Here is a 60,948-nt window from a genome sequence, read left to right on the forward strand (position 1 = left end):
GAGAGAGACCACCACCACAGGCAATAGTGTGGTTGTTTACGAGTGGCCATATGGTGGATGTCCTCTGCCTGGTAGCTGCAGGGAGACTTTCCCCTGGAGATGAGATGATTCTGAAAATATATCTATTTCCCACCAACCCATCCTCACCTGTTCCTTGTTCCAGGACCCTTATCTCCCTCACAGGGGTGTAAACACCCCCCTAAACTGCAGAGGAAACTCAGGAACGTCCCAGGTAGGCCTAACCAAACGCTGTCAGATGGAGTCAGCGTCTCCCCCAACTCAAAAATAAATCCGCCCGCCCTGGCTTGTACAGCCCCGTTCCTTGCCTGCCTCCAGATGTGGCTTAATTTACTGCGACTCGGCTAATTACTGTAATTAAGGATTAATTACTGTTAATTACCTTCGCATAAACTCATCACCAGTCAAAGAGTGGAGCCTTATGAAATGTGCCATGCACACGAACACATACCACGGGCCCCAGAAGGAGCATGTTGTTGGCTTCTCGTTGGATGCCTGATTGGTGTGTTGCTGAGAGGCCTTGTGTAGAGCCACAGTAAAGGGCAGGACTCCAGCTACTCATGGACAGTCACCTCTGAGCTCCATACGGTCCTAACTACTAACTATCCATCGCTTCCCCAACTCCTGGATCACTGTGTCTGTCTCTGGCATCTGCTGTCATTTGCTGCATGACTTGCAGGCTAACAAGTCCTTGCCGAAACCATTCAGGGCATATTGATAAGGCCTTGAGTTTTTTGTGACCTCACCAAGAAAAAAAATCATGGCCCTACTTATGACTAATTCTGACTACCCACCCATATTTTGGGGGTAATCTAATGGGGGAACTTTAAAATAATCAGGTGTGCTCCCGAGTCTAAGGCACTGCTTCTCAGTGCTAGAGGCTTCCCAACAGACCCTGGTTCGATTCCCGGCTGTATCACAACCGGCCATGATTGGGAGTCCAATAGGGCGGCACAATTGGCCCAGCGTCGTCTGGGGTAGGCCGTCATTGTAAATAAGAGTTTGTTCTTAACTGACTTGCCTAGGTAAATAAAGGTTCAATAAAAAATGTAAATTCCCATTTCCATGCAGACAGTAAGTCAGTCAGTGTGTCGTGTCGGTTATAATTAGTTAGAGCTAGGATAGGTAGATGGTAGACGCCAGAGGCAGCTATTTTAATGAGCGTACCCCCCACTGATTCCCCCCTTAGGAATGGAGATTAAGTCACAAGCACCCGGTCCCTATGGTACACCAGTGACACACACACAAGCGCACACACACACACACACACAGAATTAACAACATTTTTAAAAGGGACTCCTCCTGTCAATGTTATTTGATTGATCATCTAGAATTGGGAGGAATGTTGATAATTAAATGTGATTTAAATCTCTATGGTCTTCCTCAGATGAATAAGTCCTAGGCCCTATAGTATATGTGTCACATACACCATGTAACAGAACACATCAAATATATGACATTTCAACACAGGTCAACACAAACAGATAGTAAGATAACAGGTCACTGTAGTAATTCACCAGCTCGGTGACTCACTACACTCAAGAGCACAACTGGTTTCATCTCTCTTAGATGAGAGATTAGTAAACTAAGCATTATTCACTTGTTTTTAATAGACCAGCAAAGCTACCAGTCACTGTGTTGCTGTGTTGTACTCTATGTTGTCAGCTTACATAGGGTACATAATACTTCATATAGAGGCCTTTGTTTCTCTCATAGTCGACTGACTATACAGCTCCCTGCTCAGGAACACTCGTGACTGATCAAGAATGAGATATTCAGCCACCATGATTTCCACTGCCGCCCCGGGCAGATTAAAACTGCATGGGCCGAGCATGGGTTTAATTAGATCAAGACGATATATATTTGAAGACACCTTAAGAATGGGCCGATGATTGCTGGGGGGCTAATGTATTGCCTATTTTAAATAATGAATAATTTTAATGAAGGGGCCTTTAGAATGCTTGGTGGGTGGGGGGGGGGGGGGGTGTTCTGAATGGTCTTTTCTCCTCTGGCGGGAGGGAAGCGTTGGCTGCTGCTGCCTCGTTATCGGGACCGGCCCCTCAGGCCTCAGCCTGGCCTGCGTAAGCCTCAGATGACCACCATAATTACTGTTATTATGAGTAGCTGGAGGGGGAACTTGTCCTGAAAAACACCCACTAAGCTGAGTGCCCTGTGTGGACTGTGTCTTGCCCTGCCACGCTCCCTTTACCCTGCCTTGCCTTTCCTTTCTTCGCCTGGCCTCTCTCATGAGGAACCACTGGTCGCAGAGGGGGGTGAGAGGGTAAAAGGAAGGAATGAGGGGGGAAGAGAGGGAGAAGGAACGGCCACCAATCCGCCTAATGTGATGCCTGTCAGCTCGTCTCTTACCAGCTGTCACCTCCCAAATGCACTGGGGTTCATTATTTTAATTGACACCTCACTTTCCTATTCTATTCTATTTCAATTTTTCGCCTTTCCTCTATCTCTCAATCCATCCATCCCTCTACCTCTTTTCCCAATCTTCATTCTTCCTCCTCTCTTTCTTGTTCCCTTCTTTTTCATTGTCCTTGTCGTCGTCTGCCCGGGCCTCTGTCAGCTGCTATAACACTCTTGGTTCTGCCCACTTTTGAACATGACACTGGAGATGGCAGATAAAGCATAAAGCAAGTGTTTTAGAGGGTCTTTATGGCTTTACCCTTGTGTACCGGAGTTGTTCTAGTCCCCATTATCTGATGATAGAGTGGACATTTTGGGCCATGGAGACTTTCCTGTGAACACAGTGAGGAGTAAACCTTTCTAAGGACAAAACTGCTTTGTGATTTTTTTAAAGGAACAGAACATGATTGTTGACTGACTTTAATAGGTACTGTGCTACCGATGTCGGTAGACACCCATGCATTTAGTAACTATTGCTGAGCATCAGTAGCTTACGCGTCTATCAGATGAACCACATTGAAATGAATAGAATTAATTGTTTCTATGCTAACAGATTATTCATACCATGCTGCCATCACATGCAGAGCAATGGATTATGTTGATGGCTTGAACAATGAATCCTTAAGGACCAGGGAAGTCAGTTGACAATTTGTTTTAGTTGTGATACTCGTCATGTCCATTGTAAATCATCACACTGCTTCCTCAGGATTCCAGATTGTTGTTTTTTCTGTCCCAGAATGCTGTGTGGCAGGGATGAATGGTGGTGATGTTCGATTATCATGTGTCTGTCGCTACCATTCCCGCTGACTGGCCTGTGGCAGGCCCACACACACACTCACACTCACACACACACTCACACACACTCACACACACACACACACACACACACACACACACACACACACACACACACACACACACACACACACACACACACACACACACACACACACACACACACACACACACACACACACACACACACACACATATACACACAGGGTTTGTGATAGGCCCACACAGACAGGCACTGCACGCCTGCGTCAGGAACACGGCTGATTTATGAACTGCTGAAACCCTGGATGACGTGTGCCCACAGAATCAATACAGACTGTGCTTATAGGCCTGGCCTGACACTGTGACGTGGTCCAGAGATATGCACACACACACACACACACACACAAACAGATACACACACGCAGACATACACACACACAAACAGATACACACACGCAGACATACACACACACTCACAGAAACACACACGTACACACAGCACTGCGGAGGAGTGTATTGCTTTACTGTATCGACATGACATGGATCCGATCCAGCATTGGTTGCTAGCTGCCAGTCAAAGGCGAGGATGGTAAACTTTCATCATGGCTGTCAGGGACATCAGTGCTGCCTTGTTTGGCCGTTCATCTTCCTAATTGTGACAGAATACTTCAACATCATTAATTAAACATGCTTTCATTTGAAAGCGCTCACTGGGAGCCAGGGCCGGAGGCTGAGAGAGAGGGGAAAAGTCTGCCAATGTGCAGAGAAGGCTGTTTTATGTATGGGCATTTTCTCTGTGTGTGTGTTTGTGTGGTTGGCTGTGTGGTAGGTTTGTGTTTGTGTACATACTAGTGCTTTGCAAACATTTTGCAGCCCAGTTAGACAGAAAGGTATGACTATGAGCCATCATTTAAACAAACAATCATCTTAATTCAGAACATGAAATTATTTCAGTTATTTCATCAGATGGACGGTTACTTCACCATTTTTATTTTTCATATTGCTGCTCTGTGGGGGAAAGAGAGAGGTTGAATTAAACATGAGTACAGAGGGAGGGAGAGGGGGATTGGGAGTCCTCTCACTGTTCAATTAAAGTCTGTCTGTAACGGTCAAGATGAAATGATCGCAGTCTTTTTATAGAGACACACTGCTAGTCTAAGAATACTGGCCTGAGGGACCTATCAATGAAAACAGTAGGACCAATGGGAAACAGAAGGAGACATTCTAACAATAGTACGGTATTTTAAAGGGGCAATCTGGGATTGGTACATCAATTTTTGGACATCAATTTTTGGACATTTAAATGATTATATAAAGCCATTGTTTCTTGAAGAATCCGCCTCCTATTGCCAGATGATTATGATGTAGTGTTTTAGGGTGGCAGAGTTCACTCTATGATGCTGGACTGGCGTTGAGGACTTTCATCTAATTCATGGCCATTACTGAACAGGAATAAGTCAATCTGATGGCTATGGTTAGAGTAATTATGCCACAGCACAGTGAATTGTATCATTATCTTTATTCATTGTATTTATTTAATCAATTTCATGCTTTTAGTGTTGCACTGGAGGATACTGTGAAGGAATAAATCACCGTTTGCCTCATTAGGTTTCCTCTCCAGTTGGAGGTGGTCTACATGTTGTTGTCAGAAAAACCTCACAGTGTTCTAGTTTTCCTACTCTGCAAGAAATAGCAAGGCAATATTTGATTTGTTGCTCTCTATCTCATCTCAGTCTTTTAGATTCAGAGTGGACAATTAGGTTAGAGACAGTGACATTTTTTAAATGTATTTGACCTTTATTTAACTAGGCAAGTCAGTTAAGAACAAATTCTTATTTTCAATGACAGCCTAGGAACAGTGGGTTGACTGCCTGTTCAGGGGCAGAACGACAGATTTGTACCTTGTCAGCTCGGGGGTTTGGACTTGCAACCTTCTGGTTACTAGTCCAACCACTAGGTTACCCTGCCACCCCATTGACTGAGAGATTGTTGTTTGGTCGGTTGGGAGGGTTCTATAGCTGATGAACGAGAGATTAGTTAGGAGATGACTGACTAAGGTGAAATATCTTTAGGGCTTTTTAAGTTTGAAGAAACGCAAGCAGGAGAAATTTGCAAGTGGACAGTAGTCAACACCCACAACGCATGCAAGCAAACACACCCACACACACCCACACGCATACACACGCATGCACGCGCGCACACACACACACACACACACACACACACACACACACACACACACACACACACACACACACACACACACACACACACACACACACACACACACACACACACACACACACACTCTCTCTCCTTTCTGAAACCCTGACCTTTCCAGTATTCTGATAACCATTGACATTTTCCATTTTCCCTCCTGAGTCTGCTTGCTCAGATGGTGAAGCTGATCGGGTGTGGATGGGGGGGGGGGGGGGGGGGGGGGGGAGGCTTCATGGGAGAGACAGGTTCTCCGTGAGGGCTTGGGAATCCATCTTGACCCCACTCTCACTTGAGAGGTCAGCAGGCAGACAGCATATCTCTGTGGACATAGCCACAGACAAAAGCATAGAGCAACATACAGTAACATGGGCCAGATAGACAGTGTACTCCAGCACATCTCTCTCAGCAAGCCACCTCTTTCATTTACTGCCATTCTGTCCAATTGTCACTCTTAGCAATTGTAAATACGGTATGTTTACGGGTAGTGATTTAGCCCTTATAGTAGGTATGCATATATATGAATTGATGCAGACATGTACTATGTCCAGGCAGTGTAGTGTATGCTGCCAGTCTGTGTAAAGATGGTGGATGAAATGAACAGGCTACACCTGGTTGTTTTTACCACCTCTGAGAGGAGACAGATAGCTCTGCTCCTTTACTTAGGGAGCCTTCTAGTGGCAGACAGAGGAAGAGCAGTGTGGTCCACGTCCACACACCACTCACAGTCCTGCTGGTACCATAGTGACTCACAGCCCTGCTGGTACCATAGTGAAACACAGCCCTGCTTGTACCATAGTGAAACACAATCCCAAACATATAGTGTTGTCCTCACTAGATCACACTATTGGCTGAAAGGGGCTGTAGTGGACATGTTTCTCTCTCAAAGATGCTCCACTTCACCGTTTGTCAGACATGATAGACATGATTTCACTGTGGAGTACACACCACAGGAGGTTGGTAGCACCTTCATTGGGGAGGAAGGGCTCGTGTTAATGGTCAGAGTGGAATCAGTGGAACGGTATCAAATGCCATTCCATTTACTCTATCCAAGCCATTATTATGAGCCGTCCTCCCCTCAGCAGCCTCCACTGATACGCACACCATTTAACTGTATAAGACCACAGGAGGAACAGTTGAAGGAATGTTATCTTCAAACAACCTTTGGTGTTTGCGTTTGTAGATGGGTGTGTGGATTTGTATGTGTGTCTGGGTAAGCGTGTATCTGTGAATGTACGGGGGTGACAGGTGTTGCTTGCATGTTCCTCTGAGTGCATATACCATGGAACATCATTTTGCACTCTGTGGTACTGGCTGATGTTGGTGTGTGGCATGTCACAGCCACCTCTCCAGTGGAGCAGCGGGCGAGGGGGGAGGGAGCAGAGAGCTAAGTGCCTATGGGGGTGTGAGGGGTGAGGAGCAAGGCCAAACTGGCCACCACTACCTTGTTAGCACCCTTTCAGCAGCCGTTAGGGGAGTCTTTCAATTTTGCTGCTTGTTTGCTAACTGTTATTCAAAATCTACCGTTTCATTGATTTAGTAAGTTAGAAATGATGGTTGTGGTGTGACAGTGACCCATAAATAAGACTATACCGGCATAGCTTGTCTGGTGTTAATAAATCGTTTTTGTTCCTTATCACTGAGATGATCCACATTGATATTAGACGTCATTTTATTGCTCTTCAGCTGGAGTAGATCATTAGTGTACCATTTTTCCCCCGGTAAGGTTGTGATGATAGTATTAGTTTGCCTGACCAGGAAGATTATTATCTTTTTATGAAAATGTGTTATTGTTTTAGCCACTAAGTAAACATCATAATCTGCTCTTCAGGAGTGCAAAGAAAAATGAACTCTCTTGGAAGTCTGTGTTAATTATTTCCCTGAAATGATATTCAAAATCAATGAGATGATAGTTTTATTATCGTGGGTGCTGCCAGGCTCAGTAAGATCCAGGTTTTTATGGCACAGACGTGGGCTATTAAAGAGACGGTCATATTTCAGATGGAACAGGTTGAAGACTGTAGAAAGAAGAAAGTACAGTGGTAGACTGCAGTCACTTCACTTCTCATCCAAATAGTATTTGTTTTATTCCAGCGCTGTCCATTAATGTTAACTTTGCCTCTTTCCTTTGCAGTGCCACTGCTAACAATCAGATGTTGTGCTAGCGTCAGTATTGTGTAAGATTTTACATCAGTAGTTTGTTACTAACTGTTATTTTTCTTCTCTATTGTCTCTACAGTGCTCAGTATCCGTGGTTCCCAGGAGGAGGAGCCTCCAGATGCCCAACTCATGCGATTGGACAACATGCTTCTGGCGGAAGGCGTGTCCGGACCGGAGAAAGGGGGCGGGTCTGCGGTGGCGGCGGCTGCAGCAGCAGCTGCAGCGGGAGGAGGAGTGGGCTCAGACACCAACTCGGCAGAACACTCAGACTACCGGGCCAAGCTGACTCAGATCCGCGGGATCTACCACACAGAGCTGGAGAAGTATGAACAGGTGAGGACAGACCACGCCCCCCATAACCGCTCTCTCCCTTCCCATAAACCCCTTCGGCTCTAAGAAGACCCTCACAACTCCTCTCACTTTGTATAGGCAACCCCTCTCTCCCTTAAGTCCTGTCTGCTCTGAGTTCTGCCATCTCACTACATACTGACGACCAAGCCACTTGTAACTGACCTCTCTCCGCTCCAATAGACAACCCCACCGCCGTCTCACTACACTCACACTGCACACACGTTTTGTTATGCGCAGATAATTCTTCTCAAATCAAACCCCCCAAAGTACCTCCTGAGTAACCACGCTTTCAGAAATCACTTTTCAGCTGGCAAACATTTTATCAGTCACACACTCATCCTTCGCCAAAGAGAGCATCCTGTCATATATATTACCGCCTGTCATCATCTCAGGCAGACTCGTCATCACTACCTGTCACAGTGTTACTTATGCACCTGAGTATACCCATGTCACCACTATGTGTACTACTGATACAGTGTGTAAGGGCGGAACGGCTGTTGCACTGAACTGTGTCTCGTTTCAACTGACGCGACCCCGGTGCTGACAGTCAACAGACTCCCCTGTCCCCAAACACAGCAGACACTTCCCAGTGACTGATTCTGACAGAGAGAGAGAGAGAGAGAGAGAGAACGAGAGAGACACAGTGAAAAGACAGAGAGAGAAGTGAAGAGAGAGAAACAGAAAGATAGTTCAAACCTGGTGAACAGGACAGAAAGCCTCCTGTCATTTTAGACATCTTCATTTTTTTCTTAACTGTTGAAGAAAAGTCTCCTCAATATACAAAGAAAGTCTCAGTTTAGTTGTATAACTAATCCACTGCTTTTGTGTCTGCCACAAACAACACTGCAATACTTGTATTACTACTACTACTCTTTAGTACTTGTAGCACAACTACTAGATTTCGTCATTGTCGAATGAGAACCTATTTTCTCCAAAACAGAAACTTTTCAGGAAATGGAAAAAACAGATTTCTAACGAACATACAATCGATTTGAATCGATTTTCTATAGTCTCAAAATCTTCAATATTATAATAATTAAAATTGACAAAAGTGTTGTTTTCCAACAGCGACATACTACTACTTATGAAACTAACATTACTTACAATGCTTGCAGTGTCTTACTTCTCTGCTGCATTTAAGTCAGTGTGATTGCTATCTGCCTCATATGAGTGCGTCTGTCTGTCTCTTTAGGCATGTAATGAGTTTACCACCCATGTGATGAACCTGCTGAGGGAGCAGAGCCGCACACGGCCCATCTCGCCCAAAGAGATAGAACGCATGGTGGGGATCATCCACCGCAAGTTCAGCTCCATCCAGATGCAGCTCAAACAGAGCACCTGCGAGGCCGTCATGATCCTACGCTCCCGCTTCCTCGATGCCAGGTCTGTGTGTGTGTGTGTGTGTGTGTGCGCGCACGTGTGCGTGCGTGTGTGTGTGTGCGTGTGTGTGTGTCTTTCTCTAACTTATTGTTATGAAAACAGGCAAAACCTTTGTTATGATGCAGTTACATTATTTGGACAGCAATTGCCTTGTGATAGTAAATATGTTCTCTTCTCTCCCCCTTTCTCTTCTCCCCCCCCCCCTCTCTCTCTCCGTCTCCCCCTCCCTCTCTCCGTCTCCCTCTCTCTCCGTCTCTCTCTCTCTCTCTCTCTCTCTGCAGACGAAAGAGGAGGAACTTCAACAAGCAGGCAACAGAGATCCTAAATGAGTATTTCTACTCCCACTTGTCCAACCCCTATCCCAGTGAAGAGGCCAAGGAAGAGCTGGCCAAGAAGTGCTCCATCACAATGTCACAGGTATGTGCCGCCAGTCGCAAGCCTCGTATCCATCCTGTGTGTGATGAAGCGAACTCTAATCTTCTGTTGTGCGTGTACATGCATGGAAAACACAGTATGGCTCCTATCATGCCACAGGAAGTCAGCTAGCATAGAGTCATACAGCTCCAATGTTTAATTCTGGCATTCCGTAATGGAATCACATAGGCTGTCTTATGATAGCATGTGATAGCTTTCTCAAACAATTGTTTCAACAAAACAAAAGGCGATTTACTATAGACATTTCTTCTCACATAATTTGTACTTTAAATGTTTCACAGGTATCGAACTGGTTTGGAAACAAGAGAATCCGATACAAGAAAAACATTGGCAAGTTCCAAGAGGAAGCAAACATGTACGCCGCGAAGACCGCCGTCAGTGCAACCAGTGTATCAGCCCATGGCAGCCAGGCCAACTCCCCCTCCACCCCCAACTCTGCAGGTCAGTATCAATACCAGCCAACCATAGTGGATGTGACCAGTAGGATACCAAGTCAGTACTGTTAATGTTAGTTTGGCTGCGTATCCCCAATTCAACATGAGCACAGATCATCATTTACCAAGAGCTGAAGCATTATATATGTTACATTGGGAGGGATCCACATTGCAGTAGTATGGACAAATCAATTCAGAAATACAACATGTTGGGGCAGAAAGGTGTAGAGCACTGTCATCTCAACCCTGGGCCCCAATTCAAGAATACAGTCGCTGTCTCTGTTCCTTTTGACTAACAAAATGCTGTCTGTACCCCCCCCCTTTTTTCTGAACTAACCCAATAACTTCTGGCCCAGTGGTACGGTCCGTCTCTCTCTCGCTCTCTCTCTCTGGGGTTTGTCTGGTTAACACACCATTTCGGACTCAGTCTTGGTTAGAGAAATAGTTCATCCATCCTGTGACTTGTCTGGTTGACCTCTTGTGTGTCATTAAGCTATTGACGGGGCGCTCCAGCCTAGTCCTTTGTCATCATGGTGACCCTTCAGCTGTATTGGATTATGGCCTTGTCTTGTGTTTTTTTCTGCCTTCAAATCAAGTTAGGCTGCGTTCTCTTTTAACATCTGTGGAGTTTGGCTCCATTAAAAGGACAAAGAGGATTCTTTCAGTCTTCCTGTCGATCAATTAGCACTTCCTTAATGATCCAACCAGTCCGGTAGCAAGGAACTTAAACAACAAGACAATCCATCTATTCTGTTTCAGTTTCATCCCGGTTTTAACCCCTAACCTTATTCTAAGTAATATGATTGGCATCACAATTACCACAGGAGTAACAGTTGGTGTAATGTTGATCATTAGTACAGTATAGTTTTCTTAGAATACCCCTTAGCCATATTTTTCAATTACATTTCCATAGGTACATACAGTATAGTAGACGGTGGCTGGTCACTGATGTGGTTCCCTGTTCACTACACCATATTTTGCTTTCAACCCTCTCCTACTAACCCAACTGACTGCACTTTTTCTGCTGCATGATCGTGTTAACCCCTCTTTCCTTTTCTTCTCTTCTCTCTCTTCCTCCCTTCCCCCTCTCTCTCTTCCTCCCTTACCCCTCTCTCTTTCTCCCTTACCCCTCTCTCTCTTTCTCTCTTTCACTCTCTGGCCTCCCAGGTTCTGCTGGCTCTTTTAACATGTCAAACTCCGGAGACTTGTTTATGAGTGTGCAGGCTCTGAATGGGGACTCATACCAGGGGGCCGGGGTTGGGGCCAATGTTCAGTCCCAGGTAGGACCCTCGCAGAGACTAGTACGTTATCTACGTAATCCATACATTAGTACACTAGTTGTCATGTAGATAGATACCTAGCTAGCAGTCATACACTAGTAGCCTATTAGTGGCCTGTTGAAGACAGTCATTGAACCTCGGCGAGCAGCCTTATGAGGTCTAGTATTAAAAGACTGAATATCCCTGCTCAGTTGTTCAAGCACTGCCCCGCCTACAAGGTTTCATTGAAATCTGAATCCCAATCTCTTGACCTAGTCCGTGAGACAGAGGTCATATGTGATTTTAGCCGTACACTGATGTGGCGGCCATTATCAGGCTCATGAATGAATAGACGACTGCAGACAGATTTGGAAACAATACAAGACTCGTCAACACTGCTGACAACAGTTGTCATAGCCACTGGTGTACAACAGTCCTCTGAACTTGCCCTGTTGGACAACGATGACTAGCACAGAGTTTTTTTTATAGTTTTGTGATTGGGAGAAAGTCTCATTCACCATAGGTTGAAAGAGGACTGAAGAGTCACCACCTGCTTCGTCTCTCCATCCATCCCGCCTTTATTTTTAAATCAACTCTCCAAATGCTTGAGGTGTTTCATGAATATGCATAGTATTAACCCCTGGGGTGGACAAGAGATCTCCTGGGTTGACCTTGTCAGGAGGTCATTTGGCTGCACACTCATTCCGAGCCACTGAGGAGAGGAGTTTTGAGTCGTAGAAGCAATTTGATTTGTTTAATTTTCATTCCTTTTTGAATTGTAATAGGATATTCATATGAGTTCCCTTGTGATGATATTTGTGGTTGTTTGTCGTTGTTCTGTTGTGATATCTATTGTGTTGAACCTGTTTTACAGGCCAAATCATTCTAAACGGTTGCTGTGGTAACCTTTCCCAGTGCATGATACCCTTTTGCTATCAGACTGACCTTTCTTATGCATGAAGGTCTTTTTCATCTAGAGCTTTTGTCTGTCTGACCCGCCCTTTTCTCTACGTGTGTCTGTGTGTGCGTTCGTTCCAGGTGGATACTCTTCGCCATGTTATCAGCCAGACAGGAGGATACAGTGACAGCATCGCCGCCAGCCAGATGTACAGTCCACAGGGCATCAACGTAAGAACACCACCAAACAACAACTTTCTTTAATTTCATCACAATATTGCCTAGTCTTACCTTGGTCTCTTTGAAAGAAAAATAACTATTTCTATACTATACTTCTATAGCTATTCTTCTTTTGTTCCAATGCAATGTGTTCATACATTTAACCAACAATACCATAGAAAGCTGCCTTTATTAGGGTTTCAGTTTGTCCCCTTGCCCAATTATTTGGAAACCAATGTGTGTGGGATGCCACTTAGTTAGCAGTGGCCTGTTGGTGGCTGGGCTGTTGTCCAGGCGACAGCCCTTGTGTACTGGTAATGCCCCGGGCGCCAGGTGAAGAGGCAGGAGTCAGACGGAACGAGAGGCGGCCGGCCAGGCGTACGGACACGCTCAGAGCCTGCCTGTCTGGGGACATTAGTGTTAGCGAGGCACCTGCAGCCGACAGGAACAAGGCCACAGGTGACACCCTGCCTGTCCAACACTCAGCTCACGTGGCACCAAATGAAAAGAAACACAGACCTCATTTCTTCCCCATTCCAAGAGCCCCCCGAAAAATAATCGCCCCAGAGTACAAGCTTCAGTCAAATCTATCTACCACCCTAAAAAAGAATGCCATGTTCTGATGGGGTTTTGGCAGGGCAAGGCTGGGAACACTGGAGGGTGTGTGTGTAGTGTTAAGATCTACAGTGACAGGCTGTGTTGTAGAGAGGGGAATCAATAAGGCAGTCACAGCAGGGTGAGAGGGGGTCTGGGCCAGCAGTCTGAGTGCATCGGTCGCGTCATTCGTCCAACAACCTAACTGTGTGTAGATATTATGACCCTCTGCCCCCATACCTCAAAATCTGAGCCGAATCCAAATGAACTTTTTATGCAATTATGTTTTCAAACAATGTATTCAAATATCGAAATATGATGTCCTTGTAAGACACTTCATTTATATTGTAGAATCATATTATTATTTTGATGTTTAGACTTTTCTATAGAAGCTTTTAATCTTGGATGGATATTTTATCGTGCAGCTAAACAATTTCAACTCATTCTGAGGTTTCTAATGACTGAGCTGAGGCAGTGAGCAGCCTTCACATGCCGGAGCTCTCTTTTATCCTTGAACAGTAATTACGGCTGTGAAATAGACGAAAGGTGTCACCAAAGCTGAAGATTTTAAAAGTCTTTTTTGCCCTCCTCGGTTCTAAATGTGATGAAAGACTTGCTCTATGTGAAATAACAGGGTTTGAAAATAAGAGGGTGCCAAAGCCCATCTCCAACAGCTTTCACTGATGGCATGGAAATTGCTATTAATGTCCCAAATGCTCTTTAAATCGACCTATCTTCCCGGGATTGGAAATTGCCTCCTATTTTACGCACCCATTATATTTTCATCCCAATAGCCGATGTGATAATCTGCTATAATTGATTCTCCCATCAACCATCTTGTAGGTTTTGTGTGTGAGAGGTCTGTGCGTTCTCAATAACATGTCTCTATTGTCTCTACATGAGGCCATTTTGAGACAGATGGGAGATGAAGTCTTGATAGAGGAAAATTGTACTATAGTGTATTTTGAAGATGCACAATCCGGCAGAGTGCAAAAGGGTACATTTCAGTGAAAGAGTTTCATGTTAGCTACCGATGCAGCTAAGAAAATATACATATGTGTTGTTATTTCCGTATCTTTTAGGACATTTGACCTGAGGCATACAACAAATTGTCTCACAATTGAATCTCTAGATTGAAAAATATATATTTTTGAAGGACTTTTGTCTTTGACTCCACAGACAAACGGTGGCTGGCAGGATGCTCCGACCCCCTCGTCAGTGAACTCGCTCACAGAAGGACCCGGAAGTGTTCACTCGGATACCTCCAACTGATTATTTTACCCTCCACACCTTCCATTCCCACAACCCATCAATGAACTGGCAGAGCCAATCACAGTGTTAAACATAGAGGCATACTACACAGTGTCCTGTAGATTTCAGGGGTGCATAACTAAAACAACCTTTCCTAAGCTACAGTACTATGGGACATTTGAGATACATACAGTAATAGGAATGTCAGAACAAAAATCTAAACAATGCAAAAAGGATGAATACAAATGTTTGTTCAGATTTCACAGGATATTTAGAGGGCTCCGGTTGCTCACTCACCTGTGATGGTTTCACTCATATTGATGATATTCAGTGATAAGATCAATTCGGACAACCCAATCTGTATACTTCAATTTAAATGCTTCATTCTACCTCTCGGCAACTAAAAAGTAAAACAAATCATATGAAAGAACATTAATTTGTTTTCTGACTAAAACATGAACTTTGTCATTGTATGAAAGAAGCACTTCGTCATGCTTTGTTTTGTGGTCCCTCACCCATTCTATGGTACGACATTTCGGCTTTTAATGTTGCTCCCTTGTTTACAGTGTGTGCGTTATAAACTGTGTTCGCTTTACCCTCTCCCACAGAGAAATAACCAGGAAGACTTAGAACTTGATTTACTACATCTTTTTCTATTCGTTTCTCCATAGAAGACTTGTTGGGAAAGCAGGTCAGCCTAGTGAACTCTGAGGACCCTTCACCCTGACTAGCAGGTCTTCAATCTGGGTGAAAGGCGTTAGAAAAGGAAAGCACGCTGGTATGAGAATGCACATTGGCTGATCTAAGGGCTTTAATGGAAATTGAGTAGACAATTTAATATACATTGTAGATGTGTGTCTTCCTGGTTTATAAACTTATGCCCCGCAACCCCTTTGATATCTTATCAGAATGTGGGAGCGCTGTGGGCCCACAAGCAGTCACAGGGCTCTCTTCCAATATCCATACTAGTGTACCACTTAGAATGCATGCCCAATACATGCTTCATTCTAAGTATGCTAGTGTCGATATTGGAACAGGGGAACAGAGTGTGTGCTATTGATTGTCTGAGGGCCTGTGAACAAGAGGAGCGCCCTCCTTTTAAACAACCACCTCATTGAGTATCCATGTGTCTCATCAGAGGTAATCGTGTGAAGTTACAGTTATGTCGTGTAAAATAAAAAAAATCATAAATACAATAAACACCTGTCATCAAAAACTCATACAAGCTTGATTCACATTAGTCACCTAATGTTACTGTTAACCAAAACCTTTATACTTATTGATCTATTGTTGACATTTTATGTGTACTTTCAAGAGGTCCTAACCCATCTAGCTATATTCACTCATGTACTTACATGTTGGATTTTTTACTGTACCTTTTGCTAATTTTCCCAATTCTGGTGGGGGATGATAACCAACTGAACAATGCTGCCTAATTGAAAAACAATGTTGTTGATACAGTCCAATTCAGAAGAAACCATTTCTGTTGAAAAATCTTTCAAGGATCTGTGTAGTAACTGAGTTTGTTTTTAAGTACATTGCATCAGAATCCAGTTAAACAGGGAAGTCGTTACGTTAATAGGATTTAACACATAAATCTGCGGATGCAGGTAACACCAGGACTGAACTTACAGTAGCCATGATGCACAGGTCATGCATGAGATGCTTTGTACTCCATGATTATGTTGAACAGACACAATGTTTTCAAGTCAGTGTTCAATACTGTTCAATGCTGTTCAATACTGTTCAATGCCCTCTCATACAATGGAACTTTACTGTTCTTTAAACCCAGAGTTGATTTCTGTTTCTCTTTCCAGGCATTTTTGGGACAGTTTAATATGTATTACAGTATATGACAGCATTCTTTCTTCCACTGTATTAAGAACCAAAAACCTACATTATAATGTCACCTGTATCCTTGCTTTTCACTTCTTCAACTGACTTGTATGAATCCTCAGAATTCATAAGCATATTGAATGTTGATGTGCTGAATGGTCTGATGTCCACAGCAAAACTAGAGGTGGGAAAATTATTTCAGACAAACAAAGATGATATTTGGACATTTGATATACTGTATAGTACTTGTCCTTTTGTTGTGTGGACTATATAGTTATTCTTTAGTATTTGGTTATTTACTTTTTATGGTATGCTATTGTATGTCATGGTTCCCATATTCTTGTCAATTAGCTCTCTCATGATGTGATTATGTGAAGATTGCCACATTGTACTTGACTTGCTTTGTTGAACAATAATTTATGCAGTTTCAACATTAAACTTATTATACTATGTAATACACCAAGACAAATCAGTGGTATTTTATTATTGAACATTTGAGTGAGAAAACAAGAATAATACACTGATGGTTGCCAGTTGGCAAAATTGCAAATATTTTTACATGTGATATAGATTGAATGCACATATTGTAAATTCAGCTTCACAAACAATGTAAGTTCAAGTTTAAAAAAAAATCTCACTTTTCATTTCCCCTCTAATTCATTTTTTTGTTGTGCCGAAGTAGAAGTATTCATAATTTATTCATTTTGAATAACTCTCAATAAAACTGTCTGTAACTCCCCTATGAAATACAAGTGAATCTCAACTACTTGATAGTCTGTACAGGGGCCCATTTGCTCCACATCCAGATTTTAAAATATGCTTGTTTGCCAATAAATGCAATATGATAATGACACATATAAAATAGCTTTTTAGTTTTGATAGCTGAAAAAAGAGGTTCAGGATTCAGTCATTTGTAAAAAAAAAAATAATAATAAAAAATAAAAATGTTTCCTTTGTTGCATGTAATGTGTTCTTTAATAAAATACTGCAGTGTTTTTTAACCATTTGTCACACATTTACATATTTTTTCCGATAGTAGTCTGGTTCACTTGGTCTTGTAAAAGTCATGACAGGAGACAGGTATACTGATAACAAAACCTGGCTGTGCTGCTGCTCCAGTTTCAACTGTTCTGCCTGCTGTTATGGAACCCTGACCTGTTCACCGGATGTGCTACCTGTCCCAGACCTGCTGTTTTCGACTCTCTAGCGACAGCAGGAGCGGTAGAGATACTCTGAATGATCGGCTATGAAAAGCCAACTGACATTTCCTCCTGAGGTGCTGACCTGTTGCACCCTCGACAACCACTGTGATTATTATTATTTGACCATGCTGGTCATCTGTGAACATTTGAACATCTTGGCTATGTTCTGTTATAATCCCGGCACAGCCAGAAGAGGACTGGCCGCCCCTCATAGCCTGGTTCCTCTCTAGGTTTCTTCCTAGGTTCTGGCCTTTCTAGGGAGTTTTTCCTAGCCACCGGTGCTTCTACACCTGCATTGCTTGCTGTTTGGGGTTGTAGGCTGGGTTTCTGTACAGCACGTTGTGACATCAGCTGATGTAAGAAGGGCTTTATAAATACATTTGATTGATTAATTGAAACACGTACAGGTAACTAACTGCCTGCTTAAAGGAGTCACCGACATAAAGTGTCTTAATAGGGTGTTGGTCCACCGCGTGCTGCCAGAACAGCTTCAATGCTCCTTGGCATAGGTTTTACAACTGTCTGGAACTCTATTGGAGGGATGCGACACCATTCTGCAACGAGAAATTCCATTATGTGATGTTTTGTTGAGGGTGGTGGAAAATGCTATCTCAGGCACTGCTCCAGAATCTGCCATAAGTGTTCACACACACCAAACCCTTAATTTTAAAAAACCCTAAGGTCGATGTCCGCAGAAATCCAGTTAGCATAATAAATTAATCTCCATAAAAATCTGTCGATTTAAGCTAGAGATATCAGTTTTTTTGCATTGGGTGCATCTAAATCCACCGCATCCACCTATGTGGCACTTCTGCATCTGCAGTGAAAGAGCTAGAGAGGTGTTTGTCAGATCCTGAGACATCCCGAAAATCGGTCTCCTCGCAAAATCGTCGGTAGCGTCTATGGAATGATGAGACTATCATGATGGTGTTCTCCGTTTTGCTCAAAGACCTCCACAAGTGTCAGGAGACTTGTCTGAATTCGGTACAGCCGATCTGCCAACTTCTGTCTGTACCGTTCTAACAGTTTGGGCTACACACTAATATGAGCCTCTCACGAACATGTATAGTATAAAGTACAAAGTTTGGACACACTTGTTTTTTGTTGTTGTTTTTTTCACCTTTATTTAACCAGGTAGGCTAGTTGAGAACAAGTTCTCATTTACAACTGTGACCTGGCCAAGATAATGCAAAGCAGTGCGACACAAACAACAACACAGAGTTACACATGGAATAAACAAACATACGATCAGTAATACAATAGAAAAAGTCTATATACAGTGTGTGCAAATGAGGTAGGGAGGTAAGGCAATAAATAGGCCATAGTGGCGAAATAATTACAATATAGCAATTAAACACTGGAATGGTAGGATGTGCAGAAGATGAATGTGCAAGTAGAGATACTGGGGTGCAAAGGAGCAACATAAATAAATAAATAAATAAATACAGTATGGTGATGAGGTAGATTGGATGGGCTATTTACAGATGAGCTATGTACAGGTGCAGTGATCTGTGAGCTGCTCTGACAGCTGATGCTTAAAGCTAGTGAGGGAGATATGAGTCTCTAGCTTCAGTGATTTTTGTAGTTTGTTCCAGTCATTGGCAGCAGAGAACTGAAAGGAAAGGCGGCCAAAGGAGGAATTGGCTTTAGGCGTAACCAGTGAAATATACCTGCTGGAGCGCGTGCTACAGGTGGGTTCTGCTATGGTGACCAGTAAGCTGAGATAAGGCGGGGCATTATCTAGCAGAGACCTATAGATGACCTGGAGCCAGTGGGTTTGGCGATGAATATGCAGCGAGGGCTAGCCAACGAGAGCATACAGGTCACAGTGGTGGGTAGTATATGGGGCTTTGGTGACGAAACGGATGGCACTGTGATAGACTGCATCCAATTTGCTGAGTAGAGTGTTGGAGGCTATTTTGTAAATGACATCGCCGAAGTCAAGGATCGGTAGGATAGTCAGTTTTACGAGGATGTGTTTGGCGGCATGAGTGAAGGATGCTTTGATGCAAAATAGGAAGCCGATTCTAGATTTAATTTTGGATTGGAGATGCTTAATGTGAGTCTGGGAGGAGAGTTTACAGTCTAACCAGACACCTAGGTATTTGTAATTGTCCACATATTCTAAGTCAGAACCGTCCAAAGTAGTGATGCTGGATGGGCGGGCAGGTGTGGGCAGCGATCGGTTGAAGAGCATGCATTTAGTTTTACTTGCATTTAAGAGCAGTTAGAGGCCACGGAAGGAGAGTTGGAGGTTAGTTACTACAGTGTCCAAAGAAGGGCCAGAAGTATACAGAATGGCGTCGTCTGCGTAGAGGTGGATCAGAGAATCACCAGCAGCAAGAGCGACATCATTGATGTTTACAGAGAAGAGAGTCGGCCCGAGAATTGAACCCTGTGGCACCCCCATAGAGACCGCCAGAGGTCCGGACAACATGCCCTCCAATTTGACACACTGAACTCTGTCTGAGAAATAGTTGGTGAACCAGGCGAGGCAGTCATTTGAGAAACCAAGGCTGTTAAGTCTGCCGATAAGAATGTGGTGATTGACAGAGTTGAAAGCCTTGGCCAGGTCGATGAATAAAATAAAATAAAATAAAATTTTATTTGTCACATACACATGGTTAGCAGATGTTAATGCGAGTGTAGCGAAATGCTTGTGCTTCTAGTTCCGACAATGCAGTAATAACGAACAAGTAATCTAACTAACAATTCAAAAAAAAAAAAAAAAAAACTACTGTCTTGTACACAGTGTAAGGGGATAAAGAATATGTACATAAGGATATATGAATGAGTGATGGTACAGAGCAGCATAGGCAAGATACAGTAGATGATATCGAGTACAGTATATACATATGAGATGAGTATGTAAACCAAGTGGCATAGTTAAAGTGGCTAGTGATACATGTATTACATAAGGATGCAGTCGATGATATAGAGTACAGTATCTACGTATGCATATGAGATGAATAATATAGGGTAAGTAACATTATATAAGGTAGCATTGTTTAAAGTGGCTAGTGATATATTTACATCATTTCCCATCAATTCCCATGATTAAAGTGGCTGGAGTAGAGTCAGTGTCATTGACAGTGTGTTGGCAGTAGCCACTCAATGTTAGTGGTGGCTGTTTAACAGTCTGATGGCCTTGAGATAGAAGCTGTTTTTCAGTCTCTCGGTCCCAGCTTTGATGCACCTGTACTGACCTCGCCTTCTGGATGACAGCGGGGTGAACAGGCAGTGGCTCGGGTGGTTGATGTCCTTGATGATCTTTATGGCCTTCCTGTAGCATCGGGTGGGGTAGGTGTCCTGGAGGGCAGGTAGTTTGCCCCCGGTGATGCGTTGTGCAGACCTCACTACCCTCTGGAGAGCCTTACGGTTGAGGGCGGTGCAGTTGCCATACCAGGCGGTGATACAGCCCGCCAGGATGCTCTCGATTGTGCATCTGTAGAAGTTTGTCAGTGCTTTTGGTGACAAGCCGAATTTCTTCAGCCTCCTGAGGTTGAAGAGGCGCTGCTGCGCCTTCCTCACGATGCTGTCTGTGTGAGTGGACCAATTCAGTTTGTCTGTGATGTGTATGCCGAGGAACTTAAAACTTGCTACCCTCTCCACTACTGTTCCATCGATGTGGATGGGGGGGTGTTCCCTCTGCTGTTTCCTGAAGTCCACAATCATCTCCTTAGTTTTGTTGACGTTGAGTGTGAGGTTATTTTCCTGACACCACACTCCGAGGGCCCTCACCTCCTCCCTGTAGGCCGTCTCGTCGTTGTTGATAATCAAGCCTACCACTGTTGTGTCGTCCACAAACTTGATGATTGAGTTGGAGGCGTGCGTGGCCACGCAGTCGTGGGTGAACAGGGAGTACAGGAGAGGGCTCAGAACGCACCCTTGTGGGGCCCCAGTGTTGAGGATCAGCGGGGAGGAGATGTTGTTGCCTACCCTCACCACCTGGGGGCGGCCCGTCAGGAAGTCCAGTACCCAGTTGCACAGGGCGTGGTCGAGACCCAGGGTCTCGAGCTTGATGACGAGCTTGGAGGGTACTATGGTGTTGAATGCCGAGCTGTAGTCGATGAACAGCATTCTCACATAGGTATTCCTCTTGTCCAGATGGGTTAGGGCAGTGTGCAGTGTGGTTGAGATTGCATCGTCTGTGGACCTATTTGGGCGGTAAGCAAATTGGAGTGGGTCAAGGGTGTCAGGTAGGGTGGAGGTGATATGGTCCTTGACTAGTCTCTCAAAGCACTTCATGATGACGGATGTGAGTGCTACGGGGCGGTAGTCGTTTAGCTCAGTTACCTTAGCTTTCTTGGGAACAGGAACAATGGTGGCCCTCCCCTCCCAGTTGCACAGTATTGTCTCTTATCGATGGCGGTTATGATATCTTTTAGGACCTTGAGCGTGGAGCAATGACCAGCTTGGAAACCAGATTGCATAGCGGAGAAGGTACGGTGGGATTCGAAATGGTCGGTAACCTGTTTGTTAACTTGGCTTTCGAAGACCTTAGAAAGGCAGGGTAGGATAGATATAGGTCTGTAGCAGTTTGGGTCTAGAGTGTCTCCCCCCTTTGAAGAGGGGGATGACCGCGGCAGCTTTCCAATCTTTGGGGATCGCAGACGATACGAAAGAGAGGTTGAACAGGCTAGTAATAGGGGTTGCAAAAATTTTGCCGAATAATTTTAGAATGAGTGGATCCAGATTGTCTAGCCCGGCAAATTTGTAGGGATCCAGATTTTACAGCTCTTTCAGAACATCAGCTATCTGGATTTGGGTGAAGGAGAAATTGGGGAGGCTTGGGAAAGTTGCTGTGGGGGGTGCAGGGCTGTTGACTGGGGTAGGGGTAGCCAGGTGGAAAGCATGGCCAGCCGTAAAAAAAAAATGCTTATTGAAATCCTCAATTATCGTGGATTTATCGGCGGTGACATTGTTTCCTAGCCTCACTGCAGTGGGCAGCTGGGAGGAGGTGCTCTTATTCTCAATGGACTTTACAGTGTCCCAGAACATTTTGTAATTTGTGCTACAGGATGCAAATTTCTGTTTCAAAAAGCTAACCTTTGCTTTCTTATCTTCCTGTGTATATTGGTTCCTAACTTCCCTGAAAAGTTGCGTATCGCGGGGGCTATTTGATGCTAATGCAGTATGCCACAGGATGTTTTTGTGCTGGTCAAGGGCAGTCAGGTCTGGAGTGAACCACGGGCTATATCTGTTCCTGGTTCTAGATTTTTTAAATTTAAGATGGTGAGGAAAGCACTTTTAAAGAATAATCAGGCTTCCTCTACTGACACACCTACACTACACCTACTCATTCAAGGGGTTTTCTACATTGTAGAATAATATTGAAGACATCAAAACTATGAAATAACACATATGGAATCATGTAGTAACCAAAAAAGCGTTAAACAAATCAAAATATATTTTATATTTGAGATTCTTCAAAGTAGCCATCCTTTGCTTTGATGACAGCTTTGCACACTCTTGGCATTCTCTCAACTAGCTTCACCTAGAATGCTTTTCCAACAGTCTTGAAGGAATTCCACATACGCTGAGCACTTGTTGCCTGACTTTCCTTCCCCCTGCGGTCCAAATCGTCCCAAACTATCTCAATTGAGTTGAGCTCGGGTGATTGTGAAGCCCAGGTCATCTGATGCAGCACTCCACCACTCTCCTTCTTGGTCAAATAGCCTTTACACAGCCTGGAGGTGTGTTGGGTCATTGTCATGTTGAAAAACAAATGATTCTCCCACTAAGCGCAAACCAGATGGGATGGCGTATCGCAGCAAAATGCTGTGGTAGCCATGCTGGTTCAGTGTGCCTTGAATTCTAAATAAATGACTGACAGTGTCACAAGCAAAGCACCCCCACACCATCACACCTCCTCCTCCATGCTTCACGCTGGGAACCACACATGCAGGGATCATCCGTTCACCTGCTCCGTGTCTCACAAAGACACGGGGTTGGAACCAAGTCTCAAATTTGGACTCATTAGCCCAAAGGACAGATTTCCACCGGTCTAATGTCCATTGCTCGTGTTTCTCGGCCCAAGCAAGTCTCTTCTTCTTATTGGTGTCCTTTAGTAGTGGTTTATTTGCAACAATTCAACAATGAAGGCCTGATTCACACCTGATTCATTCTTCTCTGAACAGTTGATGTTGAGATGTGTCTGTTACTTGAACTCTGTGAAGCATATATTTGGGCTGCAATCTGAGGTGCACTTAACTGTAATGAAATGATCCTCTGGTAATGATGGACTGTCATTTCTCTTTGCTTATTTGAGCTATTCTTGCCATAATATGGACTTGTTCTTTTACCAAATAGGGCTATATCTTGTATACCACCTCTACCTTGTCACAACACAACTGATTGGGTCAAACACATTAAGAAGGAAAGAAATTGCACAAATTATCTTAACAAGGCACACCTGTTAATTGAAATGCATTCCAGGTGACTACCTCATGAAGCTGGTTGAGGCAATGCCAAGAGTGTACAATGCTGTCATCAAGGCAAAGGGTGGCTACTTTGAAGAATCTTTGGTTACTACACGTGTGTTATTTCATAGTTTTGATTTCTTCACTATTATTCTACAATGTAGATAGAAGAAAAACCCTTGAATGAATAGGTGTGTCCAAACTTTGACTGGTACTGTGCATGCCCACAGGCCTCACAAGACTCATCTGAAGGACCCCCGGTATCAGTTGACATTTTGGGGGGGAAGTACAGTGCATTCGGGAAAGTATTCAGACCCCTTGACTTTTTCCCTATTTTGTTACGTTACGGCCTTATTCTAAAATGTATTAAATACTCCAGAGTAGCGCAGCGGTCTAAGGCACTGCGTTTCAGTGCTAGCTGTGTCACTAGCGATCCTGGTTCGAGTCCAGGCTCTGTCGCAACCGGCACAATTGGCCCAGTGTCGTCCGGGTTAGGGGAGGGTTTGGCCGGCAGGGATGTCCTTGTCCTATTGTGCTCTAGCGACTTCTGTTTCGGGCCGGGCGCATGCATGCTGACACGGTCGCCAGGTGTACGGTGTTTCCTCTGACACATTGATGTGGCTGGCTTCTGGGTTAAGCGAGCATTGTGTCAAGAAGCAGTGCGGCTTGGATGTGTTGTGTTTCGTAGGATGCACGGCTCTCGACCTTCGCCTGTCCCGAGTCTGTACCGGAGTTGCAGCGATGAGAAAAGACTGTCACTACCAATTGGATACCACGAAATTGGGGAGAAATATGGGTAAAAGTAAGAAAAATAATAATGGAAAAAAATGATTACATTTTTAAAAAATCCTCATCAATCTACACACAATACCACATACTGACAAAGTGAAAACAGGTTTTAGAAATGTTTGCAAATGTATTACAAATAAACTGAAATACCTTATTTACTGTACATAAGTATTCAAACACTTGCTATTAGACTCGAAATTGAGCTCAAGTGCATCCTGTTTCCATTGATCATCCTTGAGATTATTCTACAACTTGGTTGTAGTCCACCTGTGGTAAATTCAATTAATTGGACATGATTTGGAAAGGCACACGCCTGTCAATATAATGTCCCACAGTTAACAGTGCATGTCAAAGCAAAAACTAAGCCATGAGGTCAAAGGAATTTCCCGTAGGGCTCCGAGACAGGATTGTGTCATTGCACAGATCTGGGGAAGGGTACCAAAACATTTCTGCAACATTGTGGCTGTAATCGCTGCCAACGGTGCTTCAGCAAAGTACTGAGTAAAGGGTCTGAATGCCTATGTAAATGTGATATTTCCTTTTATTATAAATTACAAAAGAATTCTACAAACCTGTTTTTGCTTTGTTATTAAGGGGTATTGTGTGTCGATTGATGAGGTCGAATAAAAAACATGAGCTGGCGCAGAGAAAATTATTCAATGTGGAGGTGCTGACTAATGGCGAATAAACTATAAACATAAAGAGAGTTGCACACTCCATATATAAACTCCCAGTAATGTATTGGGTAAATCACCAATGTTTCGGCATCACAGTGCCTTCTTCAGGGTGAAAAACAACAATTAAATCAATTTTAGAATAAGGCTGTAACGTAACAAAATGTGGAATAAGTCAAGGGGTCTGAATAGCTTCCGAATACACTGTATATGATCATAGGAGTCACATCTGAGAAGGAGAGCATTGTGAAGGGTTTTGGCTCTCACAGTTTATATGCTAAAATACCCTTTAGTTATGGAAATGTTGAATCCTGGAGTGTTTGGTTACACTTCACATGAAGCACATTCAATTTCAGTGTCTTCCAAGAGCTTTTGTGTCAATAAAATCCCCACAACGTTTAGACAAACCAATGGTCCCCCTTTACCACATGTTATCTGACATTTCCACAGCTCTTTCAGTAGAAATAAACAGGGCCACGGTACAAAGTGTCTGGCCAGATGTGCTCTTCAGAGAGCATCCCTAGTAAGGTCTGGTATGGCCTTCTTCACACAGAGGGAAGAAGGCCATTGCCATCCAAAGCAGTGATATTTCACATAGTTTATCTGAATTGGACGATATTGGACATATTGAAAAATACAATAAAAAACCATGGCTATGGATATGTCTGTGCTATGCATACCAGTACTATGGTGTGGTGGTTTAAAGATTGTGAGGAGTTTCTTCTCTACACAGGGTTGATTGGATAAGGACTGGCAGATGGAGGACTGCAACATCTCACAAGTTATGTCTTGTGAGACCCGTTCACATAAAAAAGGGTGGACAAACAAGACTTGACCAGTGTGTGTGTGTGTGTGTGTGTGTGTGTGTGTGTGTGTGTGTGTGTGTGTGTGTGTGTGTGTGTGTGTGTGTGTATGTGTGTGTGTGTGTGTGCTTACTAACATGTGCAGGGTATTATTTCTAATACTGTATGTAGGTCCTCCAAGAACCCAATCACCTCCTCTTATTGTCTAGTACCTTGAAATGAGATCTGAATGAAACAGGCAGCGGAGCCGGATTGGCCATGTCGTTGCTGGGTTTCACCCTATACTACCAACAACGACATTGACATTATTTGGCTGGACAGTGGCATGTCTGGCAGAATTACTTTCACAACTGCTACATATTCATAATTACCTAAATATAGTGTGTGATGGTGGGGGAGAAAGGGATATTGGGCAGAGAGGGCTGTAGAATAGATGGACACTAGGCTTGACTGCTGAGCGATGGTGAAATGCCAGCACTGGACTGCCCACCGGCCCCAGGGCTGTGAGGAAACAAAACCCTTTCTCTCAGAGCAGAGACAACATCAAAACAATTTTACCACACATACTTGATCAGTGTCCAACCCTTGATCCCTCTCAGCTCAGGCTAAATTAGAATGCTGAAAACTAAAGGAGAGCATTGCCCGTCACTTGATGTTCATACTATGGTATACGGTTTGTGACATGATCAAAGTCTGATGTCCATTCCACAGAACCATACTTGACAGCTTGCTGACACTTCCAAATGTTTAATGTACCACAAGAACCTTATCATTTAATTCAGGACATTCAATGACAATGGCCTGCAATTAATGTCAAAACTCATTATTTCCATATTTAAGAACTGAACTCACATGGACAAATCAAATCAAATGTTATTTGTCACATGCATCAGAAACAACAGGTGTAGACTAGCAGTGAAATGCTTACGGGTCATTTTCCAACAATGCAGAGTTAAAGACAAAGACAATAATAATACAAATAAAAATAGTGACACGAGGAATAAATACACAGTGAATAACGAATAACAATAAAGAGTAAAAATAACATGTATATACTGTATACAGGGAGTATCAGTACCGAGTTGATGTACAGGGGTATGAGGTAATTGAGGTAGCTATGTAAATATACTGTAGGTAGGGGTAAAGTGACTAGGCAACAGGATAGATAATAGACTGAGCTGTAGCAGCGGTGTATGTGGAGCAGTAGCAGCAGCGTACATGTGTGAGTGTGTGTGTGACATCAGTATGCGTGTGTGCTCATGTTGTGTGTGGGTGAATGCCGGTAGTCTGTTTAGCCATTTGATTAACTATTTAACAGACATGTTTAACAGTCTTATGGCTTGGGGTAGAAGCTGTTCAGGGTCCTGTTGGTTCCAGACTTGGTGCACTGGTACCGCTTAAAATGAAGTAGCAGAGAGAACAGCCTATGGCTTGGGTGGCTGGAGACTTTGACGATTTTTTGGGCCTTCCTCTGACATCGCCTGGTATAGTGATCCTGGAAGGCAAGCCTGGTCTCATAGCCTAGACGTAACATATTAGATGTAAATCCGGGACATTCAAAAGAGTATGATATGTTACACTTGGTATGGTTACATAAAACAGATGGTTACTTAAGGAAAAACATTTAAGTAGAGTGTGTGGTCGGGCATATAACAAGAATGTCTAGCAACCCAAAGGTTGCGAATTCGAATCTTATCAAGGACAACTTTAGCATTTTAATAATTAGCAAATACTTAGCATGTTAGCTAACCCTAACATGTTAGCTAACTACTTATTACTACTTTTTAGCTACTTTGCAACTACTTAGCATGTTCAGCTAACCCTTTCCCTAACCTTAACCCTTTTAACTAACCCTAACCCTAGCCTGAACCCTTTAACCTAACTCATAAACTTAACCCTAAACTCTAGCCTAGCTAACATTAGCCACCTAGCTAGAATTCCTAACACATCATACGTTTTTGTACACATTTGTAACATATTGTACGTTTGGCAAATTTGTTACATATTGTACATTTTTCAAATTCGTAACATGTAATCCAAATTGTAATTCGTAAAATATCATACGAAATGGGTGATGGATATTCACAAATTAATACATACCATAAAAACATAACATAGGCTAAATAGAGTCTCTCAGATTATCCTACAGAATAATGCCAAATGCTCTGAGACCAGGTTGGGATGGCAGGGAGCTCGGCCCTAGTGAAGTACTAGGCCCTACTCACCACCCTCTGTAGTGCCTTGCGGTTGGGTGCCTTGCAGTTGCCGTACCAAACAGTGATGCAACCAATCAAGATGCTCTCAAATCTTTTCAGCCTTCTGAGGTGGAAGAGGTGCTGTCGTGCCCTCTTCACAGCTGTGTGGATGTGCATGGACCATGTTAATTCCTTAGTAATGTGGACCCTGAGGAACTTGAAGCTCTCGACTACAGATCTTTGAATTCTTTTTAGAAACCCTGGGTTAGTGTTAAACTACCATTCCTTAGAGGTGACACATCAAACTGGCTGATCAAAATCAAATGTTTCTCTCTGTTGACATCTGGCTCTCCAGCTGTTATTACACCCTTGTTTAATAATTACAGCTACTGTGGATGTGGATGGGCCCGCACTGTGAAGCATGGCGAAGGAGGGTGGCCCAGACACCTTCTCCAACCATCTTAAACAACCCCCAGCAGCCACCACTAATGTGGAGCGACAGAGCAATTCCACAACAGACCTCCTGGTGTAAAACAAAATAAACAAAAAGGATCCTGTCTGGTTTTATAAAATGGGAGAGGAGAGGGGTCTCGGATTCTTGGCCATGACCTCTCAGAGGAAGTTGGGATATACAAAAAACAAATTTCCAATTCACACATGAATATAATATGCACTTGTATGTGTGTGAAATAGGACAAATATAAGCATCCACCTTATTACATTAACTTATATGGTTAAATGTTTCAGTGGAACATTAGTGTTTGGTACATGTGTGGGGCCAGTGGACCTCTGATCAGAGGCCAACTTCTCAGTGTGGTGTGTGTCTGTGTGTGGGGAGTGGCCCTTAATCCTTTAACAGAAGTCCCTCTTGTGGTGAATGGATATACTACATGGATGTACTCACCACCACATCAGTAGCTCTATGCAAAAACAAATTCATACCGCAAAATGGCAATGTTAATCCACTACCCTCAGTATAATGAGAAGGAGTTTAGACTGATTTTGAAGGTTGAAATACGAGCAATTAGATGGACTATGTATACATGATTTGAAGAAATGTTTTACTTTTGTGATCTTTTAAAAGTAGATCCATGCACGTATTTACCTATGACTTTCTCTAACGCTTGGATAGGGGTTTCATCCATTATAAGGTATTTCATGCATTGCCTGGAAACCAGGCATTGAATTGCATAGAATTTCACATTGGGCAGCTTGAATCAGGAAAGTTTCCTCTCATGACCTCTACAAGCCAGAATGTTCAATACGATTTTATTTTAATGTACTTTACCATGCAGCTGTTCATTTTGGCGGTAGGAATGTAAGACAATATATCTAAAGGAGAGTATAATTACATCAGCTTTTCAAAGCACTGGTAGTGCATTCAGAAATACAGTTGAAGTCGGAAGTTAACATACCCGTAGTCATTAAAACTTGTTTGTGTGTGCTGGGATGTAAGGGAAAAGGGTGTATTCTTATTCATCAGGATGCCTACACCTCTGCTGTTACTACATTAAGTGGCAGAATAGGCCTCTCCAACCCAGCTCCTCTTTAAATATTCAATTTCAATTTTTTTGCCCACCCAAGCCAAGCTGGTCAACCTCCCATCCTTGCCCACCCAAGCAAAACGTGTCAAAACCTCCAGTCTTTTCCCGCCCCCCATTTTTCGACACATTTACACCCATCCTTACATCAACTTACTAGTCCATTTTCCTTCATTCACATACAACATATAGACACTCATTCTCTACCGCCCTCCTACACATATTCACTCTCCCTCAGAGTCCCATTCATATGCAGTCACACACACCTCCCTCCATAGAACAGTTGACATACATGCTATATTTCCCCCTTTGTATTGTCTTTGTCAGAAATTGTGAAAAACTTAAGTTTAAATGTATTTGGCCACGGTGTATGTAAACTTCTGCCTTCCACTGTATATCACTACGTGCGCGAGCTCGATGCATGCATCTCTTGCATGTATTAAAAAAAAAAAGTTTTATCTTAGAAGCATGCTTCAGGGGAGCACCACCAGCACCTTGTAAAGTTGACAATTATATTGTTATGGGGATATTGTCTCACATTCCTACCGCCAAAAGGACCAACTGTATAGACAAGCTGTAAAGTAAGTTAAAATATAATTGTATTCAACATTCTGGCATGTAGAGGTCGTGAGAGGAAACGTTCCTGATTCAAAAGCAAATTTCAATTCAACTTTGTGTTTCCAAGCAATTTCACGCATTGCTTGTTTAGGCGAGAAGAGAACATTCTTTCACAGTGGCGCTCCTCCCTCGTGATTCGACACTCCGCCACGATCTTCGACTGACTTGTGAGTACTGCGGCTCTGAAAACGAGTTCGGGTTCCAGAAAACAACATGGCAGACGATTTGACCATTCAAACTGGCGGAAAAGACGGAGGAATTGTGGTAATTACAATGAAATTGGTTGGGAAAGTGATAGCCTACCGAACTGATGTGATAGAGGTCGACATAAAATGAGTGCATGATGTGTAAACCTCATGTGCAAACAAAGTATCTAAAGTTGTAGTCTACTGTGTTCTTGCATGCATGGAACTTAAACGGTATATAAATAATATTTGTAATGAATACTATATTTTCCCTCCTAGATCAACGATGACTGGCCAGGTTACAGTTTAGAGCTTTTTAACTATCCAAAACACTATTCTGGAGATCTAGAGTGTGTTTACATCCCACATGGTGTCATCATGGACAGGTAAACTATATAGCATGAATGCAGTAACGTTAGGCCTATATACGAATTCACTTGCATATTTCTTTCTGTGTGATCACTGACATTGGGAAACTACAAGACTATCAGTCGCCCACTCGGTGGTTAAACGGAACAATGGACAAGGAAGGGCAGTAATTAAAATCCATTATCGGGATGTTATCAGAGTGTGTGAGAATGCAAAGCCAATAGCCTACCTACAGCATATAGAGATGGAGGTTAGTCACTTGAATGTCTGTGACTCTCATTATCACTTAAAATCCTTTCTTGCAGTCAAATGACCAAATCGCCCTCTAGTGGTCTCATGGGTGGAAGGTTATTCATATTACCCACAGAAAAAAGTGTTTCTATGTCATACGGTTTTATTATATTTCTGAGATGTATATAAAGTGTAATATTGTGATACAACCTCAAAATTGAATACATTTAAACTATATCTGACATGGTACAGGTGTCTTCTTTTTTTAAAGTCTATAACCATGTGTATATTTCTGTTTCAAAGTACATTTGTTTAAGACTACCAAGAAACACTCTGTCCCTGATTTAGCCCACTGCAGTAAAAGGTTAAAAGACCTTCGCTCGGAAAAAGAAAAAATCCAAATGGGCCAATTGTGCGCCGCCTCGCTCGTCTCCCGGTCACGGCCGGCTGTGACACCGCCTGGAATCAAACCCGGGTCTGTAGTGCCGCCTCCAGCACTGCGATGCAGTGCCTTAAACCAATGCGACACCCGGGAGGCCAGAGATTCAGTTTTTAGTTCAAATGATTTGTTTGCAATATGTGAACTATAAGCGAAGACAGCTTTATAAGCTGTTTATTGTGGGGTTTGAAGACGTGTGAGAAGACAACATATTTGGTGAGAATTACAGCAGGGTACAAAATCGATTCGAGCTCTTAAAGGGGCAGTAGCCTAAATTGGGTGTACAGTTTTCCATTCCAGAATTATTTAATCTATAGTTATTCTTATGCTATTTATTCTGTTACTATTGACATGTAAACATTATTGGTATCTTCTCATCTTTTAACTAAATGGAATCTATTCGCTTCCAAAATGTAAGTAGGTGTATATATAGCTTTCTCATAACTCGTACTGATGGAATGGCTTGGCCGGCACTTTGTAAAAACCCAGAGTGCATTGAGTGAATGTTGGAAAAAGTTACTTTATAAACCTAGCAATGTGAATGCAAAGAGGACTCGGATCACAAAATAGGTGAACTGAACTGGCAAAAGAGCTGAGTCCTCATTCAAAGGCAAGGGCAGTGTGAAGACAGAGAGAACGTAGTTATTTAGCTTTTTTCTACCCCGGAGTTCACTTTAAAGAGGACTGAGATTGGTTCTTTTAAAGAGAACTATATGTAAAAACACCCTTATAAGCTGACCAAACTGCCCACATTGCAAAATAAATGTACACATACATGTTATTCAATAATTTCATACAAACTGTTTCGGCGTGTCAACGGGCGTGTGCGTAGCCAGTCACTAAAATAAACTATTCTAAAATAGAACTAGGTTCTTTAAGTAGAGCACACATGATTTTGTGACTTAAAATGGGTCAAAATTCTACAAAGATCCAGCAAAAAAAGGACCATATGCATCTCCGGTAAAATAGCAATCCTATTTTTTTCTCCAGAATTAGCAAGCAACAGCAGCAAGCAAGCTAAATGTCAATGAAAGGTTTCATGTGTGTTTCGACCTGACCCCAAATGAATATAGTTGGTTCATAGTAGGTTTTGGTTATTTTAACCTGCATATCATGAACGCGCCTGGTGGGGATAGACAAAGTCAAAATGCGGACGCACTCGCCGAGGCTGTTTAGTCAGCATGTGAGTCACACAATTTGACATCTAACTAAGATGTTTGGTAAAGTATTTCTTAAGTGAAAAAATGTGCAAGTCTCGTTGAATGACAACAAACACATCATTGAAGAATCCTAACCGTATTTCCCACTCCTACTAGGAGTCGTACTGTTGACTTCGGCTACCGAACTACCGACTCTTTTAAAATGTGCTCGAAGAGCCGGATAAAAAGCTGCCGAACATCAAAATGAACAAAAACGTCACCGAATTGTCATAACTGTTTTGACTGGAAAGCATGCGACAGGCTTTACTCCTTTCCTTCACATTGTGTTGCAGGACAGAACGGCTTGCCCGTAACATAATGGGTGACCTGGGCGACCATGACATTGTGGTGCTATGTGTTCTGAAAGCCGGGTACCAGTTCTGTGCTGACTTGGTGGAGAGGATCAAAGCACTGAGTCGTAACTCAGACCACACTCTGCCTATGAGTGTCAACTTCATCCGCCTCAAGAGTTATGTGGTAAGGACCTAAATAACACTTTTTTTTAGTGCTGGACAAGTGGAGAATTCCTCCATGATGCAATCCAATCCAAGACCCTGTGAAATCAGATACATTTTTCTTGAGGTAAAATTGTCACAGCTTGAATTGTAGTATTTCTTTCTCCGGTCCTTGTATGCCTGGTATGGGTATGTAACACTTTTTTATGTTATGACAGTATTATTAATGTTCTATATTACTGTAAGCTTTTACACCAAACTTGACCAAATATTTCACTTTCTTGTAGAATGATCAGTCCACAGAGGATCTCCACATCGTTGGAGCAGAAGACCTCTCTTTCCTGACTGGAAAGGTAAGTAGCCCTGCTGTACACAAGAAATATAACATAAATAAATACTATTTCAAATATACTACTGTTCAAAAGTTTGGCATACTTAGAAATGTCCGTGTTTTTTGTCCATTAAAATTACATCAAATTGACCAGAAATACAGTGTAGACATTGTTAATATTGCAAATTACAATTGTAGCTGGAAACGGATGATTTTTTATGGAATATCTACATAGGTGTACACAGGCCCATTATCAGCAACCATCATTCCATCATTCAAGTTTATAATTTTAAAAGGCTACTTGATCATTAGAAAACCCTTTTGCAATTATGTTAGCACAGCTGAAAACTGTTGTCTGATTAAAAAAGCAATAAAACTGGCCTTTAGACTAGTTGAGTATCTGGCCCATCAGCATTTGTGGGTTCGATTACAGGCACAAAATGGCCAGAAACAAATAACTTTCTTCTGAAACTCGTCAGTCTATTCATGTCCTAAGAAATGAAGGCTATTCAATGCAAGAAATTGCCAAGAAACTGAAGATCTGGTACAACGCTATGTACAACTCCCTTCACAGAACAGCGCAAACTGGCTCTAACCAGAATAGAAGAGAGGAGTGGGAGGCCCTGGTGCACAACTGTGCAAGAGGACAAGTAAATTAGAGTGTCTAGTTTGAGAAACAGAGTCCTCAACTGGCAGCTTCATTAAATAGTACCCGCAAACACCAGTCTCAACAGTGGAGAGGTGACTCCGGGATGCAGGCCTTCTAGACAGAGTTGCAAAGAAAAATACATATCTCAGACCTGCCATTAAAAAGAAAAGGCTATGATGGGAAAAAGAACACAGACACTGGACAGAGGATGATTGGAAAAAAGTGTTATGGACAGACGAATCGTAGGTTGAGGTGTTTGGATCACAAAGAAGAACATTTGTGAGACTGAAGAAAATTAAAAGATGCTGGAGGAGTACTTGATGCCATCTGTCAAGCATGGTGGAGGCAATCTGGGGTGCTTTGGTGGTGGTAAAGTGGGAGATTTGTTGTGGGAGCAGCTTGACCGTATGGTACGTAAGAAGTGCCCATCAAACCAATCCAAATTCTGAGAGATGGGGTGAAATCTCTTCAGATTACCTCAACAAATTAACAACTAGAATGCCAAAGGTCTGCAAGGTTGCAAATGGAGGTATCTGTGATGAAAGCAAAGTTTGAAGGACACAATTATTATTTCAATTAAAAATAATGTTTATAATCTTGTCAATGTTTTGACTATATTTCCTATTCATCTTGCTACTTATTTAATGTATGTTTTCATGGAAAACAAGAACATTTCTAAGTGACCCCAAACTTTTCAACGGTAGTGTATGTATATAAACTCAGCATAAATAGAAACGTCCTCGCACTGTCAACTGCGTTTATTTTCAACAAACTTAACATGTGTAAATATTTGTATGAACATAACAAGATTCAACAACTGAGACATAAACTGAACAAGTTCCACAGACATGTGACTAACAGAAATTGAATAATGTGTCCCTGAACAAAGGGGGGATCAAAACCAAAAGTAACAGTCAGTATCTGGTGTGCCCACCTGCTGCATTAAGTACTGTAGTGCATCTCCTCCTCATGGACTGCACCAGATTTGCCAGTTCTTGCTGTGAGATGTTACCCAATTCCTCCACCAAGGCACCTGCAAGTTCCCGGACATTTCTGGGGGGATTGGCCCTAGCCCTCACCCTCTGATCCAACAGGTCCCAGATGTGCTCAATGGTATTGAGATCCGGGCTCTTCGCTGGCCATGGCAGAATACTGACATTCCTGTCTTGCCGAAAATCACGCACAGAACGAGCAGTATGGCTGGTGGCATTGTCATGCTGGAGGGTCATGTCAGGATGAGTCTGCAGGAAGGTTACCACATGAGGGAGGATGATGTCTTCCCTGTAATGCACAGTGTTGCGATTGCCTGCAATGACAACAAGCTCAGTCCAATGATGCTGTGACACACCGCCCCAGACCATGACGGACCCTCCACCTCCAAATCGATCCCGCTCCAGAGTACAAGCCTCGGTGTAACGCTCATTCCTTCGACAATAAACACGAATCCGACCATCACCCCTGGTGAGCCAAACCGCAACTTGTCAGTGAAGAGAACTCTTTGCCAGTCCTGTCTGGTCCAGCGACGATGGGTTTGTGCCCATAGGCGACGTTGTTGCCGGTGATGTCCTATCTTACAACAGGCCTACAAGCCCTCAGTCCAGCCTCTCTCAGCCTATTGCGGACAGTCTGAGCACTGATGGAGGGATTGTGCATTCCTGGTGTAAACCGGGCAGTTGGTGCCATCCTGTACCCGTCCCGTAGGTGTGATGTTCAGATGTACCGATCCTGTGCAGGTGTTGTTACACGTGGTCTGCCACTGCGAGGACGGTCAGCTGTCCGTTATGTCTCCCTGTAGCGCTGTCTTCGGCATCTCGCAGTACGGACATTGCAATTTATTGCCCTGGCCACATCTGCAGTCCTCGTGCCTCCTTGCAGCATGCCTAAGGCACATTCATACAGATGAGTAGGGACCCTGAGCATCTTTCTTTTGATGTTTTTCAGAGTCAGTAGAAAGGCCTCTTCAGTGTCCTAAGTTTTCACAACTGTGACCTTAATTGCCTACCGTCTGTAAACTGTTAGTGTCTTAACGACCGTTCCACAGCTGCATGTTCATTAATTGTTTATGGTTCATTAAAAGTTAAAAGCATGGGAAACAGTGTTTAAACCCTTTACAATGAAGATCTGTGAAGTTATTTGGATTTTTCAAATTATCTTTGAAAGACAGTGTCCTGAAAAAGGGCTGTTTCTATTTTTGCTGAGTTTATTTTGCCCTGTGTTTAGCACATACAGGAGAGGACAATTTCTGTCATGGCTTGCGGGGCTTTCAGGATGAAGGGTAGACCATTTGCTCTCACCCTCTCCAGAGTAGGGGGGGGGGATCAGGCCCACTGGAGGGAAAGTGTACAGAAGCACGTATAGCCACTTGTGGGTCAGCGCGTCCACACTTAGAGGAGCGTTGTGATCTCTCATCGCGAAGAACAAGCAACAGTGCGCATTGTCCTGCGATGCGTTAAGATCGACGGAAGCCCTGCCATAACGCCACTACACCACCTCAACAACTTCGGGATGAATTTGCCACTCCCCGTGTTGGGGGTTCCACCGCGACAGTAAATCCTCACCCGAGTTTAGTTTGCCTGGCACATCAAATCAAATCAAATTTATTTATATAGCCCTTCGTACATCAGCTGATATCTCAAAGTGCTGTACAGAAACCCAGCCTAAAACCCCAAACAGCAAGCAATGCAGGTGTAGAAGCACGGTGGCTAGGAAAAACCTAGGAAGAAACCTAGAGAGGAACCAGGCTATGTGGGGTGGCCAGTCCTCTTCTGGCTGTGCCGGGTGGAGATTATAACAGAACATGGCCAAGATGTTCAAATGTTTATAAATGACCAGCATGGTCAAATAATAATAATAATCACAGGCAGAACAGTTGAAACTGGAGCAGCAACACGGCCAGGTGGACTGGGGACAGCAAGGAGTCATCATGTCAGGTAGTCCTGAGGCATGGTCCTAGGGCTCAGGTCCTCCGAGAGAGAGAAAGAAAGAGGGAAAGAGAGAATTAGAGAGAGCATACTTAAATTCACACAGGACAGGAGAAGTACTCCAGATATAACAAACTGACCCTAGCCCCCCTACACATAAACTACTGCAGCATAAATACTGGAGGCTGAGACAGGAGGGGTCAGGAGACACTGTGGCCCCATCCGAGGAACTCCCGGACAGGGCCAAACAGGAAGGATATAACCCCACCCACTTTGCCAAAGCACAGCCCCCACACCACTAGAGGGATATCTTCAACCACCAACTTACCATCCTGAGACAAGGCCGAGTATAGATCAAAAAGATCTCCGCCTAGGCACAACCCAAGGGGGGGCGCCAACCCAGACAGGAAGATCACACCAGTGACTCAACCCACTCAAGTGACGCACCCCTCCTAGGGACGGTATGAAAGAGCCCTAGTAAGCCAGTGACTCAGCCCCTGTAATAGGGTTTGAGGCAGAGTATCCCAGTGGAAAGAGGGGAACCGGCCAGGCAGAGACAGCAAGGGCGGTTCGTTGCTCCAGAGCCTTTCCGTTCACCTTCACACTCCTGGGCCAGACTACACTCAATCATATGACCCACTGAAGAGATGAGTCTTCAGTAAAGACTTAAAGGTTGAGACCGAATTTGCGTCTCTCACATGGGTAGGCAGACCATTCCATAAAAATGGACTCTATAGGAGAAAGCCCTGCCTCCAGCTGTTTGCTTAGAAATTCTAGGGACAATTAGGAGGCCTGCGTCTTGTGACCGTAGCGTACGTGTAGGTAGCTACGGCAGCACCAAATCAGAGAGATAGGTAGGAGCAAGCCCATGTAATGCTTTGTAGGTTAGCAGTAAAACCTTGAAATCAGCCCTTGCCTTGACAGGAAGCCAGTGTAGGGAGGCTAGCGCTAGAGTAATATGATCACATTTTTTGGTTCTAGTCAGGATTCTAGCAGCCGTATTTAGCACTAACTGAAGTTTATTTAGTGCTTTATCCGGGTAGCCGGAAAGTAGAGCATTGCAGTAATCTAACCTAGAAGTGACCAAAGCGTGGATACATTTTTCTGCATCATTTTTGGACAGAAAGTTTCTGATTTTTGCAATGTTACGTAGATGGAAAAAAGCTGTCCTTGAAAAAGTATTGATATGTACTTCAAAAGAGAGATCAGGGTCCAGAGTAACGCCAAGGTCCTTCACAGTTTTATTTGAGACGACTGTACAACCATTAAGATTAATTGTCAGATTCAACAGAAGATCTCTTTGTTTCTTGGGACCTAGAATAAGCATCTCTGTTTTGTCCGAGTTTAAAAGTAGAAAGTTTGCAGCCATCCACTTCCTTATGTCTGAAACACATGCTTCTAGCGAGGGCAATTTTGGGGCTTCATCATGTTTCATTTGCTCTGAGAGACAACAGATCTTCTCTGCTCTATAGCAAGATCTCTCTCGCCAGAGGGTGTTGTTGATTAGACCGCATTCGTCCTTGGCTGTTGATATAAGCCACCATAGACTTATTGTCTGACCTGACCAGGACATGTTGGCCCTGTAGGAATGGACGGAAGTGCCTGAGGGCTAGTAACACAGTGTAGAGCTCGAGAACCTTGATATGGGCTGTACTAATAGATTATGACCATATGCCGTTCACTGTACGCCCTTCGCCTTTCTCCCGTAGGAGTGCTAGGGCGGCTTTGGCACACTTTGTGAATGTCCATGGGGCAAGGGAATAGACCGTCTGATAAGGTGAGATATTCGCAGGCTATGCCCTCGAAGACGAACCTTAGATATCTCCTGTGTGCAGGATTAACTCAAATGTGGAAATAAGCATCCTTAAGTTCTTCTGTGGTGAACCACTCATCAGAGTTGAATCAAACAGCATACCATGCGATAGCATTCGAAATCTGTAGACTCTCAGATGCTTGTTGAGGTGCCATAAATCCAGGATGGATAATGGCTGAAGAAGCCCCGGTGAGCTTCCTCCTTTGGTACCACATGTACGGCTCCCTTGGTCAACAGAGACTGAATCTCGTCTCTGAGGACTCTGATCGCTTCCCTGTGTACAGTGAACTGCACTGTTACCATGAAACGCGGGGGACCCCTGCAATTTGTAGTCTGTACACTTGGTCTACTGGATGTAAGACCCATGGGGAGACTGCACATGCGCACCACTGCTCTCTGTGAGGGGCAAGGGAACCCGCCTGTCCCCTGGGGGCAACACTGCATGTGGGCAACCTGTCCCATGGAAGGGACCGGGGCCTGCCGGGCCTGGTGGCCCAGACAAGGACGCCCTCGAGACTTGGGGAACATTGGTGTTGACCTGCCCCAACAAGGGCTTATATGTCTTATGGTGGGGGGCTCCTGTGCTACACTTCTGCCGTGTGTAAATGAGCTTGTGTGTCCCGAGGAGACTCTGTTTGTCGAGGCCAGAGGAGCTCTGCCAGCTTCTCGAGCCCCGGTCTTGCGCTAGGTGTGCAGCTTCTTTCCATTCCCTCCGGGTGGAGCCGAGGGGGTCTCCGCTGCTCGTTGCTTGGAGTGACACCTGTGCCCTGAGGCAGCGCGTTGCTGGTGAGCGGACTATGTTTGTCCCTGGGTCGGCGTGGCCGGAGAAAGCTGCTGAGGCTTCTTAGGGATCCTTCTGTTCTGGGAGGGAGGCCTCATGGTTTCGACCTGGGAGAACATGGGCTTAGGGGCTTGTTTCCGTGGTAACTTGAACCTGGTCTGTATCTCCGATATGGCTGGTCCAAACAGTCTGGTGGAATTGATCTGTACACTCAGGATCTTTCCCTTCTCCCTCTGACACCCTTGCGTTGTTCAGCTAGAGGACTTTCTGGCCAAAGGTCACATGCGCCATGACCCTCCCAGAAGCGTCAGCGGTACACTTGAGGGTCCGGGTGGTATGGTCGGCAAGGTGACTTAGCTCCATTAGCTTGGAAGGTGGGGGAGGCGTAGGAGACTCAACATCAAGTTAGGTGGCAGCGGGTCTGATTGCCTCGAAGATGTGGAGGTCAGTTATTGACTCCTGGCCCACCTCTTCAGTCAGTCTGGCTAAGTAGCACAAACTGGGCAGAGGGGAGAAATTCTTCAGGGGTGTAATCCATCTCCTGGTCAGAGAGGGCGCTGCCTGATGCGGCTAGATACATGCCCTCGTCCGCACTTCTGGATTTCGTCGGAATCAAGGTCCACGCCCTGGGAAAGGTGGGGGTTCTCTGAATCATCCTGAAGCAGGAGATGCCTGAGTAGCTTCTCCTTCCTCTGAGAATTTGTTATCAACAGAGTCGTCCTCGAGCAAGGACGAGGCCTGGGCAATACTTTCCATGTACTTCGCTCTACGTCTAAGGACACCGGAGCCCAGCTGAGCGCAATGCACTCAACTAGCGGGGTCAGTGAGGGATGCGGATGGGAATCCGTTCCGGATATGCAATGACCACAATTGCCATGGCATGCTTTGCTAGGCTTGCGCTGCTTTTTCTCCCCCTTCCCTGACAACTTGGCCGATAAACTTGTTGATATCTTGTTTCGACCGGACAAACAAAGCAAATGGAATTACCGGGGGGCTAGCTAGCCACGCGCTACCAATACAACGTGAAGTTGGGAGAGACACAGGGTAATTTGAGTTTGAGCAGAAACAGAAACAGAAATCTTTATTTACTAGCGTGGTGGGAAATAAATATATCCTGCCTATACTTTTGGTGTATTGAAAGTAGTGCCAACAGTGATGCTAGCTAATTAGCTGGCTATCTTCACCTGAGGGATGATAGCCATCTAGCCGAGCCGTTGCGTGCGATACCAAGTGCCAACTCGGTGTGTAAACCAAGTAACTTGAGATAGAACAAACGGCTGGGGTTATCTTTCACAGGGGAATGTAAAAAGTATGGTGCTTCAATGGTGGGGTAACACACTGAATAAATAGCACCGCACATTCCTAGCTAAACAACCTAAATGGGAATTTAGCCCAGAGGTTGCTAGCTAAAACACCAGTGGTGCCGTTAGCCCACTAACTAGTCAAGACATTCAAAAGTTCAGCTAGCTAACTCCGAACGGTGGGAACTGACTGAGAGCTAGAGACCCTGGGTAGAAGTAGGTCAAATGTGTGGGAACCTGCTATTAGCGGGATGCTAAAGCAGTGGAGCTAGCTAGCTTACAACGGCAATTGTGTGTAGGCAACAGGTGTACTGTAGCTAGCCAACAACTGAGGTAACTTCACTTGGTAAAGCAGAATTCCTGATAATAGAAAATAAGCCACTCATCGCTCTGTGGTAACACACACCGAAACAAACAGTTAAGTTCAGAGCTAGGTTTCTGAAGAAAGCTGCTTAACGAGTTAGTAACCAAATAGACTTGTGAAGAGGCGAATAATGAGGAAACCAGAGCAGTGCAGGGTGTTATATAGACACGGGGCATACACCCACAAAGCTCTGATTGGCCTGTTAGGCGTGATTGAATAAGGCTTCAACCAATGACCCGCAAAAGAAGACGTGTCCCAGAGTGAGATGTCGATACTGAGTCGACTGAAATAGAACCTTTATTAGCAGATATATTTATGAGCCAATACCGGTACTGATTTAAAAAAACTAAAATGTGTCTTGAAAGCAGTGGATATGATCATGATCATGTGTTTCTCAGTAGTAGTTGTTGTTAATCTGAACTGGGTGAGATTTGGTGCAGTGTCTCTCAGCAACCACAATGGGGCAGTCTTCCCCATGTCTCTTCTCAGAAGAAGTGTCACAGAAGCTTTGGAGCTCAAATCAACGGCTGTGGTTAGTAATGGCCCTGATCAGAGCTATGACCACATTTTTCCTTTTCTGCCAAGACTAGAATTTATCACTATTTCTGTCACTGCTGCGACCAATAGTCCTGCTACTTATATAGATTATATTAGCAGCATGCTGTACATTTTGTTTAAATATCTGCTGATGTCATACTAGAAATGTCACTATTGCTCATTGTCTCTTAAGAACAAGACAATGGCTTAGTCTAATCTGTGTGTGCATACAGCCATTAATGGGATCAAAGGTCAGCGAGGGAGATGCTGCTGGCATATAAATCAAAACACACACACACACACAAGCTGTACACACACTGGTACACCCTGTAGTGAGGCGTGGCCCGGATGTCAGTGTGTAGGAACATGCTGAACCACTAAATTATGGGGTGGTGAGTTTAACTCATTGCTCTATTGCTTTTCTTCACAGAGAATATTTGGACTGTGTGTGAAATATTTTAGATTAAGTAATTGTGGCCTAGGGAAAGTTGCCACTTTTTATTAATGATGTACTGTAGATACTAGCTAGAGATTATGCTAATTGATCATTAATGTTATTATGTCACACCTTCCAGTTTGTATCCATGTAGTTTACACTGTCTGGATTGAGGATTAAGGTTAATAATTCTTTACTGTCTGGAAGGAATTAATGACACTACTGAGCCCCAGACAGACAAAGCATCAACTCAGCATGGCTTCATTTCTGCTTGACTGCATCCTTTGTTTCACGTGAAATGACAGCACTACTACTGTATGTAGCTAAGTTTGTTTTCACACATCATGTTTGGAATGTCTTCTCTTGAGAATGCCTTGGTTCGTATTAAGCAGATAAGCAAGGCATCCTTCAGACATGCCTTGTGTAATCACTAATATCATGTAGTAAGTCACACTGCTAGCATTAATAATCAGGAGGAGTATGATCATGCTCCTGGATGACGGGGTAGGAAGCCGTTGTTTTGCCCAGATGCCAAAATTTTGTCCCCAACATGTGGTGTCTGGTATTGGCTGGCTGTCCCTTCTTGAGTGGGTCAACAGTGTGAAGCATGCCTCTGATTTTAATTTTGCAATATCAGGAATGTTCTGTTCTTCTGTAACTGGAAAACAAGACTTTTAATCATAATGAATCACTTTGTCTACAGGGAAAACACCAAATGAGTAGCTAGTATTATGAAGCCATTAGTCACTTGTATGTTACTGACTTCACAATATCTTTGTGTGAGCATAGGGGCAAGTCCAGAGTTATGGTAAAATCTCCCACAGTTACTTATACGACCACATTTTCCCCGAACTGTTAAATATCTGCTCCACAGTACGATTCAAAGATGTTTGCAGAAAGAATGGGGTGTCAGCTTTGACATGACTCCTTGAGTTTAAAAACAAATATTTTGGTTATTGAACTAGAGTAGGTGAAGTGGAATTACATCCGATTACAAAATTAAGTCCCTGATCTGTACTATACAGAAATGCATAATTATGGATATGAATATCATTCTCTTCATGGTGATGTATCCTGAATAGGTACTCAAAGGTGGAAATATGTCATATCCGTCTTTTGCATATTTGGGTATTATTCCACACACTGGCTATAATTGTAATAAGCTCCACCCCCAAACATGACCTAATTTGCTTGGTCTGGGCGAGACCAAATCTGAAACAATCATAGACGTCTATGTTTCACAAATTTGGACATCACAGTAAAGTTCGGTAGATTACAGGAAGGTAGATATGTACAGTACAATAAAGTACATTATACTGTATTCTACTCTACTGTTCTGTACTATCCAAACTTGCGAAACATAGACGTCTATGATTGGTTCAGACTTATGAGGCGCATTCGCATACCGAAGGGACGCATAGGGTGTGAGTAGCTCCGTTCTGTACCGACAGAACTGATTATATGTAGAAACCAGACAGAGCTTAAATTAATCCTCTAATGGGGCCTCACAAGTGGCTCAGCGGTCTAAGGACTACACTACAGCCTCGTGTTCGATCCCAGGTTGTGTCACAGCCCGCCATGACCGGGAGTCCCATGAAGCGGCGCACAATTGGCCTAGTGTCGTCTGGGTTAGGGGAGGGTTTGGCCGGCCAGGATTCCCTTGCTTTCCTTGTCTCATCGTGCTCTTGCGACTCCTTGTGGCGAGCCGGGCTCCTACAAGCTGACAACGGTAGTCAGTTGGACGGTGTTTCCTCCGACACATTGGTGTGGCTGGCTTCTGGGTTAAGTGTGTCAAAAAGCGGAGCGGTTTGGCAGGGTCGTATTTTGGAGGGTTAAGTGTGTCAAAAAGCGGAGTGGTTTGGCAGGGTCGTATTTTGGAGGGTTAAGTGTGTCAAAAAGCGGAGCGGTTTGGCAGGGTCGTATTTTGGAGGGTTAAGTGTGTCAAAAAGCGGAGCGGTTTGGCAGGGTCGTATTTTGGAGGGTTAAGTGTGTCAAAAAGCGGAGTGGTTTGGCAGGGTCGTATTTTGGAGGGTTAAGTGTGTCAAAAAGCGGAGCGGTTTGGCAGGGTCGTATTTTGGAGGACGCAGGGCTCTCGACCTTTGCCTCTGTCGAGTCTGCAGGGGAGTTGCAGTGATGAGACAAGATTGTAAATATCAATTGGTTACCACGAAATTGGGGAGAAAAAAGGGGTAAAAATCAATCAATCATTAAGCCTCTAAAATCAATAGATAAATATATCCCAAAGCAACTGGGAGAGAGTGAGTGGTCAGTTGTGTACAACAGCGAACCAATCAGTTGGTAACACAAGGCAGTGACACAAACGCAACAAGCCATGGCTTCCCCCAGAGGAAAAGGAGCAACAAACGAGAGTAATGAACAGCTAAAGGGTATCCAAGAAAACATAGCTAAATTGCTCTCAATGCCCACCAAAACAAATGAACTGAAAATAGAATGAAATGAAAGTAGATTCACTTGAAAAGAAAGTAGAGGCTATCGTGTCAGATACGCACAAACAAGGTGTGCGCATGAACGAACAAGACAACAAAACGTTATTTTTTGGAAACACTGTTTCAAACTTTAGAAGATGAATTGGACCGGCAAGAAAATAGAATGAGATGAAACATGAGAATATTGTCCTTACTGGAAGATGAGGAAAAAGGAGACCTTTCCAGCTACGTGGTCAAACTGATATCAGAAGAACTTCACGTGAGTATATCACCAGAGGATCTGGAAAAAATGCCATAGGAGCGGCATGAAACAGAAGAACGCTAAATACCCTTGCATGGTAATCTTCAAGCCATGCAACTTTCAAATTCTGAAAAGACAATACAAAGGGGGAAATATAGCATGTATGTCAACTGTTCTATGGAGGGAGGTGTGTGTGACTGCATATGAATGGGACTCTGAGGGAGAGTGAATATGTGTAGGAGGGTGGTAGAGAATGAGTGTCTATATGTTGTATGTGAATGAAGGAAAATGGACTAGTAAGTTGATGTAAGGATGGGTGTAAATGTGTCGAAAAGGGGGGGGCGGGAAAAGATGGGAGGTTTTGACACGTTTTGCTTGGGTGGGCAAGGATGGGAGGTTGACCAGCTTGGCTTGGGTGGGCAAAAAAATTGAAATTGAATATTTAAAGAGTAGCTGGGTTGGAGAGGCCTATGCCGCCACTTAATGTAGTAACAGCAGAGGTGTAGGCATCCTGATGAATAAGAATACACCCTTTTCCCTTATATCCCAGCACACGGACCACAGCACACGGACCAAGGAGGATATTTTTCTAATTTTGAATTGTATTTTACATGGGGAAAAATACACATTGATTTCATTGTATATCCCCCCAGGGGCAAAAGTGGTGTTTTTACAGTTGAAGTCAGAAGTTTACATACACCTTAGCCAAATACATTTAAACTCAGTTTTTCACAATTGCTGGAATGTAATCCTAGTAAAAATTCCCTGTTTTAGGTCAGTTAGGATTACCACTTTATTTTAAGGATGTGAAATGTCAGAATAATAGAGAGAATGATTTATTTCAGCTTTTATTTCTTTCATCACATTTCCAGTGGGTCATAAGTTTACATACACTCAATTAGTATTTGGTAGCATTGCCGTTAAATTGTTTAACTTGGGTCAAATGTTTTGGATAGCCTACCACAAGCTTCCCACAATAATTTGGGTGAATTTTGGCCCATTCCTCCTGACAGAGCTGGTGTAACTGAGTCAGGTTTGAAGGCCTCCTTGCTCACACACGATTTTTCAGTTCTGCCCACAAATTGTCTATAGGCTTGAGGTCAGGGCTTTGTGATGGCCACTCCAACACCTTGGCTTTGTTGTCCTTAAGCCATTTTGCCACAACTTTGGAAGTATACTTGGAGTCATTGTCCATTTGGAAGACCCATTTGCGACCAAGCTTTAACTTGAACTTTAACTGGTGTCTTGAGACGTTGCTTCAATGTATCCACATAATTTTCCTGCCTCATGATGCCATCTATTTTCTGAAGTGCACCAGTCCCTCCTACAGCAAAGCACCCCCACAACATGATGCTGCCACCCCCGTGCTTCACGGTTGGGATGGTGTTCTTCGGCTTGCAAGCCTCCCCCCTTTTCCTCCAAACATAACAATGGTCATTATGGCCAAACAGTTCTATTTTTGTTTCATCAGACAAGAGGACATTTCTCCAAAAAGTACAATCTTTGACCCCATGTGCAGTTGCAAACTGTAGTCTGGCTTTTTTATGGCGGTTTTGGAGCAGTGTCTTCTTCCTTGCTGAGCGGCCTTTCAGGTTATGTCGATATAGGACTCGTTTTACTGTGGATATAGATACTTTTGTACCGGTTTCCTCCAGCATCTTCGCAAGGTCCTTTACTGTTATTCTGGGATTGATTTGCACTTTTCGCACCAACGTATGTTCATCTCTAGGAGACAGAGAGTGTCTTCTTCCTGAGTGGTATGACACCTGCGTGGTCCCATGGTGTTTATACCTGCGTACTATTGTTTGTACAGATGAATGTGCTACCTTCAGGCGTTAGGAAATTGCTCCCAAGGATGAACCACACTTTTTTTTTTTGATCTTGGCTGATTTGTTTTAATTTTCCCATGTCAAGCAAAGAGGCACTGAGTTTGAAGGTAGGCCTTGAAATAGATCCATAGGTACACTGCCAATTCACGCAAATGATGTCAATTAGCCTTCCAGAAGCTTCTAAAGCCATGACATCATTTTCTGGAATTTTCCAAGCTGTTTAAAGGCACAGTCAACTTTGTGTATGTAAACTTCTGACCCACTGGAATTGTGATACAGTGAATTGTAAGTGAAATAGTCTGTCTGTTGTTGGAAATATTACTTGTGTCATGCACAAAGTAGATGTCCTAACCGACTTGCCAAAACTATAGATATTTGTGGAGTGGTTGAAAAACGGGTTTTAATGACTCCAACCTAAGTTGGACTCCAACCTTCCAACTTCAACTGTAGATATAATTCAAGCTATACTAGATCAGACCCAGACAGGAACTATTGTATTTAGCAGGTGACCTAAATCAAGGATTCAGCAAGTTAGACAGACGTAGCAATAAAAAAAGGCTAATTCAAGGATTCAATATTTTACAGGACACATGGAGATTAATATTCCCAACGACAAAAGATTACTTATTCTTATTCTTATTTAAGTAAGAAAAGCTATTCAAGACAAATCAACATTATACCAGTGGAAGGGACTCAACTGTGGTTTGTGACGACTATGATTTCCCATTGTTGCCAATTCAATTGCAGTAATTATTTTACTGATATATATATATATATATATATATATATATATATATATATATATATATACAGTATATACACTGCTCAAAAAAATAAAGGGAACACTAAAATAACACATCCTAGATCTGAATGAATTAAATATTCTTATTAAATATTTTTTTCTTTACATAGTTGAATGTGCTGACAACAAAATCACACAAAAATTATCAATGGAAATCAAATGTATCAATCCATGGAGGTCTGGATTTGGAGTCACACTCAAAATTAAAGTGGAAAACCACACTACAGGCTGATCCAACTTTGATGTAATGTCCTTAAAACAAGTCCAAATGAGGCTCAGTAGTGTGTGTGGCCTCCACGTGCCTGTATGACCTCCCTACCACACCTGGGCATGCTCCTGATGAGGTGGGGGATGGTCTCCTGAGGGATCTCCTCCCAGACCTGGACTAAAGCATCCGCCATCTCCTGGACAGTCTGTGGTGCAACGTGGCATTGGTGGATGGAGCGAGACATGATGTCCCAGATGTGCTCAATTGGATTCAGGTCTGGGGAACGGGCGGGCCAGTCCATAGCATCAATGCCTTCCTCTTGCAGGAACTGCTGACACACTCCAGCCACATGAGGTCTAGCATTGTCTTGCATTAGGAGGAACCCAGGGCCAACCGCATATGGTCTCACAAGGGGTCTGAGGATCTCATCTTGGTACCTAATGGCAGTCAGGCTACCCCTGGCGAGCACATGGAGGGCTGTGCGGCCCCCCAAAGAAATGCCACCCCACACTATGACTGACCCACCGCCAAACCGGTCATGCTGGAGGATGTTGCAGGCAGCAGAACGTTCTCCACGGCGTCTCCAGACTGTCACATGTGCTCAGTGTGAATCTGTGAAGAGCACAAGGCGCCAGTGGCGAATTTGCCAATCTTGCAAATGCCAAACGTCCTGCACAGTGTTGGGCTGTAAGCACAACCCCCACCTGTGGATGTCGGGCCCTCATACCACCCTCATGGAGTCTGTTTCTGCACATTTGTGGCCTGCTGGAGGTCATTTTGCAGGGCTCTGTCAGTGCTCCTCCTTGCACAAAGGCGGAGGTAGCGGTCCTGCTACTGAGTTGTTGCCCTCCTACAGCCTCCTCCACATCTCCTGATGTACTGGCCTGTCTCCTGGTAGCGCCTCCATGGTCTGGACACTACGCTGACAGACACAGCAAACCTTCTTTTATTTTTATTTTACCAGGCAAGTCAGTTAAGAACAAATTCTTATTTTCAATGACGGCCTAGGAACAGTGGGTTAACTGCCTGTTCAGGGGCAGAACGACATATTTGTACCTTGTCAGCTCGGGGGTTTGAACTCGCAACCTTCCGGTTACTAGTCCAACACTCTAACCACTAGGCTACCCTGCCGGCCCTTCTTGCCACATCTCACATTGATGTGCCATCCTGGATGAGCTGCACTACCTGAGCCACTTGTGTGGGTTGTAGACTCCGTCTCATGCTACCACTAGAGTGAAAGCACCGCCAGCATTCAAAAGTGACCAAAACATCAGCCAGGAAGCATAGGAACTGAGAAGTGGTCTGTGGTCCCCACCTGCAGAACCACTCCTTTATTGGGTGTGTCTTGCTAAATGCCTATAATTTCCACCTGTTGTCTATTCCATTTGCACAACAGCATGTGACATATATTGTCAATCAGTGTTGCTTCCTAAGTGGACAGTTTGATTTCACAGAAGTGTGATTGACTTGGAGTTACATTGTGTTGTTTAAGTGTTCCCTTTATTTTTTTGAGCAGTGTATATATATATATATATATATATATATATATATATATATTTTTAGGTTTGTCATTTTTAAATCACTTGGTATAAAACATGCATAGCTATTTGGTGGTTTAGCTATTCATGTGGTTAATGCTTTATGTACATTTTGCAAATCCATCTCAACCGAGTGGTTCAACTCGCCATGGAAGTCGAAGAAGGTGTCCTCTGGCAACGGGGGTCTCCATGGAGATGTTGATCCCGGAACTGACACAGACTAGAAACAGCATTGCCTCCCTGGATCCAGAGGTTCCGGTGCATTGTCCTTGGTGGCTTCCCAATCAAGATCGGATCCGGAAGTACCTGCGTCTTCATCCTCGGTTCTGTCTCCCTCTCCGGTGGCTTCTACCTGGGGTTCAGATCCTCGGCACTCCCAACCTCACCAGACCGTGAACATTTGAAAATGAATTTAAAAAACACATTTTAGCATTAAAAGACGGCCAATATTTTCAGGTCCAATACCATCGTTGGGCCGCGGGTGTGAAAGATTCAGCAGACTGCTGGCATTACACATCTTGCTAAAATACTACTGTAGCTCTGCTGGAGTCACTTTTATTGATAACTTTGACACCTTCTGGAAACAGAAGATACTCTACAGGAATGACGGAGTCCATCCAAATCTTCTTGGCTCCTGGTTTTGTAGTGATTCATATGTTGATGATGTAAAGAATATTTGCTGGTCTGTGGTATGTAATGAGGAGCAACCCGACGCTGCACTTGACACATTTATAAACTACTTATTCCAGTTACTAATAAGCACACACCCATTAAAAAATGACTGTAAAAACGGTTAAATCCCCTTGGATTGATGAGGAATTGAAAAATTGGTTGAGAGGGTTGAGGAAAAAGTTACGGCAATTATGTCTGTCAGCCACACTGTGGCGAAGGTACTGCAAATTAAGAAATCATGTGACTAAACTAAAGAAATAGAAACTACACTATGAAACAAAGAAAGTATATAAAGAATGATCGTAAAAGCTTTGGGGCACCTTAAATTCTTAAATTACATTTTGAATGGGGAAAAAGCCAACTCAGCTCCTTCATTCATTGAATCAGATGGCTCATTCATCACAAAGCCCACTGATATTTCAAACTACTTTAATGATTTTTTCATTGGCAAGATAAGCAAACGTAGGGATGACATGCCAGCAACAAACTCTGACACTACACATCAAAGTATATCGGACCAAATTATGAAAGACACAAATTGTACTTTTGAATTCCGTAAAGTCAGTGTGGAAGACGTGAAAAAAGTATTGTTGTCTATCAACAATGACAAGCCACCAGTCTGACAATCTGGATGGAAAATTACTGAGGATAATAGCATATGATATTTTCACTCCTATTTGCCACATCTTAAATTTAAGCCTACTAGAGAGTGTGTGCTATCAGGCCTGGAGGGAAGCTAAATTCATTCCACTAACCATGAATAGTAAAGCCCCCTTTACTGGCTCAAATAGCCGACCAATCAGCCTCTTACCAACCCTTAGTAAACTTATGAAAAAAATGGTGTTTGACCAGATACAATGCTATTTCACAGTAAACAAATTGACAACAGAATCTCAGCATGATTATATGAAAGGACACTCAGCAAGCACAGCACTTACACAAATGACTGATGATTGGCTGAGAGAAATTAATGATAAAATGACTGTGGGAGCTGTCTTGTCAGACTTCAGTGCAGCTTTTGACATTATCGATCAAAGTCTGCTGCTGGAAATGTGTTATGGCTTTACACTCCCTGCTATAATGTGGATAAAGAGTTACTTGTCTAACAGAACACAGAAGGTGTTCTTTAATGGAAGCCTCTCAAATATAATCCTGTTCGAATCAGGAATTCCCCAGGGTAGCTGTTTGCTTTTTTCCATTTTTACTAATGGCATGCCACTAACTTTGGGTAAAGCCAGAGTGTCTATGTATGCTGATGATGCAAAACTTTACACGTCAGCTACAGCGACTGAAATGACTGCAACACTCAACAAAGAGCTGAAGTTAGTTTCAGAGTGGGTGGCAAGGAATAAGTTAGCCCTAAATATTTATAAAACTAAAAGCATTGTATGTGGAACATATGGGAAATAATGTAAGTTGAGTTGAGATGACTAAACTGCTTGGAGTTACCCTAGATTGTTAACTGTCATGGTCAAAACATATTGATGCAGTAGTAGCTAAAATGGGGAGAAGTCTGTCCATAATAAAGTGCTGCTCTGCCTTCTTAAGAACACTATCAACAAGGCAGGTCCTACAGGCCCTAGTTTTGTCGCACCTAGACTACTGTTCAGTGGTGTGGTCAGGTGCCACAAAAAATAACTTAGAAAAATTGCAATTGGCTCAGACCAGGGTAGCACGGCTGGACCTTGGATGTACACAGAGCTAATATTATATTAATATATTAATAATATTAATACCTCTCCTGGCTCAAAGTGGAGGAGAGATTGACTTCATCGCTACTTTTATTTATGAGAGGTATTGAGATGTTGAATGCACCAAACTGTCTGTCTAAACTACTGGCACACAGCTCGGACACCCATGCATACCCCACATGACATGCCACAAGAGGTCTCTTCACAGTCCCTAAGTCCAGAACAGACTATGGGAGGCACACAGTACTACATAGACTACATGGAATTCTATTCCACATCAAGTAACTCATGCCAGCAGTAAAATTAGATTTAAAAACAGATTTAAAAAACACCTTATGGAACAGCAGGGACTGTGAAGCAACACAAACAATGGCACAGAGACATGCATACACACACAATGACACGCACTATACGTACACATGGATTTAGTACTGTAGATATGTGGTAGTGGTGGAGTAGGGGCCTGAGGGCACACAGTGTGTTGCGAAATCTGTGAATGTATTGTAATGTTTTTAAAATGGTATAAACTGCCTTAATTTAGCTGGACCCCAGGAAGAGTGCAGCTAATGGGGATCCATAATAAATACAAATACAAATGTTCTCTTGGGATGCATGCACATCCACAAGTACAGTGAAATGCCTTTCTTGCAAACTAAAAGATTGGTAGATAAGTCGTTATGTATTCCTACCCATGCATAACTGCGTCCTTTCTCTTTTTTTTCTATGACATGCTCACAAAAGAACGTCCTAATCGTAGAGGTGAGTCAACATGCTTTCCCCCCCCTTCCTCTTCTCTATTTAAGTCTGAGTGCATCCATCAAATACTCCATCACTTTCTCCATATGTTTATCCAGGCCATGGGGGAGCAGAGGACATTGCCTCATGGCTCTCATTCTCTGTATGTAGGTCTAGGTTCTACCAGACCAGGGTCATATTCATTGGGCACCAAACAGAAGAAAACAGACAAACAGGGAAGGACTATACAAACTTATCCAATAAGAAACGCTTGTTTTCGTTATAAGTTGAAAAACGTTATGGTGTGCTCTAATGAATACGACCCTGAATTGGACATAGTAAAAACTTTTTTAATTGACTGTCTCTGTCCATTAGGGAAGTTTGATTGTCCCTTCTCAGAATTGATTCAAGAAACTTTCCTCTCAGCAGCACAGTAATTGGGAGCCTATTATAGGGACCTCTACTTTGGGAAGGATTCTCTTTGAAATGACTGAAAGCATTACTGTCATACAATGAGTGCTTACATTAAGCAGAGATCTTTAGAACAAGCATATGAATACAGCTGTGTTCATTAGTAGTCTATACAGAAACATGGATAAAATGTACAGAATCAAAGTAAATTGCATGTATAATGGGGGAGGGGCAGTAATTGGAAGTTGGGTATGCGGTCTATCAAAATAAGCCCTCATCAAGTCCATATCCCTTCCATTTTCAATTACCCTCTTTATAGTTTGTGCAGCCCTGTTCTTTGTATTACAGAGTAGGTCTTCATATTAAAAGGACATAGTCTCTCATTTCTAGTTTCATCCTCATTATTATAGGGAAATGTGTTCTATGTCATCCCCCTCACAATCTCCCACCTACACACACCAGTCCTGGGTTAAGCTACTATTTCAGTTATTTCAACTTTACTTTTCAATACATTTCAAAACAGGTATTCAAATAAACTTTATTTGGAAAAACAAGTAGTTTAATATTTTAATTTTGGAGAATCTCTTAGACAATTGGTTAACGTTATGTATACTAACCTTTAGGTATAAAATAGTAAAGAATGGCTACTTCTCAGAAAGTATTAATCTGTCGAGGAGTAAAACAAGGCTGTCTGCTATCGCTATATCTATTTATTATGGCCATCGAAATGTTAGCTATTAAAGTCAGATCCAACAATAATATGAAGGGGCTAGAAATCCAGGGCTTAAACACAAACTTGTCATTGTACGCTGAGGATTCATGTTTTCTTTTAAATCCACAATTTGGATCCCTCCACAGCCTCAGAGGATCTAGATCATTTTTCTTACCTCTGGATTACAATGAAATTATGATAAGTGTACTATATTACGTATTGGATCACAAAAAAATACATCTTTTACATTACCGTGTAGTTTTCCATGGCCTTTTTCCCTTATTATTGCCATTCTTTAAGCAAGCCATAGAAAGTTGCTTGATATTTCAGTTTAATTGACTTGGAAAAGACTGAACAAATATTACAACAAATTGTAAATTATATCATAAATAGGACTGGTGGAGTTACTGTAGTTGGGAAGAGATTTTCGATGTACCGATTCCATGGCACATGGTTTATGAACTGATACACAAAATGACGCCGGATTCAAAACTGTTTTTAAATGTAAAATTACTAAATACAATTTTTGCAACAAATAGAATGTTATATGGAGGATACAACAATACCAGCTCTGCAGATTTTTTCTGCAAAGTGACAATCATTAGATCACTTGTTTTGGTACTGCCCATACAGTATGTACAGTGCGTTTGGAAAGTATTCAGACTCCATTACTTTTTCCACATTCTGTAACGTTACAGCCTTATTCTAAATTGATTTAAATAGATCACCCCCCATCAATCTATACACACAGGCTTTTAGACATTTTTGCAAATGTATATAAATACTGTATAAAAAAACTATCACATTTACATAAGTATTCTGACCCTTTACTCTGCCAAGTGTTGAAGCACTTTTGCCAGCGATTACAGCTTTGTGTCTTCTCGGGTATTGGCATGCCTGCATTTGGGTCGTTTCTCCCATTCTTCTCTGCAGATCCTCTCAGGCTCTGTCAGGTTTGATGTGGAGCGTCGGGGCACAGCTATTTTCAGGTCTCTCCAGAAATGTTTGATCAAATTCAAGTCCGGGCTCTGGCTTGGCCGCTCAAGGACATTCAGAGACTTGTCCTGAAACCACTCATGCGTTGTCTTGGCTCTGTGTTTAGGGTCAATGTCCTGTTGGAAGGTGTTTGCTCCGTTCATCTTACCCTCGATCCTGATTTGTCTCCCAGTCACTGCCACTGAAAAACATCTCCACAGCATGATGCTGCCACCACCATGCTTCACTGTACGGATGGTGTCAGGTTCCTCCAGACATGACACTTGACATGGCCAAAGAGTTCAATCTTGGTATCATCAGACCAGAGAATCCTGTTTATCATGATCTGAGAGTCCTTTACGTGCCTTCTGGCAAACTCCAAGCGGACTGTCGCGCCTTTTACTGAGGAGTGGTTTCGTATGGCCACACTACCATAAAGGTGGAGTGCTGCAGAGATGGTTGTCCTTCTGGAAGGTTCTCCCATCTCCACAGAGGAGCTCTGTCAGAGTAACCATCGAGTTTTTGGTCACCTCCCTGACCATGCCCTTCTACCTCGATTGCTCAGTTTGGCTGATACAAATGTCATCCATTTAAGAATGATGGAGTCCACTGTGTTCTTGGGGACCTTCAATACTACAGGAATGTTTTGGTTACCCTTTCCCAGATCTGTGCCGTGACACAATCGTGTCTCGGAGCTCTCCGGATAATTCCTTCGACCTCATGGCTTGGTTTTTGCTCTGACATGCACTGTCAACTGTTGGACCTTATGTAGACAGGTGTCTGCCCTTTTCAAATAATGTCCAATCAATTGAATTTACCACAGGTGGACTCCTAGTTGTATTAACATCTTAAGTATGATCAATGGAAACAGGATGCACCTGAGCTCAATTTCGAGTCTCATAGCAATGGGTCTGAATACTTACAGTGGGTCAAAAAAGTATTTAGTCAGCCACCAATTGTGCAAGTTCTCCCACTTAAAAATATGAGAGAGGCCTGTAATTTTCATCATAGGTACACTTCAACTATGACGGACAAAATGAGAAGGAAAAAATCCAGAAAATCACATTGTAGGATTATTAATTAATTAATTTGCAAATTATGGTGGAAAATAAGTATTTGGTCACCTACAAACAAGCAAGATATCTGGCTCTCACAGACCTGTAACTTCTTCTTTAAGAGGCTCCTCTGTCCTCCATTCGTTACCTGTATTAATGAACTTGTTATCAGTATAAAAGACACCTGTCCACAACCTCAAACAGTCACACTCCAAACTCCACTATGGCCAAGACCAAAGAGCTGTCAAAGGACACCAGAAACAAAATTGTAGACCTGCACCAGGCTGGGAAGACTGAATCTGCAATAGGTAAGCAGCTTGGTTTGAAGAAATCAACTGTGGGAGCAATTATTAGGAAATGGAAGACATACAAGACCACTGATAATCTCCCTCAATCTGGGGCTCCACGCAAGATCTCACCCCGTGGGGTCAAAATGATCACAAGAACGGTGAGCAAAAATCCCAGAACCACACAGGGGGACCTAGTGAATGACCTGCAGAGAGCTGGGACCAAAGTAACAAAGCCTACCATCAGTAACACACTACGCCGCCAGGGACTCAAATCCTCAAATCCTGCCAGACATGTCCCCCTGCTTAAGCCAGTACATGTCCAGGCCCGTCTGAAGTTTGCTAGAGAGCAGTTGGATGATCCAGAAGAAGATTGGGAGAATGTCATATGGTCAGATTAAACCAACTTTTAGGTAAAAACTCAACTCGTCGTGTTTGGAGGACAAAGAATGCTGAGTTGCATCCAAAGAACACCATACCTACTGTGAAGCATGGGGGTGGAAACATCATGCTTTGGGGCTGTTTTTCTGCAAAGGGACCAGGACGACTGTAAAGGAAAGAATGAATGGGGCCATGTATCGTGAGATTTTGAGTGAAAACCTCCTTCCATCAGCAAGGGCATTGAAGATGAAACGTGGCTGGGTCTTTCAGCATGACAATGATCCCAAACACACCGCCCGGGCAACGAAGGAGTGGCTTTGTGAGAAGCATTTCAAGGTCCTGGAGTGGCCTAGCCAGTTTGAGATAAATTGAGAAAAACTTTTGTTATTGACCAAATACTTATTTTCCACCATAATTAGCAAATAAATTCATTAAAAATCCTACGATGTGATTTTCTGGATTTCTTTTTCTAATTTTGTCTGTCATAGTTGAAGTACCTATGATGAAAATTACAGGACTCTCTCATCTTTTTAAGTGGGAGAACTTGCACAATTGGTGGCTGACTAAATACTTTTTTGCCCCACTGTATGCTGAGCACTTGTTGCCGGCTTTTCCTTCACTCTGCGGTTCAACTCATCACAAACCATCTCAATTGGGTTGAGGTCGGGTGATTGTGGAGGCCAGGTCATTTGTTAAGAGTTTAAGAGTCCTCTATCACTCTCTTTCTTGGTCAAATAGCCCTTACACAGCCTGGAGGTGTGTTGGGTCATTGTCTTGTTGGAAAACAAATGGTAGTCCCACTAAACACAAACCAGATGGGATGGTGTATCGCTGCAGAATGCTGTGGTAGCCATGCTGGTTAAGTGTGCCTTAATTCTAAATTAATCACAGACAGTGTCACCAGCAAAGCACCCCCACACCATAACACCACCTCCTGCATGCTTTACCGTGGGAAATACACATGCAGAGATCATCCGTTCACCCACACGTCTCACAAAGACACGGTGATTGGAACCAAAAATAGCAAATTTGCGACTCCAAACCAAAGGACAGATTTCCAAGGGTGGCTGTATGAATCTCAAATCTAAAATATATTTAGGTTTTTTTTTCACACTTTTTTTGATTACTACATGATTCCATATGTGTTATTTCATAGTTTTGATGTCTTCTATATCTTCTATATATTCGACAATGTAGACTATAGTAATAAATAAATAAAAACCCTTGAATGAGTAGGTGTTCTAAAACTTTTGATGGTAGTGCATATATTTAACAGAAAATATATGGTGGGGTTGAAAATGATGCAGACAATTATATTGATAGAAGCCACAACCTATCTGCAATATTAAGGTTGATCTACCCCTAAAAAATATTGGAATGTATTTGGAAATACACAAATACATTGACTCAAATACAAGGGAGTGTTTTTGAAAATAGTATTCTAAATAAGTGTTTGAAAATACTTTCAAATACAATTTGGGCGACTATTTGGGTTTTAGAAAATAACATGAAATTCTGAAATAAATTTAAGTGTTTTGGGTTGTGTATTTGAACCTAGATCAGACATGCACACACACACACAGAACAATGAAGAAGGGTGGCTATGTGTCAGATTATGAATAGAGGGGCCACACAATAGAGCAGTGATCAGCTGACATAAACAAAGTCAGACAACAAGACATCATAGTGGATCCGTGCCACAACTCTGGGAACCATAACAGCCTACCCCTCCACCCCAAACCGATGACTGAAACCACCAGTTTCACTAGATGTGTTCCGGGTGAGATGGGTTTCAGTCTAACCCTGGGTCACACTTTGGTTATCTTCTCTTTCACTGTGAGCTCAGACTGCTCAGTGGGAACGGGGCTACACACTCAGTGTACACACACACACTCACACATGGATTTTTTAAAGCACTCTTATTTGTTTTGTTAGTGTGAAATACCAGTGAGCTCTCAGCTTGGTGTATATTTGACTTTGAGTGTTGACAGCTAGTCACATAGTCCTGCTGCTACAGTTTTTTTGTGTTTGTTGTCCTCCGCAGGCAATTGTAGACACAGGCAAGACAATGAAGACTCTCCTAAAACATGTGGAGGCTTTCAGGCCCAAGATGATCAAAGTAGCAGGGTGAGTCCTGGCATAAAACCACTAACACCACAACAGACCAGGTGACCTACGCTTAGTAACTCAATTCCATCTTTCCAGTCTAGACAGAAGAAATGAGCAGAGTTTCAGTGTGCTACTGGTAGGGATATTGGGGATGTTACATGCTTGTGTTGCGTGTGCCTCCTGTGTTCTGTTTCAGTTTGCTGGTGAAGAGAGTGCCAAACAGTTCAGGATGTCTCCCAGATTGTATGTAGCAGTTTTATCCATTTTGCTTTTATGTTTTCATTATTATATGTCCATGTAATAATAATGATTTACTTGTCTTATATGACCTGTAACATGACCAGTTACAGGTAATAGCTCAGTTTTAAATGGTCTGTTCACAAACAGATGGTTTGTTTGTTGTGTTTTGGGAACATTGCTGCAGTGCTAATCCTTCTGCCACATCTCTTCCATTTCAGATGTTGGTTTTGAGATACCCAATCGTTTTGTAGTTGGATATGCCTTGGACTACAATGAGTATTTCAGAGACCTCAATGTAAGTTTTTCTTTATTCAAAACTGATTTTAATTTCAGTGATGTACTTCACTGGGTCCTCATTCACCGCCCTGATTGGCTGATGGGATGTCTAGAGCACAACCCTCTTACCCAGATGAACAGTCATTGGTCTATTATAATCAGACCGCATTCTGACTTCATCATGTGGGCCAAAAGTTCCATCCCACCTGAAAAGGTTGAAAATCCAGAATTTTGTTTTAAACAGCTCTTACAGAAAAGGGGCATTATCATAATTTTCACAATTTCAGAATGTTATTTCACCTCAAAGTGTGGGAATATCATCATAAAAAAACAGGAATCTATTTTTATCTGCATTGCTCCTTTAAAGCGCAGTGATATTTGTCATATGACTTCCTTTTCCCTCAGCATATCTGTGTGATCAGTGAAAGCGGGAAGCTGAAATACAAGGTCTAAGAAGTGATGTTTATAGGATTCTGCAGAGGAAATGTTTCCACAAGAAGCTTGGACACTTCCCATGAGAGGCCATGCAGTAACAACGGTTTTCAAACCCAAAGACCCTCACTCTCGCTCTTTGCTGGTTGACACACCTCAGGGCCTACCCATAGACCATTGGACTCGTTGCATAATAATTAGAACCTCCATAGTTATTTTTATAACAAAGCTGTGAACCTGTGATGTACTGTTACAATGTTCATGAAACCTGTCTGTGTTGATGAAAAATATATAATGAACAGACATTGTTATGTAGAATTTGTAGCCCTCAATGTTTCAGTTTAGTGACATTTGTTTATCTCAACTTACTGCTACTGTATTTTGTGGGACACATTTGGCCCATGTAAAGGTGGGCACCGTCCAGTAGATTAAAATAAAAAATATACAATAACAATTATAATGTTTTATCGTCACATACATCGGATAGGGGCAGCGAAATGTGCTGTTTTACAGGGGTCAGCCATAGTACTGCGCCCCTGGTGCAAATTCCTTAAGTTCCTTGCTGAAGGGCACATTGACCAATGCCATTTGTTCTTATGAATTCCTACTGTCCATTTAATTCAAATTCAGCTGCTTTTCTGATAAAAGGGAATTGCACTGTATTGTGAGGAGAATGTATTTCAACCTCCATTGGTCATCTCATTAATTATTTAATAAACTTAAATGAACCTATGCTGTATAACAGGGTATGAGACATTGCAATGAGGTTTGTTCTTTCTGCATAGTAAATAGTGTCTTTTTGCTTTTGATACTTTACTGTAGAGGTTCTCACAAGATAGAAACCCACTGTACATGTCTCCCTGAGGACTACTTTTTTTTATTTTTACATTAAGTTCTGAAGTCTTACTTTATTCAACCAAAATGATCTTGTGATGAGCATTAATGTAGTATACCATATTCATGGCATATTTCAAATCCCTGAGATACTATTACATGACAACACAACTCTAAAATTGTTGTCCTCATTTTCTGTTCCTGGACAAACAAGGAGTCATTCTACAGTGACTATAGCAAACATTAGGAACACCTTCCTAATATTGAGTTGCATGGACTACAATGTGTCAAAAGTGTTCTACAGGGATGCTGGCCCATGTTGACTTCATGGGCCGGCATGGGCCAGCAAATATAAGGGCCCCATTCAAAGGCCCTTATATTTTTCCATGTCTCAGGGCTTAAAAATATGTTTCCTCCCCCTCATCTTCACTGATTGGAGTGGATTTAACAAGTGACATCAATAAGGGATCATAGCTTTCACCTCAGTCTATCTCATGAAAAGAGCAGGGGTTCTTTATTTTTTTTCTCCCAATTTCAATTATGACCTTGTCTCATCGCTGCAACTCCCCAATGGG

General features: G+C 43.0%; 2 protein-coding genes across 4 annotated transcripts in view; both read left to right on the forward strand.

Annotated features, from left to right (window-relative positions):
* Positions 1 to 16,866, forward strand: part of LOC109874941 (pre-B-cell leukemia transcription factor 1-like) — a 63,694-nt gene extending 46,828 nt beyond the window's left edge. The window contains exons 3-9 of one of the 2 annotated variants that reach the window (XM_020467015.2): positions 7,667 to 7,920; positions 9,131 to 9,321; positions 9,600 to 9,735; positions 10,035 to 10,194; positions 11,355 to 11,467; positions 12,485 to 12,574; positions 14,336 to 16,866. In XM_020467015.2, the coding sequence (XP_020322604.1) occupies positions 7,667 to 7,920; positions 9,131 to 9,321; positions 9,600 to 9,735; positions 10,035 to 10,194; positions 11,355 to 11,467; positions 12,485 to 12,574; positions 14,336 to 14,428 (1,037 nt within the window). In that variant the 3' untranslated portion in view covers positions 14,429 to 16,866. The remainder of the gene's footprint in view (positions 1 to 7,666; positions 7,921 to 9,130; positions 9,322 to 9,599; positions 9,736 to 10,034; positions 10,195 to 11,354; positions 11,468 to 12,484; positions 12,575 to 14,335) is intronic. The other variant, XM_020467016.2, reaches the window with a different exon arrangement.
* Positions 16,867 to 30,327: 13,461 nt separating this feature from the next.
* Positions 30,328 to 60,286, forward strand: LOC109874961 (hypoxanthine-guanine phosphoribosyltransferase). Of its 2 annotated transcripts, XM_020467042.2 has the most exons (10): positions 30,328 to 30,450; positions 30,555 to 30,751; positions 30,952 to 31,058; positions 33,204 to 33,387; positions 33,653 to 33,718; positions 52,668 to 52,685; positions 58,527 to 58,609; positions 58,788 to 58,834; positions 59,050 to 59,126; positions 59,513 to 60,286. In XM_020467042.2, the coding sequence occupies exons 2-10, from the start codon at positions 30,701 to 30,703 to the stop codon at positions 59,558 to 59,560; spliced, it is 681 nt and encodes a 226-aa protein (XP_020322631.1). In that variant the 5' UTR covers positions 30,328 to 30,450; positions 30,555 to 30,700; the 3' UTR covers positions 59,561 to 60,286. The 2 variants fall into 2 exon arrangements, with proteins under 2 accessions (XP_020322631.1, XP_031666137.1); XM_031810277.1 differs by lacking the exon at positions 52,668 to 52,685.
* Positions 60,287 to 60,948: the final 662 nt, after the last annotated feature.

The sequence above is a fragment of the Oncorhynchus kisutch genome, linkage group LG30 (assembly GCF_002021735.2).
Source record: "Oncorhynchus kisutch isolate 150728-3 linkage group LG30, Okis_V2, whole genome shotgun sequence".
NCBI classification, from domain to species: domain Eukaryota; kingdom Metazoa; phylum Chordata; class Actinopteri; order Salmoniformes; family Salmonidae; genus Oncorhynchus; species Oncorhynchus kisutch.

Excerpts from the sequence above, each read along its gene's own strand:
- LOC109874961 (XM_020467042.2), top strand. The coding sequence starts at position 30,701 with ATGGCAGACGATTTGACCATTCAAACTGGCGGAAAAGACGGAGGAATT. Across the intron at positions 30,752-30,951 it reads GAAAAGACGGAGGAATTGTG|ATCAACGATGACTGGCCAGG; the intron begins GTAATTACAATG and ends TTTCCCTCCTAG. Across the intron at positions 59,127-59,512 it reads AGTATTTCAGAGACCTCAAT|CATATCTGTGTGATCAGTGA; the intron begins GTAAGTTTTTCT and ends CTTTTCCCTCAG.